This window comes from Copidosoma floridanum, unplaced genomic scaffold (genome assembly GCF_036245765.1).
Source record: "Copidosoma floridanum isolate Cflo_tuat_1 unplaced genomic scaffold, Cflo_Japanese_pri ptg000035l, whole genome shotgun sequence".
Lineage (NCBI taxonomy): Eukaryota > Metazoa > Arthropoda > Insecta > Hymenoptera > Encyrtidae > Copidosoma > Copidosoma floridanum.
In genome coordinates, this window is record NW_028321912.1 from 3108858 (window position 1) to 3180946 (window position 72089).

Genomic DNA, 72089 nt, shown 5'->3' on the forward strand with positions numbered 1-72089 from the left:
AACTATATATCCACGTGTCATAATCCAACATTGTGTCAATTTGCTCAACCAACGTGAACGATACCGCGTAACCCGTGCTTATTTTGGTACACTAAGAGAAAAAAATAACAAAAATTATAAAGAAATTCCAGCAAAAATTACCATTATGTACAGTAAATGCAAGCTAGCAAAAAAGGAAAAAAATTATTATTTTTGTTAGGAAAGATTATTGCTTTAACAGTAAAAATTATAATTTGAATGGTTAGAATTATAGTTAGAACAGTGAAAATTTGCATGCTGGAACAGTTAATTTAAAAGGATCGGTTAATAAATTTTACTTTACAGTACAGCAATTTTTACTTTTCTAACAATAATTTTAACCATTCAAACTACAATTTATACCGTTAAAACAATAATTTTTCCTGTTAAAAATAATAATTTGTTCCTTTTTTGCCAGCTTGAATCCGATTTACTGTACAGAAAGGAAATTTTCGCTGTAATTTCTCTATGATTTTTATTATTATTTTTTTGTCAGTGTACAAATCATAATAGGGAATAATTAATTTAGCATCCGATTCAACCACGGATTAGTAAAAGATAGCTGTCGCATTTCAAGCGTGAGATTACCATCCGGTGATCGGTCAAAGAGAGCCGTGAAAGATGACGGGCTCGGCAACACAAGTAAATCACGTGCATCAGTTTGTCACCGAAATTAATGAACACGACCGTTTTTATTTCCCGCCTCGGCGGAGCAGAAGTGAGAACTATGGAGAGAAAGTGCCACACAAGCGCCTCTTCGACCTTCTCCCCCTCCATTTTTTTTTTTCCATTTCTTCTTTCGACTTTTATATTGTTGGATTTCTTGTTACGCAACGGAACACATTCATTGTTCTCGTTGTACGTGTGCGCATGTACCAGGAGAACTTTCTTCCCGGGACGTTACGTACGGGCAAACAAGTACAGCAGTTGCTCCGCGGTTTCGAGCTTTTTTTTTTTCATTTCGTTTATTTTTCCTCTTCGCTCGAAAGCTGCCTCCGCATCCTTGCCGAAGCAGCGACGCGATTTTATAATTAGTTCGGTTAATTGCGACGACTCGAAATCACGGCCTGGATGATTTGGGTTGTCGAGAGAGGAGTGCATTTAAACCTTGACGCTGTGCTGTATGATTTCGTAACTTTATCGCATGTATGTGTGTATAGGTAACGACAATATTGGCCCCTCGATCTAATAGAATTTCATTGCGACATATACGTGTGTGTGAAGATCATTCGAATTTGTCGAGGGATCGTCAAATGATAAATCAAGGGACGATTCGTCCCCCGAACGGTGTGTCATGTATGTACGCGGATCGGCTGGAATATGCCACGATCGGTGCAGCGATATCATTAGAATTCAATCGGTGGTTGTTCGGTCGGGGATTCAATGGTCGTGCACCGAATCATCGCGTGTATATACACAATCCGGTTACGATCCACCCGCGGGGAGTTCTCTCCCTGATGTGTGCAACTAATGTGAAAGCCGATGCATCGGAGTTACCTTGTGCTTTCGATATTTTATTCATTGCTGCGATATCCGATGCGCAGGTAAAGTGATGGAGTGACACGAAACGCAAATTTTTTTAGGATTTTGTTTAAACTGTTTGATGTACGAGTCACTCAGATTGTTATTGTGGTCGATCCAGTTATTACAGATTTTTTTTTTTTTTAAATATGTATGTGTCGTTGTATAAATAGGATGAGTTAGTACTTTTAAACATAACTTAATTTAAATTCAATGTAATTTCAACAGTTAAATGCAGTACAATTAAAAAGAATTTTAGTCAAAGAATAGTATTTAATGTTTCATGTATGTATAACAAAGTTAGTTTTATTAATATTATTATTGCTGTTTTTATTATTATTTTTATTATTACTATTGTTATTATTATTATTATAAATCTTTTCTTTGATGAGAAACAAGACTTTGAAACTTTTTTGAAATTTTTATAGCTTAGTTAATCACTTAAACTAGGAGTTGTAGCAGTTTTTAAGCCAAATAAGTATAGGTACTTAACGCAAGCAAAAATTATCTTGGCAAATAACTAATGAAAAGTGATAAAAACTGATAATAAGGATTAACGAAGTCCAGATTTTCCAGGAAATTCCTGTAAATTGTCCATAAACATCAGTTATTGTTGTTATTTAACGACGAAATAAAATCACACTTTTCAATTTAATTTTCAAAAAGAAAAAAAAAATTGTAACTCATAAAACTACTATTAGAAATTGTAAATGACTAAATGTAAGAGACATTTTTTGTTTATAGGAATGAATTAATTTTCTTGAATGAGCGTTAAAAGCTAACTCTTAAAAAACTGTGGTAATACCCCTAGCTTCCACTACTGAAAAATTTAATAACTTCCCCTGTGGTAAAGACAGGATCGTGAGACGCTTTCGATGAATTTTGTACTCGTGATGCACTGCTGGGATTAGAAAAGCGATCCCAAGCTATTATACTTTAACCTATCCCGTGTTAACCATCGAATTAAACAACTACATCGAGTACATGTCTATTCGTACACGAGTCTCGGGGGATTCATTAGCGAGCGTTTGGAACCGGTTACCCCACGGGGATTTCTTGTCATTTGTGAGACGTTCATGGGAAGATTTTCAACAACAAAATGGTGTTCTATACGAATGAAAATTACAATTGAATTGACACTGCTAATTGTTGGGTCTAGGTATATATTACATCATCATTTGGAAAAATATGATTAAAAAATTGGTCTAATCTCTCGAGTTCTACCTCTCGAGCTTGTATACAATGGTCGATTCATTCACAGTTTATTATCAGTACATTTACTTTAATTTGATGTTTGAAAAAATGTTTTAACTTTCTTAAAAATATATTCCAATAAATATTAGTCTTTGGTTCAAATGCCATGGGAATGCATTTATACATAATTAACTGTTTTATAACAAAACCTCACTAACGAAATAATTGTACGGCAACAATATATTATATTGTAGTGATTGTTGTACCAAACGCACTCATTAATCATATCAAAAGAGATGGAGAAAATCATGGTAGTCGCATAATACTTTCTACTTTATAAATATAATCATGTAGGGAAATAGTATTAAAATCATAATATCCTTTAAACGGTAAAATAAAAAAATTAAATTAAATTTTCATAGAGCAAATCATTCGTACTAGTATAGAACAGCTTGATGTATATGGTATGTGTCAAAATTCAAATCTCAATTTTCAATTCGCTGGTACTTAACAGATACCCAGTCAACAAGTTTATGAAAAAATTAATCATATTCCTCAGGTGATCTATAGTTTACCAATGATTCTGTAATAATTCAAATAACATTTGTTTTCTTGCAAAAAAATGTTTGTTCCTTGATATCTTGAGAATATGCGTACGCCTGAGCTTGGATGGGTATAAGAGTCGTGTGTATGGATGTTGAACAGTTGAACAAAAAAGTGCTTCCATTTATTTAAATAAGATCGGTTTGAAAAAATTCGTTGTACATTCGGTTCGTAACGAGGTTCGTAATCAAATTCTCTTCAATTTGCCTTTTTTTAGCCAGCGAAAATGGGAGAGTGCATGCTTTTTTCTTACACTATCTGGCTGACGGGTCCCCGTTCCCAACCGTCCTTATACACAGAAAGTATATATATCCCATCGTAACCTGCGATAAAGGACTTCGTTCTAAAAAAAATTCTTTATGTTTATAAAGGTCCAATCACACATTTATAAAAGGCATACAACGAATAATGCCTTGTGATGTAAAGCAAGTCTAAATCACACTCAATCCAAAATAAATAAATATTATAAATTATGAATTTCAGAAAATCATTCGTTCCTTTGTGTTTTCATGGATTATAATTTATTTTCCATCGTTGAACGCAAATTGTTGTTACAGTTGAAAGTAAGTGGGCCATTTTCCGGTGACCACATGGCGACGTTCGACAATACGGTGTTGGAAACCCTGTTAGTCCATAAATCCCTCTCGATCCCCTCTCCTCGACACCTTCCTTCCTCGAACCCTTTTTCTACCTCTTTCTCCCGCCCTCGTCGTTGATACACACTTACACGGAAGCTGTGACCATAAATACGACTAATAACGTTATTTGCTTCGCGGGAGAGAAAGCCGCTGCCGCAAAGATGATGTCGACCTCCCCCTCTTCCTTCAATTTTCTCTCGCTCTCGTATACTTTATTACGTTCATTTTTATACGTAATATATAAAAAAAATACCACGTGGCTGATTGGAGTGCTAACTGGTGACTGGACTTTTTGCGCCTCTTTGAAAATAATCACGTTAGAGTTATAAGTTGTAGGAATCCCATTTTGTGTTCATTTCGAGGTAAGATTGTTGCATATGGTTGGTACGGGGGTGAAAACTATACATCACCATAAAATCGGTTATTAAGTACATCAGCATTCCATTGCAATGACGTGCAAACGTAACAAAAACCAAGGACCAATGAAGGTACCTTGCCCTTTGCAGAGTAGGTGGCGATAAAAACTATATCCTGGCTTGTAAGAGAAAAAAAAAAAAAAAAAAAAAAAACAGGAACCTCTCAGCGGGAGAAAAATTCACGAGAGACTTTCTCGAGGGACACTTGAGACTTTATGACGATTGTTCGCGCCAACTGCGCGCACGTCTGTGTCGCAAGTGGCCCGTTTGCAGGCGAAAGGTCGATTTTTTTTTTTCTCTCACTTTCAGCCTCTGCTGAGAAGTTTTTTAATACATTTGTGGTAACAAGCTTACCGTTCGGTCGTTAAGGCTGAGGGTATAAAAAGTTTTCAGTTGGTTAGAGGAGTGGATACGTCGGAGGATAAGATGCGAAAATATTTATTCGTGCTAGTAGTACCTTGCTTTTTATCTAAAGTAAGTTGGTACTAGTGATTTGTGCAACAGTTTGTACAAGTGCAATACTAAAACGTCTCTGGTCTTGGTTGTGAAACAGCACTTATTTTCAATGAAATGCTGGTATTGAATAGTGCTGCCTATTGTTGTCTTTTTAACTTATGAATGAACGAGTTCAACAAAATCAAGGCAATGCGAGGTTTTAACCAATTTCGAATGTATGTTGAAAAATGTCTAAAATATAAATATTGTCTTTATCTTGATATACATAATCTTGGCTTGTTTTGAATTTTTAAAGGTTTATCCTGATTTGCCTGAACCTATATGTTTTTAATAAAATTCTCGGTGGAGTATTTTTCTTCTAAATTCTTTAAATTAGGAACGACAATAGACATTCTTTGATAAGTTAATATGAGTATTCGTGTCAAATATTAATAAAAAACGTGTATACTGTACATCGATCAAGGTAAATTTTTATGATTTTTTTAGTAATATAAAATTTTGTTTTGATAAGATTAATTTACCAAATAAATATTTTTAAAAATTATTTATTAAATTTCATTTAATTAAATAGCATACATACGTTTTATAATATATACAAATTTTCTTTAATGTTGATATAATTTAAATATTGTATTTACATATTTTTGTATTAATTATTTCTTTATTTTGCTATCCCTGTTTTTATGAAAATTCAATGTTGAATACAATAGCATTCGAATTTTTAATGTTATTATTTTTAAGCACTTGTAATAATAACAGTAAAGTCTGTGCATTAAATTCTAATTTCATCTTATCAAATTTATGATTGAAAAACATTTTTATCTTTATTATAATTCATATTTTATTTTTAAAAAATTCCTTCTACTTTGTACTACATATTCATACCAACAGCTATGAAAAAAAATTTTTTTCCAAAATTTTTTAAAGGCAGCATTATTTGTTACATAGTAAAACTACTTTTTAACCCAATCACAATATTATATGAAACGAAGGACGTCTTTATTTTTACATTATCTAAGAAGACAAATTGTGAATAAAAAAGACCAATCTTTAAACAAGTCAATACTTGTTACATAATAGATATTCTCTCATAATTTTTACATTTAAATAATAAACAAAAAATGTTTGAGGTTCCAAAGATAAATGGTATTTTTTCAACAGTCGTTATTTATTTATTAATGTAATAAACAAAGATTCGAATCTCAGACACGCTACAATCGTTAATTGAAAGATTTAACGGAGATACTATACAATACGCAAAATTTGATTTGTTTATTTATACAAAATTTGTGTATGTAACCTGCGTTTTATATAGTATCGAGACTGAGTAACTACAAAATTTAGGAAAAAAAGTGTTCTTTTGACTGACGTCTCCTTGGATTAAGAATTAAACTAACACATTTTTTAACCAAAATTTGAGTTTACGTTTTATTTTTCTCAACCAACGACGCACTATTAAGACGAAACTTTGTCTGAACCACTTTGATTTTCTCATTTATTATGTATTATTAAAAACAATATCTGTATGATTTCTCCGTAGAAAAATTATTGTTAACAAGACCGATACTATAAAAGCGTCATATTATACTTTAAAAGAAAAAAAATAATAAAAACTACTGTGCTAGAATGGTAATCTGGTGCCATTCCGCCGTCTAGGGACTTTTTACTTTGAACCAACCTATTTTACCATTTATTGGCTGGACAGTGATTTCTATTGTACAAACAGTAAAAATGAATGTTCTTACAAAAAAAATGACTCTTCTAATTATTAAACATTATTGTTCAAATAGTAAAAAATCTCTGAAAGACCGTACGCTACCAGTTTACCATTCCAGCACAGTAATATTTACAATATTTTTCTCTCAGTGTATTATCTGTAGATTATGATTGTTCGTAATTGTATTAGTACTCGTTACCATTTAAATTATACCTGGTGTATACCACAGTCGTTCGAGTGACAAATAGCTTGCAATATACAAATCAATTAGTTCATCAATCGATTCTGCCGTGGATAATTAACACCGCATCAAGACATCTTTCACGACATATCTAGCGCTGTACATCCTTCAACCACAAAACACACGTCGTACACTCTCCTAACGTACAAAGAACTCATTTATCCTCAGTTCTGTAGCCGACGCGTGTGCGCGACTTTATCCCTCCCCCCACGCGTTTATTTACGCTTGTCCGATTGAGGTCCCAATAGCGTCGGTCGTATATATATATACGTGTACGCGAGAATTAATCGCCATTGTAGCAGTAAAATCGCCGATAAGAATCGGCAGGGCGATTAATGCGACGCGCGCCGCGGCAGCCACCTACGCGCGTAATGCCCGATAACGATCGGACATCGCTATAGGGGGGCCTCCCTCTGTTCTTTTGCTCCTCTTGCCTTTTTCTTTTCGCTCCGGGCGATTGTGTCGCACCGTACGCGTGCATAAACTGCGGCCGGATTTTTTTTTAATGGTTTTTGCTTTCGCTTGTTTTTCGTTTTTTTGTTTTTTTTTTTTTTTTCTCAGTTTTTGAAAATGTGGGCGTCTTCGATACTGTTTTCATGAAACTATAGTTGGAATCTATAAGTCAATAGAAGATTATAGTGAAGAATCGGTAAAAATGGGTATGCAAAACCTTTAAGGTTAGGATTTGGTTTTTGAAAATTTATCAATGTATTACAAATAAATTTGTTTGATAATAGTCTTGAAAAGTTGAGAAAAAAAAGATTAGGCGCGGTAAGATGATTTTCTCTTTAATTCAAAATAATTTTCGATTTTTAAGAACACTACGATGAAATGGTAAATAAAAATGTTAAATACAAAAAAATGTGTTTTTTCAAGATTCTTAAGTAATTTTTATTTATTCTATGCTAATTTGTAAAAAACTAAAGGTGAAGATGATGATTCAACAATTGAAACAGCTATTTGAAAATATTTCTTGTAGTTAAAATCGATAGGATAACAATTTCAATATTAAACATATTGGCATGGATCTACACTTTCATAATTATTGTTATAAGCAAAAAAACAATTTTATTTTTCCTAGAACGTTCGTATTGCATATTAGAGTAAAGTGTATAAATGTAATACAGGTACATTTTTTTAGCTTTCAAACGTCAATTTACTGTTACGGGTCGCAAACCAAAGTAAAAAATTTTTTTTTAATAATTTTGGTGATTTGCAAAGTTTACAGGACTTTCATAAGTAAAATACGTACTTGATGAAAAAACAAAATTTTATTTTAACAAAATCCAAAAGTATTTTTATTTATTCGAGTGTGCTCTCAAACTCATTAATCTGCTAATTCAAAACTTAAATAGGTAATCGACTTATCTAAGCGACCGAACGCCAAAACCAATCTCTTATCATTCTTATATATTATGGTTATAAATTGCAAACAATAAATTGCATCCTCTCGATTCTCTTGCACGAGCATAATACAGGCTTTAATATAAAGACATAAAACTTGGCCTGGCTCTCTTTTTCTCACCTCGTTGAATACAGATGATACTTTACTGTGTTCTTCATACATATATGTATCAACTGAAGGCAAAATATTTCAGATACAAAGTTGTCGAATTAATTTTTCTAAGTTTTGTGTGATTATATGGTGATACTGCGAATCAATCAACGTAAATCTATACAAATGGAGATAAGAAATATGTGTGTATGTATCTCCAAAGACTTCAAAGCGTGTCGCTGATCTTGCATCAGTTGGGCGTAGTAAAGGTTAAATAATACTACTTTGGACTAATATAAACAATATCGCAACTTAGCATCATTTTTTTACATAAACATGAATCGATTGTTAGTCACGATATATATTTTATTTTACGCAAAATAAAGTGAAATCAAAAGATGTAAAGTGACACTGTACTTATACTTTGCGTATGTTAGGCATCGCCAAATTCTGAAAATTTTGTATCGATGTGATATTTAAAAAAAATTAATTATACACTAAAAAAAAAAAAAAAACTCTAAAAGTTTAAAGTCTAGAGACCTTTTACTGTTTGTGCAACAATTTTTCCTCATTCGACAGGATGGTATCAACTAGGACGAGCCAAAAGTCCTATACTCTAATCAAGAAAAGTTTGATTCCAGAGTTGCGACAACATTTTCTACACCCCTTAAGTTAGACACAATTTGTTTTTTTGTTTTTTTTGTCTAATGCCTTTATTTGCTCAATCAAGAGTATTCCATTCCGCATCAACAGTATACAGCTGAACGATTGTAAAACCCCTCCCCCCGAACCTCATTACCCACGAGAACCCCCGATTATCCGCGCTGCACGTACAAGAGGGCCCGAAAGCCTGCAGGAGCGAAACGAATAAATAAGTGAAGTATACATACACCCGAATGCGCGTGCGAATCGCGAAAGAGCCGGCGGCCCCTGCAAAAAGGACTAATGAGCCGAGTGTAGCGCTAATGACCGGGTCGCCCCACTTGTACACCGCACGCCCACGTGGCCCAACGACAGATCCAAGTAAGTATATGCAACGTAACGCGACACAATGTGCCATTGTTGTGGCAATGCATGGCTGGTCTATTATACCTAGTTCCACTTCTCCCTGCGCTTCCGGCATTTCGCGAATCAGCTCTGAAGTCTCTCCGTTTGTGGGAAAACGTGTCGGCGCGACTCGGGAATTCCAATGCGATCAGAACGACAATATGTGTATATTTATTTGTTTTTTTTTTTTTTTTTTTTTTTGCTGCGTGTAATTGTAATTTTCCGAACTCCAAAGAAATGAAAATACTGGGATTCCCTTAGTTTCCTCTTCACGCGGGATATCGGCACCTCCCTCCGTTTTCACCGTGTATCAGCTAACGGATTTTTCTACAGGTGGGGGATCCCTTCTTGACGATACGTCGGCATACTTAGCTTGTGGCAGCGTGACGCGGATTATTTGATCTCGATCGCCACTTTCATCCTCGCCTTGTACATATCTTGTATCCCTGATGCATAACATAATGCACGGTTGGGAGCGTGTGGTGATGAGCACGTGTGTGAGCATCGCCCCTTTCTCTTGTATGCATCCCTGGGACGCGTAATCAGCGCGATCGGTCACGCGGGCCGATTTGACACGAACGTGTGTCTTGTGTGTTGTTCATGGATCTGTGAATGTACGTATTTATGTGCGTGTTTTGTGTATGACACGGTTTTTTTTGGTGTGGACTTTTTTTTTTCGTGCGAGGGAACGTGATATTTTTTAATGGGTGTATTCTTTTTTTCATTTATTATTGTTGCGTACTTGAATAACTTGAGTGCATACAGTGATACTTGTAAAAAGTCGAGTTTGTTGCTTGGAAAAAAAAGGAAAACCATTTTACTCGATGGTATTTCATTTTTTTTTTTCATTTAATACAATTATGATTAGAACAAAATGTTATAATATTTTAGTTACAGTTTTTAATGCAATGAAAACTAAAAAAAAAATTAAAAACTTATTGAAAAACAATATTTCGAAAAAATTATTTTGAATCTAAAAAGCAATTTTAGATAGTATTAAAAAAAAAAAAATTTTCTAACTCTTACTGGTCATTATAAGTTTAAATGTATTAAGTTACGTATTGATCAAATTACTGAGTCTAGCAAAAAAATGTTATAAATTTCAACTAAATTTATGTGCGAAAAAATCACCTCATACACAAATACTTATTGACACAATTGATGAAAACCCAGCATGAATAATTGGACTCCTACTTTTGAAACGTATAGTCTTCTATTTTGATACATGTATGGTATTTAAATTTATCTTAAAAAATAGGAGCATTATGCGTTAGAGGTCATGTTTTTTAAATTGCCACTATAATGGCACGTATGTATGTACATTACAAGGTTTTTTTTGATAAAAAAAAAAATGCTAATGTATGCTTTTTGCATCAGTAGAGAAAGATTATTTTTTTCTAAAGATATACCACATAAATTTGATGACCACTATTTACAAGCTTTAATAATTATACCAAAACATATGTGTTTTTATAATAGTACAATACTTTAGTACTACAAATAAAACGGTATCTATAATACCCCCAAACAACAAGATCCACTTATTACGTTGTCCTCGCGACACACGTGCCCCACACATGCATTGTAAGCAAATATTGGCGGTGACCGAAAACTTTCACTCTCAAAACGCCCTGGCACTTGTAAATCCTTCCCGCGTCTCATCGTCACCCACATAAGATTACACGACGAAACAAACCGACCTGATAATCGAACGGCTTTCTCGTCTTGTGTCACAAAATTTTCCACCCGCGTTCGCCTACCCCTCGCTATTCAAACTCGGAGATTGACGGAGATAAGGTAAAATTTTCGCCCCAAGGACAACGGAGGAAGAGCTGAAAAAAAGAAGCCACAATTACACCATATATACTCTGGCGCGCTCTCCTTGTGTTCGCTGTAAAAAACCTCAAATTGCGATGAGTATCGGTATATAGTTTCAGGATGCAGGTCCAACAAGTAGAGGAGCTTGTGATAATGCAGCTATTGTTCGCAACGCTGTATTTGTGGTGAAACGCGCAAGATTCACTTATATCACGTCCCGCCTGTTTGCGGAAGCTGTGGGTGACGCTAATCAATCAATGGGGATTAGAAAGTGCGGAATTGGATGATGTGCCCAAGAATATGTACGCGTGTTTTCGTTGAACCGATTTTTACTCGATCGTCGGGGAGTAACGAGATTATCGAAAGCGCTTGTCAATGCGCCCACTGTTTGTACTCTGATACGCTTACGTTGGATGTTATCGGGTTTTGTATGCGTTCGTTGTTTTTTTTTTAATATCCGTTGTTTCTTCCTGTAAAGTAAGATTTTTTGGTTCGAGGATATGCGGACCGGAGTTTCCTTTCGTCGATGATTCAGCTGATTCGTATACGTATCAAGCCTCAAAGGCATTTATAATAGAGACATTGTTTGCGGACGCGCAACAAAACGTACGCGTTACATATATGTATGTATACTTTGGGTAATTTGTTGATAACATCGTCGTTACTGCCTGGGGAGCTGCTTTTTTTTAATTCAACAACTGAGAGTACACACAAGGCGCGAGGAAAGTTCGTTTCGTAACGCTACCAGAATAATAATAATAATAATAATAATAATAATAATAATAATAATAATAACCTTTTTTGTTTGTATTATTGAGACTGAGTTTTTTTGATAACGAAATTTTTGACTGAGACATAATTTATTCCGTCGAATGTTTGGTAAAGAGGGTCAAATGCTTACACGTGGCATCGATTTTAGGAATATTTCTATCAGTGCGTTTTATAAAATTTTATAAAATTTTTTGAGATGTTTTACATATATGGCCCTGCTTTTTTCTGTTTACGCGATTTACAAAAATTTTAATTATCTTAATGAGATAAATTTAATTTATATAAACTAGAATTGATTTGGAAGTCCAGGTTCTCTGTAAAAATAAATTAAACTAGTTCGAATAAGTTCGAAAACCCATCCCCAATAGGCACGTAGCTTATTAACACTTTTATTGGAAGCTGTGAATTTGAAATGGTAAATTTTTTTTTATTTGTGTACTAATTCACATGTTTATTTAATTAAATCCTCTTTTTGAATTAAATTAATTTTTCGAAATGTCAATCGTACATTTTATTGTATGAGGTTTGATTAAATTAAAGGCATTCAAATATACTTATTGTTGATCATGTACAAATATATCGAGCACAAAGACTTTTTCTTTTGTTTTTACATATTCTTGTAAGTGTTTGCTAATTTATTCTTTGTTGACTAGTTGTGCAAAATATAGGATTTACTATTTTAGCTGATGTTGAAAAATGCATAAGAACCTAATTTTCGTTTAAATTAGCTAAATAAATGAAAAAAAATTTTTTTAAATCTTTGTTGAGTTTCAACCTAATAATATAAATATAGCAAAAATTATTTCTAATAGAATATATTATATTGTGTCATTAAAGTAAAACTTATATATAGACTGTAATAAAAAATTCTGATTTCACAAAAAAATAGTTTTCTGATTATAATACTTAAAATTACGTTAATTCTTACCTACATCAAAATACATTATTTTTTATTTTTTACAAACTTTTTTTTAGGATTTCTCTATTATTTCTCGACTTATAAAAGTTTTTAAATTACTATTTTTTCTAAATTACTGAACGTATTCGTATTTCGAATATAGTCTGACGTGTAATAAATTTCTTTTTTTTTTAATATATAGTTTTTTCGTTAGTATAATATTAAGCAAACGTTTTCAAAAACGCGTACATTAAAAATAACAAACCCAAAATACACGGCACACTATTAATCATTTTACGCGTTCTGCTTAGCAAAGCAAACAATACTTCCACATATATACCATATATATACTTAAACAACCATAAATATACTTAAAGCGTAACGATCTCATACTTGAAGAAAAAATCCAAAAACAAAACCAAACGAATCTAGCATTGTATCGCTTCTAAAAAATAAAAATAAAATAAAAATAAATAAAGAGATAGACAAAAATGTGAGGGGTTAGTAGCTGAAAGATCCACATCAGCACTCTTACGCTCATTTACGTGAATCAATCGTATGCTAGCATCTCTTTAACACACACATATACACACACACACACCGAGATGCATCCCCCTACACGTAATCTATTGGTGTACATTCAGGGCGACCGCATATCTCGATCCTGATTAACCCAAGAGTCCCAGCCTCATTCCCGTCCCTCGGACCCACATGTACCTACACACCCGTGCGAGGAAAGATCACTCGGAAAAAGAGTTGCATTGCATGGAAGGAGGAAGAAAAGACACACGTCGCGTGCGCGTTAACTCGCGCTCGATTAGCATCCGATTAGAGGCAGCGCACACGTGTGTATATGTACGCGATGACTAAAGATAGAGAAAATAAAACAGCACGTGTATATGCAGTGTGTTCGATAGTAGAGACGAGCACGATAGGTACAGGAACGTTTTCTGGCATCGAGAGTGCGTGTGGAGTGCTAAATTTTTTTTTGCAAGTGTACACACACGATCGAACACGAGACGGTTATTTTTTGAATGAAATAAAGAGCGGTGGTCATGATGCGTTGAAATACAAGATAAGAGATATCGAATGGGAACGTAAATAGGGGAGGAGTGCACCGTCGTCGTTGGGTTTGAACTAATTTAGCTGAGCTTTTAGAAGGGCTCATTAGCTCATGGATGGGGTTCCAGGTGTCGCTCATGTGATGATGCGATAGTGGACTTTATACGTGCGATGGGGCGCAGCTTTCTTTCTGTCTGCAGGAGCTTAAGAAACGATTTGTTGCTCTGATTCTCAGGCAAGTGGGACTCTTTTTTTTTTACAGAATGTAAAATGGTTTTTTTTTCTTGTCTGAATCTTTCATCTATAAATTATTTCATCTTTTAATAATACTTGAGAATAGGATATTTATGACTTTTACTTACAAAAAATTTAAAAATCTCTACATGGTTATGTTTAAATAGCACAAGAGTGTTGTATTCTTGTTTTAAACACACAGCAACTCTTTGATGTTTAATAGGCGGCTTGGGCGTTTGGTACCGTACCAAGCGATGGGCATTTTGATGTTCTAATGGATAATGAAAAATATTCTTTGTTCATTGTCAGGATAAAAAAAAAATAAAAAGAATGAGAACTTATCGTTTTATTTATTTGTTCTGTGATTAGTCGAGACCTGTCTTGGGTGCGTGAATTTGAAAATGAGAGTAAATAATTAGTAGTTTAAATTTTCACATTGAGTGAAAATAAAAACTATATATTTCATAGTAGCAAATTATTCAATTGTTCTAATAAAATCGAAAAATTTAATATTTGTTATTAAGTGTGAGAGGGTTGGCACGCGAAGCGTACAGGGGCGGATCCCCTAGTTTTCTTAAAATCGAAGTGTTTGACATATAATTTTCACAGTTCTAAAAGATTAGTTATAAAAAAAGGTACAACTAGAATTTTTATTTACAAAGGTTTGTCATTTACTTTTTGAGTTATAGTTGTTTTAGTAATAAATCCTTTAAGACTGCGTGTTAAATTGGTGAGTTTTCAGTAACGATTTCCTTAAAAAAAAGTGCTTGACCCTAGTGAAAATTTTATAGACTTTTATGATTCTAGTAAAAGTTTCTCAAACCACCTTAATTTGGAATGTTGTATGGGATTTCCAAGAAAACATATTTAGTTTTTTTTTTTTAGTACGTATTCTTAGAACTTTTCTATGATTAGCCAAACTTCTAAGAACATGCAACAAGACTAATTTAGATGCTTAAACTCAGAAATATCCACATAAAAATTATTTGGAGATTTTGCAAGATACTTTATACATACAAATACTGTATAATTGTGTGGGTAAATAAATGTATCTGTAGTATGTTATATTTTACGATTTTTATAGGATTTCTACACACAAAAAATTAATTTGATTAATAGAGGACTTAAATTTGTCTGCTATGATTATTATTTCACATCGGTTGGAAATAGATCTAATTCTTTACGGCGAAATGACGCTAATTCTACGAAGTATTCTCTGAAAATTTTTTGTATGTGAAATTTGGACTAAAAAAGTGTTCAAGTGGATTTTATGGGTTTAAAAAAAACCTTAATGTACCTCTGTTAAAACTTCATGTTGATTATTAGACAAAATATATAGGACCATTGTAGTTGGGTAAGCTTATCCTAGGATAACTTAGCTTTTAAATCATTAGTAATATCCTACATTAGAATTTTTTACTTCGCAAATGTTTATCTTATACCCAACCCCTTATGTACGTGTTGAATTTAAAAGACAAAAATTATCTATCGACTTTAAAAGAATTCTTCTTGTCGGTAATAATCATCAGCTGTGGTTTTTCCCTGTCAGTATCTCATTTTTTTTTTACTTAACGTAACTTGTAGGTGCTTGTTTATTTTGCTGTGTGCCACTTTTCCGGAAAAAAACAGAAGCTACTTCAAGAACTTGATAGATAGCTTGCGCATTTCCATAGTACGAAGATAAAAGACGTTTCCACATAAATATATTTTTCGAATCAGTACAAGATGCAATGGTTGTTTATGTGCTAGTGCACCCCGTCCAGAGATGCACACTCGAACTTAATCGGTCGAGTTATATTTCAAATTCAGTTATCGCGAGATAAATCCTCTTCTGTTTTTGTTTTCGCGCTGCCAGCAACTTCGATACGTACTTGTGCAACACATATACGTGGCACTGAAGAGTGTAAAGCTTACTTTACGCGATTATTCGTTATTGTATCTGAATGTAAAAAAGACATATCAGTATAGCATAATGAAATCGCTAGCAGCATTAAGTTTTTTAGTTTGGTTCACTACGTCAGAAGCATCATACGCTCCCAAAGTTGAGTTTCAGTGGAACTACATTAATTTCACGTGGCCAGATGAAGACACCATTCGTAATCAGTCTTATATAGTGGAAAACAATTCGATCTCCGGAATCAAGGTATGGAAGGATCGCATCTATTTGACGATACCCCGCTGGAAAAAGGGTGTCCCAGCGACATTAGCATCGATTCCGGTGGCTTCGGGACCCTCACCACTTCTCGAGCCTTATCCCGATTGGGAAATGCAAAAGCTGGACGATTGCTTGTCTTTTCAGTTTGTGCTTGGCGTGGAAATCGATCCCATTGGTAGAATGTGGGTCATTGATAACGGGCGCACTGAGTTGCTGGCATCAGAACCAAGAGTCAACTGTCCACCTAGGTTGGTCGTGTTGGATCTGGAAAAGGAGGGGCAAGTTATTTTCAGTTACGTTTTTCCGGAAGAAGTGGCTCATTGTGACTCTGTTCTTTTGAACGATATCGTTTTAGATCATGAGGATAGTGGCATGGCTTACATTACTGATACTGACGACCAGGATCCGGGTATTATTGTGTTCTCTTTGGAAAATATGACATCCTGGAAAGTCAGGGATGAGTCGATGAGGGGAAATGACGAAGCATCGGAATTAGTCGTCAATGGGACAAAATTGGTTGTTAAATCACCAGTGAATGGAATAGCTTTGGATCCAGTGTCTGTGACAGAGAATCGATCGGTCTATTACACGGCGTTGTCATCATATGAAATTTTTACGATTCCTACGTCAGTATTAAAAAATCCAAACCTTACAAATGAATCATACTCTGGTAATTTTTAAAAATTGAATTCAAATATTGGATATGTTAATAGTATTTTTGTACATACATTTTATTCTGTTATTTCATTTCTTGATGTATTAGGCTATGTTCAATCATTGGGGAAAAAAGGATCTCAAAGTGATGGAATAGGAATGTCTGCCGATGGAGTTCTATACTTTGGTCTTTTAGCCAAAGATGCAGTTGGAATGTGGGATACGAAAAAAAAGCCGTTTACCGAAAATCAAAATATTTTAGTTGAGGATCATGAAATAATGCAGTGGCCAAACTCTTTTGCTTTCGACACCAAGGGACGAATTTGGTTTATTATTAATAAAATGCAAAAGTTCAGAACAAATTCAATGGACATGAACATTGTCAATAACAGAATTATAACGGCTAACGTGTCTTCTCATAATTATCAGTACTGGAGAAATGGCAGTTATCCATCAATGCCACTTATAGAGGTTTGAAAAAGTGAAGAAAGACAATTAAATTGAAAGTAAAAAAAGAATTTATCTTAAAATAAATAATAATTTAACATACAATATAGCTTTTATACAAAATGTTAGGTCAGATAAAGTTTAATTACTTTTAATCATTGACTTTAAAGTAAATATATTTGTACATTAAATATTTCCTTAAATAGAACCTTATTATTAGAAACTATCTCGTCATTACTTGTCAGTCAATTTTTTTAAGGCACTTTACATGGAAGCACTAAAAACAAGTTTCGATTTCTTAATACTTATCCATCTTACGTTTTAAATAAGTTTTTGATGAAATTAGTGGGAAGGTTTATTTTTGTTTTCAAAGAAATAGGTTAGAAGCACCACATTTTTGTCACATTATTTGTCATACATCTAAGTGAAAAAAGTACAGTGTTCCATTTTTGTTATGGAGAAGTGACTCAAACCCCTGAAAATGGGCGTTATTTCAATGAAGAAAATATCATTTTGTCATAATATACTATTTCGTGGACTTTTTATTTTCTTCATGCCATGCTAAAGCCACATCGTAAAGATACTCGAGATGTTCCTATATGTGTTTATAAACAAGATTTAAAAGAATGTGTTAGTAAATAATTTTTGGGAACAATAGTTCGAAAGTAAAATCTTACAGGTGTTTTTACATAATCCCTTCGACTCTTTCCAATAGCTCGTACAGCCAGGGGTACGTCACACTCTTTATCAATTTGAATCCGTTTAAGCAAGTAGACCGCGGTTAACCAAAGACCACATGCAGTCATTCCGTCCCTAAAATTATTATTTCATTCAAAGAAGGACATGTTGAATAAAATTTTAAAATTACTGTCTAACAATGGGGTCTCCACATTTACCGGCACACAACCACGATGGGACTCTTATTATTTTTCGGCAGATCCTCTATAACCTTCCAAAGTTTAACCAAGTCCTGTGCTGAAGGAAACGATAAATTTGGCCAGTTTTTGTAACTGATTAATTTGACACTTTGATTTTTTTCTGGCTGCTATTGTCGAATCAAGAAACCACGTAAATATACAATGCATTAGAAATCATTGGTTACCCACCACCAGAAATAATCCATCATATTTTAAATCAACATTTTCCTAATTCAATGAGAAATGATAACCAAATTACAAAGTTTCTAGTTTTTCTTACCTCAGAACTATCAATGATAACGACTTCTTCTTTTAAATAATACTGTAAGTCGATTTTTGAGCCTTCTTGTTCGATGATTTTTATGTACTTGGCATTTCCAAATTCTTTACTTTCTGGCACTAACTCGCAGTAAGTCTAGAAAAGCAAGTGATAAGATAGCCACTGAATTTTAACAAAATACAATTTTTGCACTATTGTTAACTGTACTTACCGAATCTTGCAAATCAGGTAACTGTAAAACTAATACATACTCTACATTTTCTTCTGATAACATCCTCCAGAAATCCGCAGACGTAGAGGGTAACGGAAGTTGTGTGGTGATGTATCGACAATCCTTGAATACTCCTGTTACTGATGAGGCGGCAACATAATCGCTATCCTCATCGGCATTATTTGATCTTTTTAAGTATAACCTATTAATGCTGACTAGAGCACAAATGGTCAACATTTGTAGTTTGAAAATACTTATTCTCAACTGTTTCTACATTTACAATATTAAATACCTGCAGTTTCAGGAAACCTATGTTTTCTTATATTTTTGGTAGACAGTGGTTTCTCCGGTGGTTGTGACGATCCTAAAATTCCATTCCACCAATCAGTGTTTAAGATCCTAAAAATCAAATTGAAGGCATTAGAAATACTTTTACTCATTCCAAATGATTATAAAACAATGAGTAACCTCTCGTAATAAGCTATCGAGTTTTTTCTCGCTTCGGCAATACTCGCTGGTAAGTCATCGTCACAAATCAAACACGTATCTTGTACATTGAAATATTCAACGAGTACTAAATGTATGAGTAAATACTGTTCTGCGTTGTCCACCATATTTAATCTATCGTTCCTGGCAGAAAGGACATTTGCATGAACGTCGATAACCTGTAATGGATCCAATGTTATAATCTTTAATTGTCACCTTAGTTTATTATGTCACTAGATGATTACGTTTTCAGAAAAGGCTCGACAAATGGCCATGTCAAGGACGATGAGGGTTCCGGTTCGTCCAACTCCAGCACTACAGTGAACTACAATTGGTGGAGCTTCCGGTTCTCTAGGGACTGGGGCGTGTCTGTGCAATTCTTTTAAAAACGAGACGATTGAGCGTGAATTCGATGGCACTCCGTGATCCGGCCACGCTGTGTAATGCAAGTGCCGTACCTGTTGAACGAAAGCGATTTTTAATGATTGCCTTTTTTTTTAACTGTCAATACCGATTGCTTGATTACCATTTGAGCTTTTTTGTTTTCGCAGAAAATCTGGAACTTCCTATACGTGTAATCGGAATGTATTTCTTCGCTTATAAATGATACAGATATTTTTCCATACAATACTGTCGTTCCAACCTTTGCAGGCCAATACTGTTCGCATTTTATCTAATTAATAGTGTTTATTAGTATTTTGTGGTAATACAATGTAATTTTACAATATCGGATAATTTTATTTCATCGCATACTTTTTCGTTTTCTATGAGATTGGACATCATGCAGATAATTTCGACTTCTTCCTGAAGAACCATACGCCAAAAGTCGAGGACAGTTCTAGGTTTCGGGCCCTGTGTGGCTATGTAGGCTTTCTCTTTTTCTTCGTAACCCTTTTGCAATTACACAATATTAGCACAATTGACAGTGTATGTATTTAATAATGTATAGAAATAAAGTACCTTTATAAAATTAGCGTTAATGTAATCCGAGTGGGGCTCATTGATTACTTTTTCTAGTACAACTCTAGTTTCATCGTCTGAAATAAAAAAATTATTTCATTACAAGATGAAAGTGTTGAAAATGCACTGGTAATTACATATATATTCTATATTTACATGGGAAAAGATTTGCGTATCTATTTTTTGGTTTGATTTCTGGTTCAGATCCATAAGCACACGGCTTGATTGGCCCTCTTATAAGTGACTAAAAATATAATTACAATAAAAATGATGGTACGGTTTTCAGTTATAAAAATAAGTATTAAACATTCACCATGTATTCCGTTTCCAAAGAACCAGATTTATATGCACTTTCGAAGTACTTTTCAAAATCTTCAACCCTTACGGGCATTGAGTAAGTGCTTTTTTTATCAGGAATTATTAATTTGTTGTTCTGTAGATTTTTTGTTTCTTTAATTCCATTTTCCAGATCATTCGTTTTACCTTTGTTACAGTAATCGTTTGACAAGGGCACATTTTCTGGTAGATCAGATTTTGGCTTATTTCGTCCGATGCGACCTAGAAATCTTACGTAAGGTAAACTATTAGTAGATACGTTAAATATGACTTGGATATTGAAAAAAGGTTGAAGATACCTTTTTAGAATGGCAAAATACAATTTTTAAGACACTTGAATAAGACTCTAAAAGAGTATGAAAAAATTCTTAGGTATCAAACTAGGAGGGACGCACAGACGCATAGCTATATGCTATCGTACGTAACAACCGTTTTTATACAACAATTTAAAAAAATGTTTTTTCAAAATTTTATAATTTAATAATAGTCGAAATGAGTCGATAATTCAGTTATTCACAAATAGATATTAAATAGGTTGTTACAAAATTATTTTATTCGAGTTTACACAATAAAATGTGAAATAAATATCATACCAAATAAAAATCATACAATTTATCCAAAATGAAACAGCTTTAGAAAAAAATTAAGTAATTAAAAAAGATACCAAAAAATTGATTAGGTCCGTCAGTTAGATCATCAAAAGTTATTAAATGCGTATTTTTTCTGTTCTCATCTAAACAAATACAAATGAAGATGGAGTGTGTTAAAGTTTCTCCATATACAAAGAGACATTCCAAGAATTTCCTGTTTTTTATATGCTGTAAGTTTTTTTATCTTTATTCATTTTTTTGGGATATTTTCAAGTTTCTTTTTTTCTAATTTTTTTACTTTCAGTAAGTTTTGTTTCTAAAATTATATCTTTTTAATATTTTTATTCTAAAATTTCAACGTCTTATGCGTAACTTTGCTCCTCTTGGTTTATTTCATTCTTCAGAGTATTAAAAAAAATTTTCAATATATTATTCTACTAAATGTCTTTCAAAAGAATATTCAAACAAATTCTCTACATTCTCAAAAAGTACTTTCAACCTTAAAAAAAAAACTTTTTTCTTTACAAATGATAGAAATTTTATTGAAATGATTATTGTAGACGCAAATAATACAATAAAATGATGAATCAAACTTACTTTTTACGACAGGCTATCAGTAATAGAACGAATATAAAGAGGGTAATCAGGATGAGGGGTACAATCCACATTACACACTTTTTTAAAAAACTATCTACGTAAAGTGGACCAGTTCTAAAGCTTTGTAGAATTTTTTTTTCATCTGAACTATTTTTAGCTGAATTAGAACTACGATTTGTTTTTTTTTTGTTCGAGTCACAAACGTGTATTAAATGTACTTGATAATATTCTTTATCGCACAAGGCATGATTTTTGTAATTTCCTTTGATTTGACCATCACCAATCTCGAAGTCCTTATTCTCATATGAAATTGGCTCCTGAAGACATGGTTATTATTCATTAAAATTTGTATTATTCAAAAACTACAGTAGGAAAATGGTATCTCACAGTCAATACAGCAGCTATCCAAGCATATTTGTAATCGGAATTGCTTTGTTTATCTATATACAAATAAGCTTCTTCATTTTCATGTGAATCTTCGTCGCAATATTTTGGACCTTGCACAATTATAACCATCTTACTATCCTCGACATCGTACATTGTTTCCGGTATTGTTATATATATAAGGTCCTCGTTGATCTTTGCTTTTAAACATTTTGATTGCACATCAACGTAATATCCCAAACTGATATTTTTCTTGGCTTCTTGCCCAAAGTTACCGGTTTCTGTTACAGCTCTGACCGAAACAAGAAACGACGAAGCTGGAAATAGTTGTAGATCCATAGAGTAGATCGAATTATATCCCGATGTTTCTATATTTAGTTCAGTAATTTTGTGTTTCCATGGCTTTAATCTCAAATCGCTACCAATCAGTTGCGTTACAACATCGAATTTCACTATTTTTCCACCCGATATCCATGGATGTGTCCAAGATACACTTGCGGAGAAATGGGGTTCATCAATTATGACAGACAAATTGTTTGGAGGTAATGGCACTGAAAACAATAATCAATGATACTGTATTAAAAATTCAAAAACGACACACATAGATATAAGTACTAAATTCACGTTTGAAGAATCGATGAAACCCTTACCTAATTCAGTTGTTATTAAGGGCACAAATACTGGTTCTGATCCTTCTGTGACATTCGCATTGTGAGCTTTGATCTGAAAATAATCGTGATGTTCAGTATCTATATAGAGAGAATTAAACGCTCCAAAGTTTTTCTCTACTTACCATGATTGTATGATAATCTGCATCTGGCAGATAAATAGTGCTACATAGTGAATTTTGAGAAAAACTCCAAAGGCCACAAAATGCCTCTGGAAGGACAATGGTGTTGTTGTTTGTATCGCAATGATTCGACATTTTGTAGCAATAAGCTATCGAATAGTGGTCTAACGTTCCATGAAGAGGTGGAACGGGAGGATCCCATCTCAAAGTTGTAGTCCTGTTGTAGGGGTCGACTTCGATGACTTCGAAGTTTCGTACTGGTGGTGGAGCTTGTGGAACACAGGAAAATTGATAATTAGAATTTAACGACATTCATATACTTAGTACTCGATGACTTTTGCTTTACCTCGGGCAATCAGTGTGAAATTTAAACTTATGTACGCTGTTTCATTTTCCCGATCTCGAGGAGACCTCAGTACATATAAATAAACTTCGTAGAACTTGTTGCTGTCAAAGATGGATTTTTGAAGTCGAAAATGATGGAGCTTCTCAACGGTGAAATTGCGATTTAAATCTTTGAAGTATAATTTACTGGCTTTAATAGGCCCAGTTATGGTAGAGCAATCAGTTGGGGAGTCCCATTCAAGAAGCTCGGCACGAGATTCATCTTTCGTTACGTAATTGACTCGCAAGTTACTGTACACTTCGGTCGGTATTTCTGTTTAAAAAAATGTAATTTTGAAGCAAACTTTGTACTTCCATGTATTATCTTACTATTTTGTAATGCTATATAATCTTTACCTAGTGCCTTTGTTGAATGATCGAGCATCGCTTTTTCGCCCTGTTGTTTTCCCGTAGAAGCGTAAATGGTGACTCGATATTTTTTGTATGGCCTCAGTCCATGAATCGTGTGACTGAATTCATCAGTGTGAGTATTTGGTATTGTTTGCGTTCGAATAGCTTCGTCAGGAGCTTCGTCATCACTGCAACCATATGACTTTATCGGCTAGAAATTAAACTTGGATAACAATTTATACTTTAATATGTTGTTTTTAAAAAATATTTTGCATGACCAACTTCAATTTCCACCGTGTAGTTAACAATTATGCCGTTGGGTTTCAAGGGAGGCTTCCAACTGACATGAATCTTGTTCTCGGATTCAGATGAAATTTTTAAATCTCTTACACTGGCAGGTGCTGCAAGAAGTCGCATTAAATGTTTGCTTCATAAATCAACAATAGATAGTTTAACATTGCTAGATTCGTACCTCCTTCTGAGGTGCGGATTTGCTTGTTGGCGATCTCTTTGCCTGATGATATGATAATATTGTACGTAGTAAAATATTCCAAATCAGTAAATGCTTTTGGAAAAAAAGTCGAGTCGTTGAATAATACTTTTTTTTCGTCAACGTTGATCAACTGAACGCGATACCATGTGTAAGGGCATGAATCGTTAATGTGGACGTCGACCCGGTTATCAATAGTTATGGTGGTTTTATCGCTGGACACGACAAAATTCAGTGCGATGGATTCTGTTAAAATACGACTGATTGTATGATCATTGGCACATTTTTTTTGTATGTCATTTAACTCGAAGTAACAGACCTATGCAGGATGTTGTAAGATTTGTCCATTCGCCACGCATAGCTTTGTTCTCAACTTGAAAAACACCTCTAACTCGGTAGTGCGTGCCAGGTGTCAGGCGTTCGAAGAATGTATCAATACTGGCAGTGGTTACATTACCCCACGTGGGTTCGCTCGTAAAGGCTGGCTTTGTTGAATTCGCCTAAATTAACCCAAGCGGAAATAATTTTATTCGATAAATTGGTAATGTACTATTCTTAAAAATTAGTAGAAAGCGAAAAAAGTAGTAACAGTTTTTAATGCCTAAATTTGAAACAAGTAATAAGACTTATTATTCACAATTGTCCATCACAAGTTAGTATTAAGACTTTTAAATCCTTGTTATTAGTTATTACTTTTTTTATTCGTGAGATCAAACAGTACAACCACGCCCATAAAGATTTTTATTTTTTCCATGTGATATAAAATATAAAAAAAAACAAAAATTATCTATTGTTAGCAATTACTAATAGCTATTAGCTTTTAATGAGTCTTAAAAGTCAAGTATTAGACAGTGATAATTAACCATAAAGTTTTTAGTTACTACTTTTTTCGATCTTTCTATAACAATATTTATGACAAAAAAAAAAATAATAATAATAACAACTAATAAAAACACTCATTAAACTTTATAATAGTCTCAAATCTGGACTTTATAAAATATTGTTATTAGTTATTATTTTTCTTTCGTTACTAAATTACAAAAAAAATTTCCCGCTTGGGAAGTTAATTAACTAGTGAACAATTAGATCTTGACATTGAAGTCGTTTACTGTTTCACTTACCCAGATTTCGAAGTTAACTTTTATTGGTACCATACCGTACTTCTTTTCGACTTTCAGAAATACTCGGACGCAGGTTGAATTTATTAGTTCGACTTTTGGTGCGGGTGGTAGTCCAACACCTAAAAAACATGTTAAAAACAATTAATCGCTTTGATCACCATAAAATTTCTTTGTCACGTTTCATTCAACGATCATTACCAGTTTTACAATAAGGTGGCAGAAATATCCTGTCGTCAGGGTTTTCGCAACCATCCCTGCATTTTCCTGTGGCGAAACTACAACTGCGGTGGGCGCACTTCCCACATTTTTCGCACTCGAAGCCATAAGTTGAATCTGGACAGCCTGACCAATCAACGATAGGAATATTGTAAATCATCATTTTCACGCGTTTGGAATTTATTTCTGGACAATGTGAGACAACTTACGTTCACATGTAGGCCATTTGAAGCCAGAAGCGCAAGAGCATCCATTTTTGTCGCAATCCAAGAGCTTACTGCAATCTTTGTACTTTGGAAACAATTTGGAACAGCTGACCAAGCACGAGGGACCGATATTGTGTTCTTCGCAGCGCTGTCTTCCTGTGAAAGGTAACTCGTAATTTTACAAACATGGAAATCTTACTTACAAATGAAACTTTGTGGTCTGGCCTGTTGTAGGTGACCATATTCATAAAATAAATAGACAAACCCGTTTTTTGAGTTGTACGTTCAAAATCAGTGGAATCGATGATTGACGAGGTACCATCGATCGAAATTTTCTGACATGTTATACTTGGCCAAAAGTAGTCTGATTCGAAATCCTGATAAGCCTTGATTCTTATAACTTTTACGGCACCTTCAATGTGGTAAATTTTCATTTGAATAGGTATTTACAATCAAAGAAGTATATATTTACCTACCAGCGTTGCAGCGGCGAACGTTTGAAACAGCCCAAAAACGATCTGTACTGTTGCTCGGCGTGGACAAGGTTTTTATCTTCAACTTGATCAGTTGTTGCGAACTTTCTGATAAAGTTTTACTGATTCGAACGTTTTTCCACATTGGCAGGTCATAAGCATTGTTTTGCGTTTTATCGGCCTTAAAAGTTTTTCCAATGTCAATTACTCGGCTACTGTTATTCCGATCGACAATATCAACCGTCAATATGCACGTCTTACATAAACTAATGGACATTTCAATGCAAATGTTCCTATCCGTTGAGCTTGTCGTTATTTCTGGACTCAAGAGTTCTGATGTACTTCGCGTTGTCCGAGAATAACCATCTGATTAGTACATAAATAAACGAATTAGTACGGATTGTCAACATAAATTGTTTAAGTTCGATGTTCGTTTGCAATACTTATGTACTTACACGTGTGAAATTTCATGAGCATCGAATCTGCACCCTTCACAAAAAAGAAGTAAGCATCCTCGCCAGTTGCTAATTTGTGGGAACTAACGAAATCGTTGGTCTGGTTGAATTTCAAGTCATCGAAAACGCTACCGACTGAATCGTATATGGATAAGGACAACTCCGATCCAAAGGTCCATTTAATCACAAATGTGTTCCACTCCGTGGGCGATAAGGATACTGACTAAAATCACCAATCAATGCATCACAAACTAAATGACTAAGTGGAAAAAACGTTCACTTACTCGACCAAAAGACCCAATAGTATTACAGTTGTTATTTCTGCATTTGATGATTCGAGATGGAGTATTTTTCTGACTTTCGAGAATAATACTAACGCAGTAACTATGTACATTGTCTTGGTTGCAGAACCTAAATTCGACTTTAACGTCACCACGAATCGATACAGCTTGACTTCCCTCGATGGGGACGTGAATGACAAACTCGAACCTGTCTGTCATTTTGAATTCCTTCAAATCTGTGAGAAAAATAACAACCGCTGTCATCATTTTGGAGTTTGAATCAAAAGACTCGTATGGGCCGAACTTGCCTTCCAATCGTTTATCGAACAAAGGTGCCATTGGGTTCGTGATGCTCGTCACGTACTTCCAATTTTTGTCCCTTGTCCAGGCAGTTGAGCACTTATGGGTATTGTTCATCCAGCAATCCAGACTGTCATCGGCTGGATACACGAGGCTCTCGTTTCTAAATACTGAAGCCCAAAACAAAGAAACATCAATCTACCATTGGGTGCTATTTTGTAAGTTTTCTTTGAACATTTGAAAGTACGATATTTTTGACAGTGAGTTCATCAGTTAATAAACAAGAGTAATTATGGAGAAACATATACATGTATATTATTTGAGCCACAAATGTGACCATTGGTTCATATACATCACAAGATAATTGAAATAACAAGTCCCAAATCCACCCATAAATATGGAATTGTTTAATCTGTGACTAATCGAGATTCAAAATTGAAGGAACAGTATTAGTTCTTTATGTAATGAAGTTTTAATTATTCTATGTGCACTAGTAATTACAGGAATCACTCTTACAGTTTCACATTCCCAGGAAATCGTGAGGGCCAAAGTATCAAGTTTATCAAGAGAAGTAGAAAGAGAGAGGTTGATATTAATATTGGTACGAATTTATTTAGGTAATATATAGAAGTTATTAAAAATGTCCATAGTGATAATCAATGATGATGTATGAAGAAGATGCAGAGAGAAAGAGAAAACATATTCTGAATTCCAACAGATTTTTTTTTTTTCGTTACGAGAGATGTGTACCAACGCAATAATATGAGCGTCACTTTACCTTCCGGCTTGGAAACTTTGTGAAAATTCTTGAATTCACTCTTTTTCCACTCGAGATTCGTGTTCCAAGTCAGAGCGCCGCTCAGCTCGTCCGTGACGCAGTACATGGTTTTCACCCCCTGTCCCACGCGGTTGTTCGTGCTTATGTCGTTTTCCCTCACTTCCGACGTAGGCCCAGAAATGACAAAAAACTCGCCAGCGACCGAGCACACCGCCAGCCTCACGAGCACCAGCCAGAATACCCAACGCCGTGCCATGGCCTTCATTTCCACGGGATGCTGTCACTGAAACGAAATTCCCATCCTTCAAACCTCCTTCGTCAAGTGGTATGTATATGTTTCGATTACACAGCGCGTGTGTCATTTGTTCGACATTAACATTATAGCATAAGTTTGAAGAATATTATCGAGATGGGCGTTGAATCCGTTCGCACAGTGATTTGAAAAAGGGCGATTGGTGCCAATAATACCCGACGCGCTGATAAAATCGGCAGGGAAATTAAGCTCTCGGTGGACACTGAACTTGGCTGGCTCGCGCATCGCGGTTGGAGAGACTTTCTGCATCGAAGGAAGCCGACTTCCTCCCGCCGGCGCGATAAGCGGTCCTAATCTCTTGAGTGGACTGCCTGTGTGCCCTGAAAAGCGGGTTGCCGATCTCGTTGCGGGCGATGAGCTAGCCGCAGATTTTTTACGCGATCCTGAAATTTTTACCGTTGCAGTTTTTTTTTTCTTCCTTTTATGGTTAATAAAAGTCGTATCGGGGAGCAAATGCTGGAGTCTTCTTGATTTTTTTTTCTTCTCCCCAAATTTTTAAGTGCGATTTATGTTAGTTTCGTGATTTGATGACTACGGGGTTAAAGAGGTCCCGGCAAAAAATAAAAAAATGTTAGGTGACGCTGAAAAGAAAAATTAAGTACATGTGCGTGTGAATTTTTTCAACATGTTTTTCCGGATGTATTTTCAAGAAAATAAATCATTAAATTCCACGATTCAACACAAGTTCTTAGGGGAGTTACTAATAAAATTTTATTACATGTAACTTTTTTGAAGATTTTTTTACTTTGCTTATTCTGTTTTAATAGACAGATTATTTCTGATTGGCTTATTTTTCACTAGGAGAACTGCTTTTAAAAAGTTTTGATTTATTGGAATGGTAATTCGAATGCAACTTAATTACTGATCCCTGCAAGAGCCTATGATAAATTGTGAATTAAATGAGTTTTTTTTTTTTCGAAAATACGTCTGGAAAAAATATTTAAAAAACTCATACTCACGTAAGAGCTCGACGCTGTGGTACTTTGAAAAATCATTTGAGTCTAAGTTTATCCTATTCAATTGAGAATTGAGGCAGAAAAGTTGCAACGCGTTATCGTCAAAACTGCATCTCCGGCTACAACCACTTTGGTACTATTTTACGATCGCGCGTTGCAATTTCTCTGCCTCAACTCTCAATTAATTATGATAAACTTAGACTCAAATAATTTTTCAAAGTACCAACTCTATGCCTCTTCTCATTATTTTGCGTAAAAGTAGCTATAAAATCATTAGTTGATGAAAATGTATACTGAATGCCCTTGTGTTACCTTCAAAATTTTATTGATATTTTGACATATTATTTTTTCGTGATAAGGAGAGAATCTTTTTAAGATTGTTTCGTAAAACCAGAAATTTATTTAAATTCTCAGAAGTCCATTATGTCTGTTTCTATAACAATACTGGACTATAAATGTATTTGAAGTAAAGTTGAAAACTTTTGTACTTACTTCCATTTTTACACACAAGAAAAATATTTTTGATGTAAAAAAAATCGAAGTCGGTTTAAGATGTATTATATCACGCGCGAAGTAGTTTCGAAGCAAATGGTTTTCGACGTTTGTTCTGTGTTTTTACTGTCGATTTTGAGTAGTAGATAATAGTTACGCTGGAAAGTAACCGCTGTCCATTTTTGGTACGTGTATTTTTTTCGGTACGTCTATTTATGAGGACGTGAAAAAAAACAGTATTTTTTTTAGCTTTTGTACAAAAAATTTGCCATTGATAAATTTACAAGAACATTTATTCATCACACTCACATTACCATTTATTTTTATTTGGATTTCTAAGTCAATATAGATACGGTGCAAAAAGTTTTTATTTGACAGTCATTAATTTTTTCAAAAAGTTATCGACAGTAGTTTTAGACGAAAAAAATTCTCATTATACTTAACGTCAAATCTAAAGAAAATTTATTAGGATATTTTTATAATTACTCGTTAAAAACATCTGAACCAATTAAAACTATTTTAAAATCAAAGAAAGCGTTTTTGAAACAATTTATTGGACCTAAAGCCAAATCTTTGTTATAACTCCAAAAAGCATTATAAAAATCTTTGAAAATAAAAAAATAAAAATCAAACTAAAACATAAGTGTGTATCATTAACATCTGTTAAAAAGATCGTGAAATATGAAAAATTACGAAAACATACTCATACAGACATTTTTTCCAAACATAATGTTACATTTTTTTATACTACTCGACAGATCAGGTGCGTTTCGCGTACTTAATAATTTTTTCTAATGATATATACTTAAATAAGTAGTTTTTAAATTTGCAAATAGTATTGACTGTTTGATCATTAAATTTTTTCCACTTTGTAGTACATCCATTTTTGTGTGACTAATAAAATACTGTGTGACATACTTAACTCATACGTTATTACTGTCAGTTATGCTTTACATTTCACTGTTCGTCCAAATCAAGGATAATTGAATGAAATTTCATTTTGTAAAAACAAAGAATGATTGTAGTAATGATTCACAAACCATTTATTTTTTCAACCCAGGATTCCCAGGAATGTCATTTGAATTATAAGAACGTCATCTCAGCTTTATCCAATCACGTACGAATAATTATTCTTTTTAATACGTGACAACGTATTATTTTCAAAAATGTTCAACATATTTCTTTTTCCAGATACAAAGCTTATTAAAACTAACGCGATAAGACCAATTCATAACGAATGCATGTTGAGCAGCGTAAAAAAAAAAAATAATAATAATACCCCCATTTAAACCCACCAGCACGTTCCAGATTCTTCAAGAACGAATTTTGAATAATCGAATACCAATTTGAATCCTAAATACACTCGAGTGGCTTACGAATAAGTACGAGCCGTGATAAGTGAAACCCACTTAAAATGCCTGCAGCAGCCCATCCGCCGTCGTATAGCGGCAATCAAAACAAAGGTCCTGGAACGTAATTTCGTTTTTCCACTAACTTCTTTTTTCTCTCTCTCTCTCTCTCTTTTTCGACTTTGAGTCCTTGGTACTCCATACACTTGTACGAGAGTTTGCTTTTTTTTAATTACTCTTTTCTGATTACCGATTAGAAATCACATGTGTACCTTTATTGGGCAAAATAACCCCCACAAAGCTAAAAAAGTCAAGTATCAGGATAGAGTCATCAAAGAATAAAAGTCTGGTCAATTTACAGCAAGTTTTTCAAGGTAGATTTTAAAATATTTTTGTTTTAATTTTAAATAACAGCACCTGCTAAACGCAGTACTTCTTTTAAATTATCTATCTCTAATTAATAATACAGGGCGCAAAATGTGATTACATCTTCTAATTCCGAAACGATGTTATTGGTTTGTTCAAACCCCCCTTTGGTTGGGTTCAGTTCTGTAATATATATAGATATACTTTTTTCTACAAAACATGAGAGAACCAGGTTCTGCTTGGTTCTGCTATGTATAGGTAGGTTTTTTGGGAAAAAGTATATCTATATATAGTGCAGAATCGGAATCGAACCAAATAGGGGTTTGAACAAACTTTACATTATGCACAAGACACGTTTTGTTGATCCAAACAAATTAATATACTCAGACGTCAATATTACACTTTTGAGGTTAGAAACACCTTTTTTTTTAAAAAAAAAATCCCACCCAGACGCAGTAAATCAGGACTTAATTAATATTAAGAAATAAACTTGGTATTATGGAGCATGACTATTTATTGACTTTTGGTTTACATTAAAATCAATATTTCCCTATTCTGCTGTTAAAAATTCAATTATATAACGGTTATAAAAAAAATTTTTCTTAAAAAGTCATACTCAAACGACGCTGACATTTGAAAGTCTTTAAAAATTTTTTTTGACTATTATATTATTAAATTTTTAAGAACATGACTTTTTTAAAAACTAAGTTAAGTTGTTGCAATATGAAGATGAAATTATTGGCGCCATTGGTGTCCATGTAACGTGTTGTCTTGGCACCTACATGATTTTTAATTCTGAAGAGGCTGTCAGCCGAACAGCGAAATATTGATTTAATGTAAATGAATAGTCATGCTCCACAATACCAAGTTTACTTCTTAATATTAATTATGATGACTGAAGAGCAAGTGAAAGGAGTAAAAAAAAAATCATCGTAATGCGTTGCTTTTGAATTACTATACAAGCTATTGTCTACAAAATAAACAACAGTTTTCTTTCATTGCAACTTCTCTCTGTGTTTTGATTCTCCAAGTAAAAGCACCACTGACCATAAAAAATAGGAAAAAATGACGCATTTTTATCACAAAGATTTATACGCCGCACAAACGGAGGGTCCACCACACCACTCGTTCGGTCTCAGAGCTAGATACGAGGGAGAGAGAGTCTCTAGCGCGCGTTGTTTTATCGGTAACGCCGCGTTTGCGTAAACGAGAGACTCCCGGGCCGTGTCGAACCGGTAAAGCGTTGGCTTCGATACCGGAGACTTACGCGCGCGGCAGTTAAGCGCGGATCCGAACGAATAAATTCAAGAAAAGGGGGAAAAAAAAGAGATCGGCAGGGGTGTCTGGAAACGGAGCGGAAGAGCCGTCGGCGTTTCGCAAGTTCGGATATATATGTGTGTACTTATGGTATATATACGTTTGCGAGTGAGTACTGGCGAAGCGACGTTGATGGACGAGGCGCGAGCGGCTAATCTGGCGCGATGACGATTCATGGGTGCTAGCTCTTTGTTTGCGCAACGCGGGCGTTTATGGATTTTTCTCTCGTTTCTTATTCGTTGTTACGGATGGCGAGGGTGATTTTTTTAATTTTTAAACTTTACGGTCAGAAGGTTTCCAGACTAGACGGGTGCATTTAAAAATATTTTCTTCTTATTTCTTACAGCCAAGTTTAAATTTCGAGTGTATAGTCTTAACAGTGTTGTCTCTGCTTTTTTGTAGAAAAATTGTTTTCATGGACGGAAAAATTGACCACCTGTAGATTACGTGCTCCAAATGTTTGTTCTGAATTTAATCGAAGTGCGTATGTGTATCATATTTCAAAATATCAACAAAAACCGATTGTTGTACGACGTGATTTTTTTTTGTTTTTAAAAGATTCTTATCAGCAACAAAAAAGAAAGTTTATGTTTTACTATCTTGATTTTTTTTCTTGATTTTTTAAAATCCATTTATAATAAAATACACTAAATTTTCCGATTTTTTCCTGCTGTTCTAAGATATTTTTAATGTCAATTTAAAATATCTGAAAAATTATGATGTTTCTTAAGTATAGAGGAACTTATTTGTACGGAAATAAAAGAATTCATGTTTAGATGTTTTTGGATGTTTCTTTGTGTTAAATGTTACGATTCATTGTCCGATACATTATAACTAAGTTATTTCTAGTCTGAAATCATCAAACAAAAAAATTGGGTAGTATTACGATTAGTCCATACGTGTTAACTATGAAACAAAATAGTAAAATTTAGAAATCATAGAACTATTTATTAATACACATCAAATTGACATAGTATTAAAGAAAAAAGATAATTAGTAATTATTACAGTGAGTAAACTTTGTGACGACTAATTTACAGCGGTTTTTTACGCAAAAAGTATATAGGAAAACCATCTAATAAATTACCGATTCATTACTGAGCCAAAAAGTAAAAATTTTTATCAAAAACTAAAACTTAATTAAATGAATACATCTTTGCAAACGTATATATATTTTAGAGATCCCAATTGTACCGTTTTTGTGAAATACTACTTATTGAACAAAAGGTAAATTCTGTGACAACGAAACGCTAAAATAATTTATATTTAACAATTTTTTTGTCCGGCAAATATACGGATACTGTAATCGCTGTTACAAATATGAAATTTAATGTAAAAAAAAAAAATTTTTTGAAAGATGCTTTTTTACATCGAAAATTGAAAGGACTTTATTGGCACTGACGAAATAGGTAGTATTGGTACCTTTGACGCAAAAATCGGATAAAAATTACCAATAACCATCACACAAATACATGAAACTAATAAACTGTACAATTGAAAATAAATACCTTCGATCCGTAAAACCATCCACAGTCAGACCATCATATGTTTGCAACGAATGTCGACCAAAAAAAAAAAAAAAAAACAACTCCTTGGCATTCAGCACAAAAAATGTAATTGTCACTTTTAAAAAAGTTCAACTATCACGTATATAAAGCAAGTAACAAAACGGGTGAGAAGAAAATCACCTTCTCGTGGATAAGCATCGACGGCTCAGGTTCGACTTGATCGTGGCTCTAGACCTCGGCTATTGTCGAGCATCATCATCGATTTTAATTATTATTATTTTTTTTTTTTTTTCATTCAAGAGTCCGCGGCCACGGTAAGGTGTTGTACCACACCCACACACTTTTAATTTTAAATTGTAGCTAATACGGCGCGTGTGATGTATTGGAGCGACATTTTAGTGGGGGGGTCTTATGGTGTTGGTATGGCGCGCACATACCGAATATATACCGATGGCATACGCGGAAGCGGCGTTGTATTGGGTTAGCTATTTTGATCCGTACGCGGTTACACACACACGAGAGCTCAAGTTCACGCTTGTGAAAAAACGCGGCCACGACTGTCGCCGAGTCTCTTGGCCATGCGTGCACGCTCTTTTTGATTTCAAGCTGTCAGCTATTAATAAATAATTGTTTTGGTCTAGCTGCTGGTGATTCGGTTGTACTGTTTTTTTTTCTTTCTTTTTTTTTTCTAATAAACGTTTCGATGCTCGTGCAGTAAGTTTTGTAGAATTTTTTTTATCAAATTGAATGTGTTTGACGTATGGAAAATTCCACACACAAAAATTATAGCTAGGAGTCTCCGGAAGCAAAAAGGAATTTCGTATTATTAACGTTTTTATTATTTATGAATGAAGAGAACACTCCTGCACGTAATCAAATAACGTGTGACATATTTTTGATAACATTTTTCATAGTTTTATGGTTTATTTTGTTTTAATTCAATTTTTTCGATTTGATTGACAATAAAAAAAATTTTTTAGGCTTTTTTATGATAGAATTTTTGTTTCTGAGTTGACACTAAAAAATTGTACGAAAAAATTTCAGGAATCATTTTTTCATTAATTTGACTTCCGTAAAAAATTTTCATGCTACGGAAAATAATAAAAAAATGATTATTTTATTTAAAAATATACCATAGGTAAAAAAACTGTAGGATCCGTTTTTCCCTTCATTTGTTCAATTTTTACGAATTTTATCACACTCGGAAAGGCATGTTTATAACATGTGCCTCAATAAATTTTTTTACGATTTTGAAGGATTCCCAACTAAAAATTTTTGTTGGATTTAAAATAATTACAGAGTTGTTTATATATTGTATCAAAAGTTGTGGTAACATGTGTTAATTAAAAAAATTTATGTACATTAAGTAGCATAATTATAAGTATAAATTAGCTATTTGAATTCCTGTGTAACAAAAAACTGAATATACAATTTAAACCTAGTATGAACAAAGGTATTCATGCAAATATACATTTTAATCAATTTTTTATTTTTGAATTAAATGATAAATATTTATTGGTGCATGACTTTCCGGTCAGTTTTAAACAAAGTCAAAAGTAAAATAAAATGTTTCTAAGGAGAAAGTATCATTTGAAAATAAAGATAATGCAAGATGATGAATTTCCATCCACAAGTTATGCATTTATCTTTATGTTTCAAGATAAGCCATTACCTAAGCCGTAGTACATTGGGTTTTGAATGTAAAATATTGTGACTCAACATACATTGAGATTCTACATTAGTCTGTAAGCGGATAACTTATACACGGTCGTAGAAAAACTACATGAAATTTTAAACTCTCACAAAATTAGCTTGTTTATATAATTTTTCTTACGGAAATTATAAAAATTTAATCACCTATTTGATACCATGTCACACACATGTCGTGCACGTTTGAGCAAATTGTCATCGTTATGGGTTTTCATCGGCCACTTTTAAAGTGTACAAAATTTATAATCTGTGCCTTTAGTACATGTTTATAATCAATTATTCCTGGATTTTTGCATTTTTTTCAAATCTCTTTTAGTGCTTGTTTAATAACCTTGAAAATTTCAAAATTTGTTTAAAATGTTTTGAGAAATAAGTTATCACAATTGCCAATATTCGCAGGAAAATCAATTATGAAATATAGAATCTATAATAAATTTGAAAGGGCTTGGAAATTATCTACATAAATACATTAATACTCCACAAAAAACGCAAAAAGATTTTGCTATAATTTGGTACCTTGAAATATAATATATAAAGTTTTTCAGATTTTAGAAAATTTTTTGTAATTTTTCTTTCATTAACTAAACATTCATAGATAAACAGAGTCTGGCCGAAATTGAATAAAATTAAAATTATTCGGTATCATTTAATATATATAGGTCAAAATATGAGTGCAACGTAACGGAGGATGTCCCCGATTTTTATTCCAATCGTAAATGAAATGCATCAGCGATGGCCGTTGATAACTGGATTGTGCTCTACGCTCTGGAATTCAAACTCTACGGTCAGTGAGAAAGTTCTTGGTTGTATTGTTTAGTGACGACTGAGAATAATATTTGCTGTTTTTTTTTTTCGTGTGGAATCATCAAAATAGTGTGTATATAATGATAATTTTCGTATAATAAATTTTTTTTTTTTTTTTTTTTAATAAAATTTGCAGAAATCCGAAGTTTTGATTCATCTGCTGTTAGGTTTTTTTTTTTTTTTTTTTATCTAAGTATAGTTAACATAAATTATTAGTTGCCTCGTTCATTACTTAATTCAACAGTGATTCTATTTTTGTACTGATAACATGTTTGCATGCATGACACATAATAGTATCCGTCTTAGTATACAGTATTATAAATAATGAAAGCTAATTGGTGGAAAAAATACAATTGTGTGAATTGTAGTATTCATTAAAATTGTAAATTAATCATGAATAAACCTTAAATTTGAAATTAATGGTAAATATTTGTGATAAAAAATTTTAGAATAATGTAAATATTATTGACTTGATAACTTTTAACTTTTAAGAGTTGAACTTACCATTAATTAATTATTAATAATTAAAGTAATTAATAATTAATAGTTAATAATAATTAATAATTGAAGTAATACAACATTAAGCAAATACCTTTTTTTAACATGGACTCCACATTACCACAAAACAAAAATGTTTGCCTTATTATTAAACTATCGGCAAATAAAAAAAATAAAAAACGCTAATACTAAACATCGGCCAGTGTATTGTATACATTTGATTTTTTTTTTTTTTTCAACTAGTTAACTCGAATGATTTGAACAGCCTGCACTCACGCGCTCACTTCATTAGACTGTATGACAACCTCGTGTTTACGATATTGGAGCTGTGTTAGTCACGCAGAAGAAAATGAGTAAGTATAGGGCAACTACTTACACCATTTAGTTATTATAACAGTGATGATAAACATGAGTGAACAAGTCTCTGGAGCTGCAGCAGTAGTTTTCTGTGTTATCGACTGTTTTATTAATGAACATTAAATTATTAGTGCTGTTCTTAAATTTAAATGTACACTTTGGTGAATTATCACATTTTTATGAACCTTTTAATAAAATGAACTTTTTTTTTCATATGTTACCATCCCGTAGGTAAATCAGAATGTAAAATTTACGTAATCGACGTTACATTGATTTTCTCGCACAACTGTAGGTGGTGAATGAAGAAGAAGCATGAGCAAAAAGCAAAATGACCTACGCATGACTGTTAAGAGAATGTGAAAACTGTTATTAATATTATTTGGGAAAAAACATCTCGGAAAAAATTGGAAAACACTTGAGTGTCTAATTAATAGGGGCCTTAGTTCAAGTTTTTTAATTAATAGTTTGAATGTTTGAATTTTTGTTGGGTACATTTATATAAAGAACATTAAAATATTACTTCGTAATTATTATTTTTTGGTCATATCAATGTATCCCATTAAAAATTTTTCACCGAATTCCTGATTATGAAAAATGTATCGTCAACATTAGAAAATATTTCATGTGTGCCAATATTTTAATTTTACATTTAGATTGAATAAGGAACAGTATTCATTCACTGTCATTCCACTGACATTTTTTTTTTAACGAAACTTTTAAGTAGTTGAATACACGTTTGATGTTCTAAAAAAACGTTGTGAACAATAAAAAGTTTGATAACATTGTTTCTTTTACACCAGCGATGAAATTCTATTATTTTTTACATTTAACTATGTGAATTACTAATATTGATTGAAAAACTGAAAAATATGTAATTTAGTGTGAAAAAATTATTTGTGATTTAAAAATTAAAAGATGAATATGGAAAAATTAAAATTTTTTCAGTAAAATAAAAATTCTACCATTCTGATCTATTTTTATTTAAGTAGCTTTATTTCGCTACCCCTCCTAACGGTCCTGTGGCGCAACGGATAACGCGTCTGACTACGGATCAGAAGATTCCAGGTTCGAATCCTGGCAGGATCGATCTTTTTTTTATAATTACGCAATTAGTTGCACATAATGCTTTTTCCTACAAAGTAACTGATATTTGCTTTGTCTTGAATGAATTTAATGAATTTTAAACATTACTTATATATTAAGACTTGTGCTTACTAAGAATCGTATAAATTACAACGTCTACTCCTTTCAGGAGGAAGCACGAGTAAAAGTATAGGTATATTAATAGGTACGTACTCGTCTTGATATTTGTAGAAAGTGTCATACTTATAAAAGTTTTTGACAACTATTATTGTAAGTTAGCATCTACATGTTGAAAAATTATTTTCAGTTTATAAAATGTTAAACTTCATTGATTTGAAAAAAAAGATATTTTAACATAATTTAAAAAGGAAAACAAATGTTTTTCTGTGCAGGGATTTCATAATGTAGACAAAAAGTAGCTACATCTTAATTTTTGCTAGTCCATGTTGTAATATTTACTATCTCAATTATTATTATTATTATTATTATTATTATTATTATTATTATTATTATTATCGTTATTATTGTGATTATTATTACTGTTATTATTAATATTTATAGTTATAAAAAGAATCTACTTTCATATTTGATTATTTAATGTAAGAACAATGTTATTTTAATAAAGAAACTCTGTATGCAAATAACATAGTAGGTATATACCTGTTTACATAATTATGAACATTTAAATCTAATAGATTTATTACTATGATTACTGTTTGAATATTTATGGTTTGATTAATTTCTTTGATGGATAATAATTTTTTTTAACTAAGAAATAAAATACAATGCCACCCCCTTCCCTCTCCTTTTTTCATAATATATACTCTTACTTGAAACAGATCTAGTATACAATTTAGAAAATACACACATTTTTGGCCAAGTAAATACACCCTTGATAAAGTATTTTGCTCTGTCGTTCTTCTCTATTCCGGAGAAAGTAATGTTAGTGTGTGTTCTCTTGTGGTAATTTGCTCGCTCAACTACGTCTCGTCAAGATGGTGTACTAAGATTTTTTGCAATTTACAGTTTTTTTTTTTTTTTTCTTATGCTATGATTAAATAAAAGTTATTGGGCCTGTTTTTGCTTTTGTATTTTTCATGTAAAAAGACTGTGTTCGAATTTAAGACGTTTTATGCTGCAATATTGTATTGTTAACTCTGGCGTTTAAAAAAATTGTTTCCCACTGTTTATTTTTAAAATATTTTCAGCACTCATTTCTAACAGGATTTTTTCCTCGGTCTGTTCTAAAATCACAGACTCAAACAAACAATGATTGTAAAATTATCTAAGAAACAATTCTGCTGTCCAACAGAAAAAAAGGTATAAGTGACATGAATATTGGACCGCGCAAAAACTGTTTTTTATGTAAATGTGACATAATTATTCTATTTTCCACAAAAAAAGAACGATTTGTCGATGGGAACTATGAAAATCTACACTCACCCTTCTAACTTGGCGCAATTTCCTGGTAAAAAAAGGGTAAGTTCAAAAATACAGCTTATTCCATGGGGCTTACCCTTTTTCTACTTTGGAATCCAAGGCGATGCTCATCGACTTTACAACGTAAAAAAAGGGTAAGTGCACTTACGCTATCTACCTGGCGCGATTTTCACGTTTTGTGTCACTTACCTTTTTTTTTGATCGCTGGTGAAAATTATTAGCAATTTTTCCAGTTTTCAATAAATTATTACTATATCACGGCATAAGATATTTAATTTGTAGATGCTTAGACGCAGAATTGTCTGACGAATCGATTGGTATAAATAGCTCATTTTCGGCAAAAAAGTCACTTATACCTTTTTTTTCGTGGGACGGCAGAATCACACCGTTGTATCATTGAATGAAGCTTATAAAATTTTAAACTATACTGACCCAATCAGTTTTTACAATCAGTAATAAATTTAGGGATATTAAAAAATTCTTGCTATCACAAAGCTAAGAATGTAAAAATTGAGGGTTCTTAGAAATTGTGGTTAAGTAAAAATTTTTAATAATCACACACTAGCTACTATTTTTGTTGTTGTTAAAAATTTAAGCTACAGTTGTAATTAAAGAAGATAATTATATCAGATGAATCCTAATAATAGTGTGTGGGTGGATTTAGCCTCTTCTTAAAATACAAGTCATTGAAAAAAATTGCTGAAGCTGCAAACTAAGTAGCAGTAACTTATAAAAAGTGTAAAAAAAAAAAAAATACCAGTTTGTACGTAAACGAAAAATAACACGACATAATCGTCAAAATGTCTCGTTTCCCAAGTATGTCGAGTACCCGAATTGCAGTAAAAAGATCCATAACATTTCGGTCCAGCTGCTGAATATTGATTGAGACGAAAGAGTGGAAGGATCGAAAGCATCGGCTCGTCGTGGAAGAGATCGAAAATGCTTTCTCAGGCTATCACGCTTTCCTGTCTTATCCGAGACAATTTCACGATGCCAACGTGAGAAAAAACGTCCTTTTTTATCAGCGTTGCTTTTTTTTCTGTATTGGCTTTGTCTGTTTAGAAAACGGTTTTCGTGGTAAGGAAAAAAAAGGCGGCAGGAGGGAGGGAGTGAATTGAGGGCTGATAGGCTAAGTGAAATTTATTGTAGCGCGCTCATGAGATCAAGTGCGACTGCGGTGCATAGGTGCTTTTCGCTGTTTCTTTCGTGGCTTTTGGGTCGGCGCGATATACATGCTTAAATTGAGGAATTGAGTTGGAGATTTTTCGTCACCGACAGATAGTTTTCTATCAAAAATAAATACTTTTTCCCTAGAGCGCACGGCACGTGAGTGTAAAAAAAAATCTTGAATTTTCTAATCATTCGATTCGATTAGCACGTGTGGGTGACTGGGTGTTGGATGAAATTTCACGATTTTGCATGATGATGTTTCGTGAAAAAATAATCTAGAGTGGAATTTTTTCGCACGTTTTTCGAGGCAAAATTAATAAAAATGTTTTTAGATGTTTGCCTTTCGGGGCCGTATGGCTTACAAATTAGTTTGGAGTTTTTAAATAATCCGGGATGTGTGATATTTTTATGTAGATTTTAGCTATTCCATTTCATTACTTGATTCACGTATAATATTTATTTACATTTTTGTACCAATTTGAAATGAGAATTTTCAGGTAACGTGAAACTAATTTTTGATTTTGAGTAAATTTTTTGTAGTATTTGAAATATTTAATTTACAGTTCGATATTTTCAATCTTAATCTTAATCATATGTTATTAATTAGTTTTGAGAAAATTATCTAAATCCTCTGTGCTCAATACAAAAAGGTGGCTGAAACAAATTTGACAATTCTTTTGTTTATTCAACAAACGGATGAGTCAGAGCAAAAAGTGAAATTTAAATACTATAGGATTTTATTTAAAAACTATTTTTGTAGCATAATATTATGTCTAAACAGATTTTATATTATTATTTCGTCAGTAAATATGAAATAAAAAAAAATTAAAAAATATTACAAAAAAAATTTTTCAGCCATTTTAGAACGATTTTTGTTATTTCCTATTTTGTACATAAATGACATATAAAAAGTGACATACAATTTACAAATTTTTAACTTTTCGGTCTCAGTCACAGTATTGAATCAAATCACTGCTTTTTACTACTTTTACAGTGTAAATTAATGATTCAGACATTAGTCAAAGGTAAAAAATTTGAGAAAAGACATTAGTTATAAAGCTTTTATAATTTTAATAAAAAAAATAAAAAAGCTAAATTTAAGTTGTCTTTTTTAAACAAATCGTTTCTTTTATATCCAGAAATGTTTTATGCATAGCTCTAAACAACTTAAATTTTGTGCAAAACTAGTTATTAGTTGGCATTTGACACATGAAAAATACATAAGAAATAACTGAAAAAGTTATTTAAAAAATAAGTTTAAAGCCTTTCTCTTTGATAAATACAATACTTATAAACCAAGGGAAAAAAATAATATTACCGTTAAATGATTAATGCATCGTACTTTCTTTTTCTACCGAAATTCAACAAAAATAATTGGACCGAATTATTTTGAAAAAAGTCAACAGCAACATTTTCAAGTTGACAAAATTGTTGTTATAAAGTACTGGTGAAGTATAGTAAGCCACGAATGAAACCAGAATTTAAATGTAAAAGTTTATTTATTTACACTTATAGTTAGAAATATTCAACGCTTGTAAATAATTAAAAAACGATCTTAAGGTTTATCTCCAATAGGCACAAACAATGGACTTCAACTGAAGTATTAAATTCATAACTTTTTAAAAACGCATTTTCAGAACAACTTCAATGAAATTAAAAACATCTAAATATAAACTTTAAATACTTGGATCAAACAAAAATGTAGATCTACTCGAGTAAATAACCGAATTACTGCAGATGCCCCAGTTACTACACTTTTGCATATAAAACACTTACTATAATTATTAAAAAAATGAATGGTATTTCAAACAAATTGCTTAGCTTACTACCGTTAATACTTGACTTGAAAAAATAAATGGTTAAAATTAACCCAGTTTTAGTTAATGTTTAAACGTTCTCATAATAAGCGTATATGTATACAAAAGCATTCTCTTTTTATTGTACTAATAAACGTGTCACAAATACATATTTCATAAAATTAAAAGCTTAAAATTTAGGCTGTGTCAATGTTTTTCATTATAAGCAATACTATGTTTTTGATTCAACCATTTCCATTAAATTTTGTTGTTTTTGTTAATAACAATATGAAAAGCAGTCTTTGGTATGTAACACATTGTTTTCTGTACGACTGCATGAGTGCGGGCACATGGATCGCCAATTTCACCACCATACGCATGCACATCAGTTGACACAGAGTTCGTCTGCTCGCTAACTGCCCTTCCGGAAGAAAGTTTGTTTACAGGTTTACACTGGTGCGTGGTTATACGCTGATTTGTTTGCCTAGTGACTGAAATCGTGGGTTGTTCGTTTAAAATGAAAGAAGCTAAAAGTACCGTTTCCAAGGAAAAAAAGAAAAAAAAGCTCGAAAAGAAGTCACGACTGCAGTATTCGAAGGAGAAGATGGTACTGGCCGTAGAAGAGGTTAAACGAGGCAGTTCCATTATTGCCTCGGCAAGGAAATTCGCAGTGCCTGAATCGACGCTCAGAGCAAAACTACAAAACAAATACAACGACAAAAAGCCTGGGCCATCTTCCTTCTTGTCTCAAGAGCAGGAAAAGGAAATCGTTGATTGGTTGTTTTGCTGCTCCGAAGCTGGTTTTCCAATCACAAAATCTCAGTTGTTGCAAAGTGTGCAGGCATTTTGTGTTAATTTGAAGATCAAGAACCCGTTTACAGACAATAAACCGGGAAGGAGTTGGTATGGATCTTTTGTCAAGCGTCATCCGGAAATATCAGTGAGAATCTTGGAAAACGTCAATTTGAATAAAGCAAAAGTCGCAGAAGATACATTAAAACAGTGGTTCACTAAAACATCTGAATATTTGAGTAGTGAAAATGTATTGGATATTGAACCAAACAGAATATTTACTTCGGATAAAACAGGCAATAAGAAACATTTCTAAGCATGATTTCATTACATTATTCTTTATTTACAAAATTTATTATACTTACAAGTTTATCAATTCCAACAGGAATCTCAATTGTCTTGGCATCTACAAGATCTAAAAACGGAAATAAGAGGGAAGAAAATATTCAAGTTTTGGTGACAGGCAACGCTGCAGGAGATCTTGCGCCCACTTTCATACTCTTTACTGGGAAATCAATACCTAAAAATGCTGCTTTAAATGCTCCACCAGATTTTTCATTTGGATGCAATGAAAGTGGCTGGATGTTAGCCAAAACATTCTACGAGTACATGGTAAACAAGTTTGAACCATGGTTGACTGAAAAAAAAATTGAACGACCAGTTGTATTTTTCATCGATGGTCATTCGTCGTACATCACACTACCATTGAGCAAATTCTGTTCTGAGCACAAAATTGTACTTGTTGCTCTACATCCAAATGCCACGCACTTGCTACAACCTCTTGACGTGTCGTTCTTTAACTCATTGAAAAATCACTGGCAACAAATCCATGGTCAAGTTTGTGAAAACTCTGCATCCAAATGTATGAATTTTTTTTTTTTTTTCTAGCTTTAACTTAAAAATCAACATAAACCTTGCATCTACTTTTATTCTACTAGGTATAAAAAAACATCAATTTGCTCAAATTTTGAAATCGACATTGGGTAAATTAGATGTGAAAAAACTGCTTCAAAGTGGTTTTCAAAAATGTGGCTTATATCCATTAGATGCAGAAGCTCCCGATTACAGTAAATACATTAAAAATTCTAATCAAATATATTACGTGGATTGTACGAGTGCAGAACCTTTATACCCAAGCAATCCTCGAGTTGAAGATGTTGAAGTGATCGAAAAGTATTTAAGTACCGATCAACTACAACGATTCAGAGATAATGAAGATTTCAATTGGATAGGCCCAGCTGAGGATAAAAATCTTTTTACCGTATGGTGCCAAGCAAAACTATCGAGCGGGAATTTGAATGATCCGACAGATTTGAAGGTATGAGTAACAGTGTAGATTCTTTTATATGTGTCGAGACGAATAGAGAAAACATGTATGCATGTGTACTACTTATTAACGTATATTTATCGTAGTTTCATTTTCGAATAATGAATAAAATTAATTACAGGAAAACGAAGGTCCCGAAACTTCTGTCGATCAAGTATTCACTGAATGCGTTTCGAATCATTCAAAAGTATCTCTTATAGCCAATAATGATGTAAATAATATGTTCTGTATTTAATAGATGCTTGTAATTCAAATTTTTGTACAATATTGTGAAAGTAATGAAATAAATTATTTTTTAAAAAAACAAATTTTTTTAATTTACATTACAATAATGTGACCCAAATACACAACACAAATATGGGCACCTTAAATTTTTTTTGAAATAAGTACTTGTATGGATTAACTTTTTATGTTAGCCAATGTACAATTTTGAAGATCCTACAAATTCCATCAGCCTCAGTTTGATTCTTGCTAGTTCTGAATTGTTATACAGTACTACAGTAAATAACACTAATGTACCAGTTGCAGATAAAAATTTAAAGATGTCAATTCAATCAGATAATGCATTAGACATGGAGTATGATGAATAAAATAAGCAAATAACCATCTCAAACAGATACTACACGTAATTCAGTGATAAGTCTTATGGATAATACCAACAGCCAAAATATAAGTAATAAAAGCGATATTTACAAGAATCCACTTATTATTAAGTATAATAATACATTGTAAAGGAATATCTAGTATCAGTAAAGGAAAATTTAACTTGGTCTACTGATAGTAAACTTAATTCTACCAGTAAGATATCCAAACAAAGGTTGAAGCTACCTTTAATCGTATCTGGAGATGAATGGCAAAAGTTACAAGAGACGAAAGAAAATGAAAAACGAATAAAAATTAATAATATTGAAAAAAGAAAAATTATGTATGCAGAAAAAAGTAAAGAAATCTGATGCACTTGAACGCAAACAAAAACATGGACAAGAACCTATAAAGAGAAAAAGAAAAACTTAAAAATCAATCATTAAAAATATAAAACATTTAAAAGAAAAAAGAGGCAGCAGAAATTATTGAGTTAAAAAATATAAAAAAAGCCAACTGAAAAAAAATTTTGCAAATTGAAAAAAGAACATGATTTACTGATTTAAATATTTGTTTCACCATGTTTTAAAAAATAGTTTTGATATTTACTTAATAAAAATTATTACATTTATCGATTTTAACATATTCTTATTTCTGCGTTCGCAGTAAATGGATTGCAGTAACTATTGGTAAGTCGCTCAGTGTTTGGTAACTATTTTTTTTGTGTGTTTTTAAACTAAAACCATTTATTTATCACTCTAAAAAATTTTAATCACATTAACAATAAAGTAATGGTGTCTAGATAAACTGTTGGTACCAGTTTTTTGGTATTTAATAACTTTCTGTGATGTCCAACGTTCATTGGATTTCAGTTCGCAGTAATTGGGTCATTTACCCCTATTTAACAATTCATTTTAAACGATTCGATCAAACATTTCCAGATTTTTGGAGATTTTAAATTTTAATTTCAATCACAATGCGAGTCTTTAGAAGCTACTTTTTTTCGCTTCCTATAAGCTATGTGTCGTAGTTTTTCTGATTGTGCGAAATCCTTTTGCGAATCTTCAGTATCGTCCAAGTTTTTTTGTCGCTGTCTGTATATTTTGTGCCTTTGTTTTTCTGATTCTTTGTAATCACATTGATAATCATCACTGGTATTTTCTGTTTTTTTTCTTTGCCTGTATGCGCAGTGCCGCATTTTTTCCAATTCTTTGAAATCAATTTGAGAGTTTTCACTGGTCCTTTTTTTTCGCTGCCTGTAAGCTTTGTGTCGTAGTTTTTCCGACCGTGCAAAATATTTTTGCGACTCTTCACTGCCGTCCGAACTTTTTTGCCTCTGCCTATACATTTTGTGGCGTTTTTTTTCTTTTTCTTCATAACTCACTCTTAATTCTTCATTTCCGTTTAGAACTTTCCGACGCAGTCTATATTTTTTACCTCGTTCGCTGGATGTTGACGGTGGTTTCCAATATCTGAAAATTAAAAATTAATGGTACGTTTATGCAATGTAAAATCACAATGACATAAAAATATTATCAAAGCCAACAAAATTAAACATATAATAAATTATTTAATACATTAATATTTCTATGCATCGATCTTAATTTTTATTACTTTAGAAATTGAACTTTTAAAAATAAACATTTACTTGAAATCACTACATAAATATGAATAAGTTTACTTATTTACATAAAATTTTTATAATAAAATAAAATGCACACAATACAACTCAACTTTCAGGCTTCTTTTTGTAGCTGATGAGATGACAAGATTTTTTGATCGCATAAAAATCTTTAATTTGTGTTAGAAAGACAAAATTCAAAATTCAATAAAAACCATAAAGATATTATGTAGGGGTAAACAAGGGTATTATTGCGGTTGCTCCAATTATTGCGGCACTCTCGAATAATGCGTATATTTTAATTGAACTGATGAATTATGGATAGTAAATACTTGAAATTATTAAATCAAGTTATAGAGTACCTAATTCATTGAACTTCAGTTAAAAAATAGCCTTAAAAACTTTACATTTGTATAACAAAAAATCACGTCTGCAATAACTGGTGCACGCACATAACCTCTTTCATTATGATGGTATTATTGTGGATACCCGGTTGATTTAGCATTGAAATTGACCACAATAATACATACAGGCATTTAATAAAAAAAAAAAAAAAAAATCACAACGATTTAACGCACTTAATTTCTTAGACAATCGTTTAAAGCTAACCACTAAAAAAAAACCGCAATAATACCCCCGTTTTCCCCTATGGACAAAGAGAGCCGTGATCTTTTGCGGTCACGTATAAAGTGACGGGCGGTTAGTGCCATACACAGGATAGAGTACCATGAAGGTCTTTTAAATAAACGCTATTGGACAGATACATTTGAAGTTTCAAAACTCACAAAGGGAATTTAAATTTTTCATGGAACGAATGCAGAGCTCTTAAAAGTGGCTCCATAGGGTAAACGGGGGTATTATCGCGGTTTCTCCAATTATTGCGGCTCTCTCGAATAATGCATGTATTTTAATTGAACTGATGAGTTATGGATAGTAAATACTTGAAATCATTAAATCAAGTTATAGAGTACCTCATTCATTAAATTTCAGTTCCCAAATAGTATTAAAAACTTGACATTGGTACAACAAAAATCGCGTCCGCAATAAATGGTGCACACATAACCTCTTTCATTATGATGGTATTATTGTGGATACCCGGTTGATTTAGCATTGAGATTGACCACAATAATACATACAGGCATTTAATAAAAAAATAAAAAAAAATCACAACGATTTAACACACTTAACTTCTTAGACAATCGTTTAAAGCTAACAACTAAAAAAACCGCGATAATACCCCCGTTTACCCTACCTCCGCGAAATTCAAAAATGTACTTTAAACCCTTAAGAGCTGTACATCATAGGGTTCGATGCTCATTGTATGCACTCGCGGTACCTCTGTGGGATTTTTCCCTACACGTTCCATTATTACTGAGATAGCTCATGGCTCTTCAGTGTTATCGTGCCGTCGCAGTCAGTAATAAAAAAACCGTACCTAAAATTAAATTCTCAAAAACAAGTATGAAATGTGGCCTAACGGAGTCCAATTAGGTACCAAAAAACCAAATAAACAACAAGAAAAGACTTTAATCCTATCATCCCAGAATCTTTAACCCCATTATCCCATAAATCCAGAAGTATTTGACCCCATAAGTTGATAACCACGGAGAGTTTTTTATCTTATAACATAGGGAACAGTTTATAAACTCCGTGGTTACTGGGTTATGGGGTTAACGGCTCTGGGATTTTAGGGTTATGGGGTTAAAGGACTTTGGATAGCGTACATTTTTTTATTTCCCGAGTGCCAGAAGGAGACCAGACAAGCAATTCAATTCATGTTTTTCTTCATTACAAAAAAATACATACCTAAATGGCATTCTTTTACTTTTGATTTTGTCATTTATTCACGAAGTTGTAGCCGATTTTGTGACGATTCTCGTAAGACTATACGTGTGTAAGTGGCAAGTTTTTAGTAGCGGTAGGTATTCTTGTAAATAAAGAGGTAAACAGTAGTATTTTTTAAATGCAAATAAATGTCGTGGCATACTTTTTTATAGAATATTTGACTTTCAGAGATTCTTATCGTTTCAATATTTCAATCAAAAGGCATTGTACGTTCTAATGTTAGTACTTCAAGTGAAAAAATATATATACATATTACTTACTCTTGAGAAGGATAAACATTTGTTGATTCTGAAATCGGCTCAGCAAATATTTTCATTTCTAGGGGTTCATCCTTAACGTCTCCATAATCTGAATGCATTATCGTGAATGCAGTGGACTTTTATGTCAACGCGTGAGATAATATCGGTGTAGGGGCAGAACTAACAAAAACACGTAACTTCACAGAAAAATTAAAGTTCAATGACGGCAGCCACGTGCTTCATGTTTTGACGTTCACTGAAACACAATCACGACAAAATCAAAACAACTAGGTACGTATACGTTTGCCATCACACGTTATTTCTGTGCTCTGATTAGTAAGTAATACTAACTAAGCCTTACAAAGTGCTGATTCGCACATAACGATTTATTCAAAGAAACGACAGTAACAAGAAAAAAACGGCTCATATAGAGCTTTGAATGCTATAGTAGATATACAGTACACCGTTTACTATTTTGTGTAAAACGTGATGTGACCAATAATTGAGCAAATTGAGAGGCAGTGTGCACATGGTCGAGCGCAGGACTCGGGGAGGTATTAGCGCTTGCAGCGCCAATTGCGGAGAAGGTGAGAAGCATTGAGGAAGAGAGAGCAACACAGAGCACAAGAGAGAAAACGTCTATAAGTAGCATCTTTCATCAACTCAATCTTTGTTCAGTTTTTATTTTTTATTTTTTTTATTACTAAGGGGCTTCGCCTCCTATGCGCTCTGAGCGCCAACCCCATCTTTTAACTATACATATTTTCTAACGATTATTTAATCAAAATTCAATGATTAAATTTCTGTTTATTAATCTGATTAATCGGATATTTTCAATTTTTATTTAACATGCAAAGTACTATTTTGTTTTTCTTTTCGAAATCAAACTTTTGAATTTACCCGCTCAAAATCAGCCTTAGCCAATCACGATACGTATTAAAATGCTTCAGTAACGTGACATTCTTCTTTTACATAGCGTTTTCGAGCGATTGCTCCGGAGCAGTCCGAGAGTACTTACTAAACTGTAAGAAAGGACTAACTGAAATTCAAAGGGCAGTTTTAACCAGCATGGAACGTTAAAGTTAATTAAATTTATAATTATTCCATGATAATTTTAAAAATATAATTTTACAAAAATGATAACTTTTTAGCAATTTTTTGTTTTTGAACATTTAGTCATTGCTTAAAATCATTCTTTCACGTTCTGGACAAAAGTTTTTTAAACGATCTCTATAAATTAACAAATGTCTGTGTAGATGCAAAATACTTTTTAGATGCTTCATATTCCGTTAATTTTTCTATTAAACGTTACTTTTAACGATGTCTTGTTCCAAAACTTTTTGTTTTTTTTTTAAATAAAATTAATATCGAGACCAAAAAAAATAGAAAAAAAAAAAAGCTGTTAAAATTAAATATCTTATAACGAAATTAACTTTTTTTCAGATTGATATCAAATTAATTTATAGGCATTACATTATTTAAAGATATAGAGCCATTTGGTATGCTAACTTGTAAATGTATTAAACGTACTTCTATTGGCATAGTTTTAGTTAAATACAATTCTCAAACTGATCTATGATGGTACGTTTAAAGAACCTAGACAGTAGCATTGTTGCCTTTCTTAATAAGAACATTTTTTGCATATAAGTATTTTTGTGTTGAAGTATGCCTTTGAGTAAAAAAATTATTTTTAACAGCTAAAAAAAACGAAAAATTTGATCTCTGATATATATAAATATCTACCCTTACACACATGTATAGCAAATTTTCTATAGCTTCATGATTTTAATCGTTTCCTCTGCACACAAATAGGTAATTACACACTAGCCATATACTACCGAATTCCAAACATAAATGGAAATGCCACAAATCAAAAGATAACGAGCAGTCAATCGTCATACAAACGCGAGTAAACACCAAATCGAGCAAAACTGGGACTGCTCCCCAACTTTCTCGACGAGATATGTACTTATCCTCCTTGGCGGTCTTGCGATTCATCTTCTCGAATTGCGATCATTTATATTTCTTTCTCTTTTTCGATCACGCGCGTTTTTCTCACTAACCTGCGTTGTTACCGATTGACCCCCTCTCAGCAATACATTTTCGATAAACGATTCCCTCAAACCATATACCTCCCGATCGCAAGCTCACCTTATACCCGTGCATTATTTTGCGAGGGGTGTGGGGACACCAAGTCGAGCTCAACCAGAATTTCAAGAGAAAATCCCTTCCCAAGCGTTCAACTTTGCACTACGAACAATTACAATCTGTAATTCAATACCACACGAGAGCGCGCGTGTATAACTGTTAACGCGTATAAGTATACTCGAGCTGCTTTTTTCCTTAAGGGTATACGAGGTGTCCACGTACACGCATCCAAGAGTCATTAAATGTATGTATCACCCGATCCATCGCGTCTTATTTTTGCACTTGAGCGACGAAAAAAAAAAAAAAAAAAAAAAAAAAAAAAAAAAAAAAAAGACTAAGTATACGCGCTAAAAGCGGCTACTACTTATGCTTACGTGTTCGATCTCGCGCGCCCTCGAAACGATTACAGCACGCGATGCTCGACGCAAACTTCTCTCTGCAGTGTTGAAATTTTTTTTTTTTTTTCATCCAAGAGGCGCGTGTCCGGAAAAGATGGAATAATTTTGGTGGTCAGCCCGGCGAGGAGTTAAACGGTTCGGTGCGGGGATGTGCCTTTATTTTTTCGTTTCGTTTCGGTGATTGCGGCTCGCGTATATATATACCTTTGGTGCGGAATGAGTGTCGGTGGCTTACTTTCGTTATTGGGTTATAGACTCGATTATAGCGCTGGTGTGTGCGGAAAGTATACCTAACGAGGGAATGTTCAGTTCATGAAGTCACTTGCCATCGACTGAAATCGTTTGCGAATAAATTTGGATTTAGATTTCAATCGGAGTGCTTGAAGAGATATGAAATTATGAAATCGTTCTATACCATGGCTAAATAATGTTTTGGATTTATTAACAACAAGTGACAGGTAATTTTGTTTTTAATTATGCTGTAACATAGACGGAGCGAGATTAGCAATCTAAAATCCACTAAATATCAACTACAAAGTATTGAAAGAAATGGCACTGTATGCAACAAATGGCTTTTTTTCCAGTACAAACTTACGGTAAAACTCACGTGGACTTAAAATTATAATTTTTTTTTTTCAAATCTCAGCCACGAAAGCTCAAACCAAGCGAAGCCTAATGTACATCTAATTATCGACGACCAACCGAAGAGATAACGATAGAAACGATGTGGGAGGAGGGGGGGGAGAGAAAAACAGAGGCTTCGTCAACGCATAGCCAAGGCGTTGTTATATTCAAAAATATCAGTGAACGAATACCTTCTCGGTGGCTCGATTATAGTAATGCAGTTCCGCCGGTCTCCGGAGTTAAGCATCATTTGCTGCGGTTAGTACTTGGATGGGTGACCGTTCGATACTCTTCGTTTCGCCCGTGATGTGTTCATTTCGAGGACCGGTTAACTGTATCTCTGTCGTCTTGACCAGCTTGAAGGTGCAGGAGTTAGTCGTCCTTGTGTCTATCCGTAGACACCTGGACCTAACTCCTGCCGACTTTTGTTTTTTTTTTCTTTATTTTTACTTTAAGAGAATGTTTATCAATTTCCTTGGCATTAAATTCTTTTTTCACGCATGTTAAGCGAATTTTTAAGCATACAAATTAACTTTTGACAGTTAGGTACGTAGGTATTTATTAAATGCGTATGGCTCAACTGAAGAACACCACAGGTGATACATTAGCGGTGGTTAATGAAAATATGGTATATAAACTTTTTTTTCATTAAGGAAATATGGCCCTAATTTATTTGGTGCAGATAAATTTTTTGAAAAAACTTTTCTCCAGTTGGGGGAAAACGCACCTTGACAAATGCTTTTTTAACTTTGGCACGTTAGGTGTATCATATGCGAAATATTTTATAGATTTATCTCTTGCGAGTTTTTGCATTTTTGAAGAATTTTCTAACGTAACATAATTTTAAAACATATATTAATGTATTTTGGTAGTACGTCATGATTGGAGTTTCCCTCAAAATCCCACACAAAGAGTTGTTACATCGAATAGTAACAATTAATTTTATTTTTCTTGATACATCGTCAGCCTCAAGAAGTTGTCGGATAACAATTTAAAATTGGTCAAGTTTTCTCTCGTATTTTTTTTGCAACGTACAGTTTGTATGACACTCGTTGTTCTATATTGTCATGCACTCATACATAAAGAAGTTACTTACCAATAATGATTTAGACAAGTACTGCATAAGAACCATACATTTAATACACTAAAAGAATTACCTTACTTTTTTAGGCACGACTGATTCACAGAAGTGCCCTGTAATTTTGCCAGAGTAAAAAATGTAACCGCCACTTATAAAGACATGTAAATCCGTGTAAATCAACTATCTCAAATTCTCATACCACAACCCGACAGTTTTTAATCCAAAAAAAATTTCGTCAAAGGGAAAAATGTTACCAGCCCCAGGATAGCACAATTTTGATTAATTAAAGTTAGTTTTTTTCAGAACCATCTTCATGTTTAAAAAACTTTAAATACATTAAAAAAAATTAATTGCATCATTTTTTTGCTATATCTTTTAGTAATTGTGTGTGTACTGTATAGTAAAAAAAAATGCAAGTCTCATCAAAGTATAACTTTTTTATATCATTCACTTTTATTCAAATTACAATCCTGATGTATAAGTGAAGGCAATGAATATTTGAAAATACTTGGAAAATTGGTTTCTGGCGAGTATAGTATAAAGTTGACATAATTACATAAAGTTGTGAATACTATATTTGTAGATCTAAAAAAAAAAAACTTTCGATATTTTTATATATTTTTTAAAAACTTTTTGATGCTCTGAAAAATGAAGGAAATACTACAACAGGTCAAAAAATCAGTTGTTTTGGCCACACCTTATGTTTTAGATTTATGTATGGCCGCGAAAAATTGTAGATCTTGTTGTGTTACGTTTCGCAGAATACATATTTGAATCTAAAATGTGATTGTTGTGGTCTGGATATTGATAATTCATACAAATAGCCAAAACTGGAGTAATAGTGCTCATATTAATTAATCCAAAAAATTTGTTTAAACTTCTTTGAATATAGTTGTACTTTTCGCTCAGATAAGAAATTATAAGAATAAATGGGCAACTACGCACAATTTTGTTTTAAAAAATTATGTATTTATTGAAAAAAGTTAACTATAATTTTCACGTACGACCAATGTACAGGAGTGCCTGACAATTTGGTCAGAGAAAAAAAGTAATTATATTTAAATTATTGGTTTTTAGTAAAAAAACAAACTTTAAATTTTGTATAATATCTAGTACAAGGGTGTTCTGAGTTGGTCACAGTGTGGAAGTATTTATGTATGTTATCAAGTTTTTCGACTAACTCAAGTAATTATGATTCAAATGGACTGAAATTTTGTTAAGTAAGTTTTTCTCTAACTCGCCCCCTTAACGGTTCAATCGGCAAAAATCGTTTAAATGTCACCAAAAAAAAATCTGTATGCACATATAATATCGTCAGTGGTATATTTAAAAAATCGTCCAAGATAAATAGTGAATAAATTACTTACAACAGCAATGGTGACCGTGGCTTCATACCATTGGCTCACAGTTGGAAATAAGTATAAGAGAAATCAGTTCTCCAGAAGTGCTAGCCAAAGTGAGTAATTCTGGGTCTTCAACTCATGAGCATGTGTTACCAAAGCCTACGAGCTACAAGAACCGCAGCCTACACGGATAAACATTTGTTGAAATTTTTGAATTTACTTGAATAGTTTTATCAACTTTTTAAGAACACATTTTTCAAAATATAAAATTATCCTTCATGAAAAAAAAAATCCATGAGCTTTTGTCGAAGCCTCCTTTTCAAATATTCTGATTTACGTGGTGCAAGTATAGGGAGAAATTTTTAAAAATTCAGCACTAAGTTTGAATGAAATATCATTCGAAAAACAAGAAGCCAACAAATAATTCAAAACCTCCAACCAACAAAACGTAACGTCGTGATGGATTCGAGAAAATTCCATCGACGCAATACCGAAAGAGCCACCCGAATGTCGATCGAGGAACGGAGATCGGCGAATTTCTAATTAAAATTAGACAGCGTAAGCATATACACGAAAAGAGGAAAGATAATACACGGCGAAGAAGCGTTTCGCAATCCCAATCTAATTTCGTTGATTCGACGGGTACAACGTACACACACGCACTCTGTTTGCAGAAGGTATTCGGTTACCGAACTTACATCGATCGCACACATAACTAATGTGTAATTGGTGATTGCTCGCGCGTGCAACGAGATGAAGACGTATACATGACCCATAGGCTATAGCTGCAATCGCGCCTGCGTTACACAATATATACATAAATACATTTTTATTTTCGCTTCGTCTGGTAATACCGATTAACGATTCGGTAACGATTTACGTGCACCCGTGGGCTGTCGACGCTCGCGTGGCTAATTGAAAATGTTTTGCTTTTTACTCTTCGAGCGAAGTCGGGAGGATTTTTCCGCAACCTTTACGAGAAATCCATACGTCGCAGTGTAGTCGCATTGAAAAATCGGAAAGTGTACAGACGTAAGCGTATCTTGGCGAGTCCCCACAGCCACGGGGCTATGGGACGAGAGTCTTTATTCCTCGGTTGATGCCCGGGGCTCTTCCCTTCTGTTTCTTTTGTCAAAGTAGCCGCGATTATTCATCCGTGGACGCGCGATTGTGAGCCTGTACGTGGAATCGACTCTCGTTTTCCCTCTTTTATCCCGAGTGTACGACACCCGGAAACGCTCGGTTAGCTGTCTCTTTTTTTTTTTTTTTTTTTTTTTTTTTTTGATGTGCGGGAAGTGTGTGGCTTAGTGGGAATCTAAACGCGTCGAGGAAGTGGGGGTTTGGTGCTTGAAATGTGGATACAATCATTTAGTTGTGTGGTGGTGGGAAATTTTTTTGATTTTGTTTCATACACATCACATTTGTACCCTATATCCTCGTAGTAAAATGACCTTTTAACAAAAATAAAAGTTCAGGTAAGTTTGGCAACTGGTTCAGGTAATTAGCAACTGGCAATTATTATATCTATACGTGTCGCATGTACATCGGTACAATTTTAGCATGTAAATCGCGAAAAAAGGGTGTCACCTCCACTGAAACCCGTGTTCATCATTTTTTCCTCATAATAAATGTCATTGCGTGTAAAGTAGCCAAATTAGCCATATCTCGAGGGTTTGCCTCAAAATACTGTTTTATTTAAAAATTGAGAGACGATAAATTAATTGCAGAAGATCATGCAATTAATTTGCCCATCAATTTTATGGTTTTCATGTCTGATAATTACAAATTCGATATTTGTTTTTCATGATTTTATTGAATTTTTTAACACACAATTTTAAAATGCTGTCAGAGTGTAGAACGTATCAATTATTAAACGCAAATAAAATATATCAAGAAATTGTTAGTGTATAATGTCGATAAAACCCATTTAATTTTTCACAAGTACACGTTTCTTGACTAATATTTGTATGCACTACTGATCATCGAATACGCTTATATTTTAACTTTGATGATACTCAAGTTTAAGTTAAAAACTGTAGTTAACGTTGAGTTTTTAAACAAAGAAGAGGATTCTTTCTCTTTGTTATTGCATTGTGATGAAAAGAATACAAGTTTATTTTAAGGTTCAAAAAAGTTATTTCGATGTCTTCGGTATATTTTACATGACTAATATTTCTTTTGTCCTGTAACATCCAACTTGCCTTTCTAATATTAATCAAGGCACACAGCTACATTTTACCATTTCTTTAAACCATTTTTAAAACTTTTTTATTTCAAATATGAATTTTAACTCTCGTTCGTTTCTATATTAAAGTGTATATGATAAATAAAAATCAATTTAATCTATTACTAAGGATATTAATTGTACACTGGAGAAAAAAATAGTAAAAATTATAGTGAAATTCCAGCAAAAATTACCATTATGTACCGTAAATGGAAGCCGGCAAAAAAAAAAAAATTCTTATTTTTGATAGGAAAGATTATTGTTTTAACAGTAAAAATTATAGTTTAAATAGTAAAAATTATGGTTAGAACAGTAAAAATTACAATGCTGGAACAGTAAACCTTAAAAGGATCGGTTAATAAGTTTTCCAACCATAATTTTTACTTTTCGAACCATAATTTTAACTACTAAAAAAATAATTTTTACTGTTAAAAATAACAATCTTTTCTTTTTTTGACAACTTGCATCCAATTTATGGTGCAAAATGGTAACTTATGCTGTAATTTCTCTATAATTTTATTCCTGCGGGAGGCCGTGCATTTAGTTACCCTAATGTGCTTTGCGAGTGTAAAAACAGTAACAACTCAACATCACCACCGACCTCGATTGTCCATCAAGCCCTAAACCCACATTCCCCCGCAAGTGAATACTACATCCAGCCTTTCAACCCAACAAAAAAAAAAAAAAAAAAAAAACTGCAGAACCCAATACCGCATCGTCTTCCTCGAGGTGTACACGTGAAAACGTTCCTATGCGCATGCATATAAACAACAGCAACAACTTCGTTGTACTCATAGATGCAGAAATGATTAGATTCGCGCGCGAGTGAGGCAAATAAATATTTGTTTGCCGACACGCTGTGAATTTATGTAATGGAGCTGCGCGACGTGCACCTTCTTCTCCTCGTATTTCTCGATGTACATCGGCTTTTTACCTATTCAGCCCTTGCTCGGGCTCAGTTTTGGCGATGCCTTGACGTCTCTGTATCCATCCATATTGTTACCCCAGAGATCTGATTTTTCATACTTCCCTGTTTTGTTTCTCATTTTTGATAATTGGAGAAAAACTGGGGGGGGGGTTCACTAACGAATGGTTGGAAACGATTAGTTGTTATCTTCACCGAATGAATCACATCATTTTCAAATATTTGAAATATGCTGACAAATACTGGACCCAACGTTATAACTCATAATTCGAGTTCTCATTAGATAAAGAATGCACACTAAAATTAGGCAAAGTTTCTAATTGATAGATAAAACAAAAAACAAAAAAAAAAAAAAAAACAAACATTAGTTTTTACAACATTACGCAAGTAACTTCGTAGCACGTCTATTTTTATCTTACTAAGAAGATACTGTGTACCGTTTAGTATCTGTACATTATTGCGTTACTAACGTCGTTAACGTTTCACGTTTTGGATGACTGTACTACCAAGGAAAGTTCACGGTAATTGTTATGGTAATATTTTGTAAAAACTAAGAATTCTTACAGCAATGACACACAAATCGTTTATTTCCACAACCTGCGAAAGACATTTTAATCAATTATACAAAAAATAAAAGGCTTCATTCGTAATATATAAACAATCTCACTAGAAGCGCTATGTCCTTTTCAACACTATTAAAATTTTTTAGTTAGTAATACACAGACAAAAAGGTGACGTGAATTGGTGACGGCAAAGTTATGATTGAGAAGCCACTATAATGTTTACCATGTAGCTTCATGGTAATTTTTTTGTAGCTGAAAAATTCATCTCAGTTAGATGTACTCTATACCGTGAAGCTGCAGTAATTTTTTTCCTGATTGTGGAAAACATGACGTCAAAAATCGATAATGAGAGGTATTAATTAATTTTATAAAATTATTTATAACTTTATGGTTGACTCAGAATACTTAACCATTTTTTTTTAAACGTAAGAAAATTTTCTTACAAAACTTCCCCAAATGATTTCATGCAATGCATGAGAGATGTATTTTAAAAAGGAACATAATATCATTTGACAATGTAAACCCTATTTTTCGATCTCCATAGAGAGATTTTCTGTATCTTTGTCTCTTTTTTACACTTATACCAATATCAACATTTAGTAATATTCGATTCTCGGTCTCTAATTTAAATTTCGATCAATGAAAAATGTAACTGATAAGATCTACAATACTATACTCAAAAAAGAGAATAATTTTAATTGTAAACCGTATAAAATCAGTGTCCGTCTACTGCACTTTATTTTATTGGTTGTATATACATTTGATCTTTAATTTTCAAAAATGCCTTATTTTAATAACAAGTTTTTCTTAAAATGAAGACTTTATAATTGAAAATTAAAACTGTATACTAAATTCGAGTACCAAATTAATTGGAATCATACAATCAAAACGAAACAAAGTAAATAAAAAGTTCGGAATATCACAACATTGGTTACGAAAGTAGTGTCACTCCTTTCAACTAATCAACAGTTTCTTGCCAATGAAAATTTAATCTATTGAAAATCAAACAAAGTTTTGAAAGTCATTAAGCTAATTACTTCTCGTCAATAAATGCTTACGTATGAGGGCTCGAATGGATTTTTAATGAAATCACCGCCATTTCCATGATTGTTTCGCTTCGCGAAAGTACTTGCCAAGCGATTTCTTTGACTTTTTTTTTTTTCTTCTTTATTATGCTGTTGCACCAGAGAATCAAAGTGGAGGGACTTGAGAGGAGGGATTTCGGCGAGCATATTATAATGAGCAGAGGCCTTGGCGCTGGTAACACGCCGTTGTTGGGAATTTACGCATAATGAGTGCACACGCGTTGGCATGTTCTTCAAGTACACGATGGAAAGTGTCAGCTTCTCTCGCGTTTTACGATTATTGGCTCGACAAGGGGAGGGAAAAACTATGTCAACGTGCAGTGCTGAGAAAAAGTGTTGATACTCAAGCCATATAAATAATTATGTCGGTCACATGGTATTTTACAACTGTTTATGCTGTATTTATTGCAATGTAAATTTTGGACAGATAAATTTTTTACAATAAAAAATTTTACATCGTAACGATATAAGTAATACAACTGTTAACGTTATGATTGTCGTTAAAAAAATATGTGTACATGTTTTTGCATTTCTATTTAACTTTACGTACATATATTTATTATTATTTGAGGTTTTTCTTTAAGCAGACACCAGACCAATAAAAGCATAAACCTTCTAGTTGTTAATAAATTGTTACCGATATGAAATATCCTTGCAGAATTTTTCTATAGAAAAAAAAAAATTTTTTTATCGGTCCTCTTCACTGTTATACACAGCAAAACTCCGAATTCACAATTCGCTTTGAATACCACCATTAATGGTCCAGAAAGGCAGCGTGTACTTAATGAGCGCAGCAGAAACCCCGTGAGCGGTTGATTATTGTGCATGTTCGGGGTTTGTGTTTTTCGGCCGATGACAAGCTCCATGTCGGCAATAAGTCCCGAGATAATTGCCCTCTGCCTCTTCTTCTTCTTCTTGTTCCCCGGCTACCGGTTTCTCGCGCGTACATAAAGTATCTTCCGGTAGCTGGTGTTTGGCATGCAGGCTGTATACACACCTGCAATAAATAGTGGTAATGTATTCGATAAGGTAGCTCACTTTTTTTTAATTTTTATTTTTTATTTTTCATCGAGTGACATGTTAATTGATTATTTTTAACGCTTAGATGAGATATCCAGGGGGATGGGATTTATTTTTTTCTCTTCGGTTTTTTCGTCATTTTTATTAAAATAATTAATTCACGCGTATGATTATGTGAGAGCATCTAAACGTTCGACAGCCACATAAAAACATTTAATAATTTTTATCAGCAATAAAAACTGTCTACTTCTTTGGAAACAGTATGGAATAAATTATTCGTTAAAAAGAATTAATGCTTGAAATCAATTTTGCAATTAAAGTAATATAGATTTTAAATTTTATTCGCATAACGTAACAGTTTATGATAAAATTATAATACGTTTAAAAATGGTAATTTTTCACGCGAACAAATGTGGGTATATATAATTGTTTCCGAAGTAATAACACACGCGAAGTGTAATATGAGACGCTAATGGAGCACATGCGAAAAGTCTGCAGGTGAGCCGAGTTTAATTACAAAAAGTACTTGGGAACGTTTCGTACGATGTACGGAATACCGTTTCCGCAATTGCGGCGTCCTTTGCCAGATAATGAATAAATTCACACCGGGTTTCGTTCTCAAAGTTCATACCAATTTAAGTCCCTTTTTTTCACGTTTCTACAGTATATTAGAATTTTTTCTTTTTTTTTTTTGGTAATTTTATTTAATTTATACTGCAATTACATCCCACTTAACCAGTACAAACATGGTAGTTGCATTGTACAGTATATAGTTGAAACTTTTTTAAAAATAGAAAAATTAACGATGACAGCATTGTCAGATAACTGATAAGCTGCTCAATCAATGAAGACAATTGAGTGATAACAGAGTCATCTGACCTTGCGTGTGAAAATTTATCACTCAAACGTTACAACGAAGAATAAAATGCCTTATTTTTCGACATCGTTTCATCAGTTTGTAGTGATCAAAGAATTTTTTGTTTTTTTTGTTTTACCGAGTAAAGTACAGCTTGTTGAGTCTATCAAGCGGCGTGGCAGCGCCACGTTGTCAAATAGGAAAACTGTGACGGCGTGCATCCACGATACTCTTACAATGTGAATGACAACTTGATGTTAATTATATAAATTAGTTTAAACTTATACTTCCACATGCATAAAAGCTCAATCCGAAAAGATAGCGTTTTTGTGGCGTGTCAGCACTTTGCACAAAAATAAAAAAAGAAACGAAATTAACTTTAGATAATTCATTTCCACAAGATGTAAGAAAAACAGAGTTATTGGCCCTTTCTCTATTTGGTAATTATGCAGAAGTGGTGCTCCACCAAAATTTTTTTTTTATGGTAAAAAATGGTAAAAAATGGTAAAAAACGTCTTCCCCCACCTTACGATTATTAGATATAATCATAGAAAATGACTCGAAACCATAAAAAAATTTTAAGACCCAAATTGGGGTGGAGCACCACTTCTGCACATTTACCCTCTATTTCCTTACAAATCCCTGTAACATCAAGCATGAGAGGTATTACTATTCCTATAGTTGCTAGCAATCGACTATTTGAGTCATTCATTTCACACAGTAAAAAAGTTCAATATCTACCATACCTGCGGCTATTAACCATTCATGGCACGTATAATAAATCGTTTTACGAATGTTCACGAGTCTTTGTATCCGAAACTCCACAAAAATCTCCATTTTGCCAAAATCGTACCTTTTTTAAAGGTTTTTTTGGGGGGCATCTATAGAAATACTCTCTGGTGTAAAATTAAAAATTTAGAAAAGATTAAAGCTGACATTAACAATTCAAGGCCATTTTTAATTAATTTACTTTCAAAACAATTCCATGAAATGTAAAATAACCCCTTTTGCAATTTTGTGTTTCAATTCTGTATGAAAAAGTATGTTGTATATTTTCCTGAAACCAACTATTAATGAAACTTTTTTTTTTTTCATTAAAAAAATTAGTTCAGCTGACTAGAAAAATGACGTGTTGGTGTAGAAATGTATGTTTTGGTCATTGGATCGTTGTTTCATTTCTATGAATAACATTAGTAAAACCTAGCTTGTGCAATTAAATTTAAAAAACTTTGTTTAACATACCCATACGCACATATTGATGGAAACATAAATATATATCCTTTCACGCCTCTACACACACTTGTCCCCCAATATCGATGCAACAAAGTAAAAAAAAATTTCATTTCACCAACCGCATGAATCCCAAGTGAGCATGTATCGATTGCAATTAAACTCCGCGCATAATCGATATTACCAACCCATCATTGCGAGCCTCGATTATGCCTTCGCCGAACGCGCGATTACAATCGTCCAGAGTCACTTCGACGAATAGAAAGGGAAGAGCGTCGAAATCAAATTAACCAAACGTCGCGCGCGATAGATCCCCGCATCGGCACACTCGTCGACGCAATTTTTCCGGGCGCGCGTCTACGCCCCCCTTTGCTTGCGCATTGTGTGGCCGCGTGTGCTCATCTCGCTCTGGAGAAAAAAAAAGGAATCGTAAAGAGAAGAAGAAAAAAATTAAAAAGCCACTAGTGAAAGTGATATTATGCCCAAGAGGACGCGTCCGCAAATGCATTTCACTGGCAAAGTCGTATTGTCGCTTTCCGTCCCAACACGTAACGACGTTTGCCATGATTTACGATGGCACCTATATATAGGCGCATGACTTTCCTCCGCTGTCGCGGTATAGAGGCTTAAATTTGGATGTCTCCTGATGCTTCGTGGCGATTTCTGCGTCCAAATGTGTTTTCGTGAGTATTTTTTTGAACAAGTACATAAAAAATGCTCATTACTGCGCGGAACCATCGGTGGGACTAATATTTGCGAGACGAACAATGTACGTTATTTATCTATTATTCTCCTATCTTGCAATATCGATTGTCACATGACTGAAGCCTTTTTATTGGTTCTTAGACGAGACTCACGAAGAGTTAGGTGAATTTAAAAATGAGTTTTAAAAGCTAATATTTGAAATTATTAAAATTTTGTAATGCAAGGTAACAAAATGATTGATATTTTTGGATTTAAGTAGATCAAATGGTTCATTGGAAAAAAATTACTTTAAATATTAATTTTGTTAAATCGAAGTAATAACTGAAATATAAAAAATTAGTCTGCGTTGTTACAATTATCTGGAGTTGGATACTTTTTGATTTGTTTGTACTCTTAAATTCAATTGTCATTTTAAGAGTTAGTATATCACTTTACAAGCTAAGTACTTGAAGTATTAGCATTGGGATCTAAAATTAAAAAACTTTTGATGCAGTTATTAGTTTAAAAAAAGGATTCGAATAATAGATGGTAAGGAAATTAATTTTTATTACTTTTGATTTGATAGAAAATGCAGGAAAGTTGTTTTGTTCGGTTATATATTAAAATTGAATAAAGAAATAGAAAAATACGTGGAAATCTAAATCAAATCAAGTAACAAAATGATTAAAGCGCGTCTTACGTAACTGTAGTGTCCAAAAAATTTCCAACTCAAATACTTGAAATCTCGCGATTGTTTTTTAGTAAGCCATGACATTACAAACATAATTCGACTGTTGATTTTTTTGCTTATCTCACTCTAAAAAAATTGTCGTCATCAAAAATCCAGAGACAAAAATGTCTGAAAAAATAAAATAAAGCAAATAAACGTCACTTTCGGTAATGCAAATCTTAACACTTTAATTTGTAAAATGCAAACAAACAGAGCTTCTCGAACTATGTTTATTTATTTTTCATTGGTCTGATGATTAAACTTCATTCAAACTGACTAAATTTTATAACCTTTTTCTTTTTCTTATCAAATAGAGTAAAAAACAACATTGGAGCTGAACGTCAAGAGTTTAACCTCACTTACCATAAATTTATGTCCAAAATGGCCAAAATCCTCGCAAATGGTACTTTATTACTCGCAAATCTGATTTACTGGCCCATTCACCCGTACCGTTTCGCTTCAAACAATCGTACATCGCACGACGCAGGTTCTTCGAAACAATGCCAGCACGGCCGAAGCGTGCAAATCTTGGAAAATCGTAGAAAGTCCATCGGAAATCGTTATGCAATGCCACCGATTTTTTCCATAAGCTTAGCAAACTAGATAAAACGGAATACTGCCACAACAAAAGCAGCATCTTTTGGACTTTCTACAATGTTTATCCGAGAAGTAATGATTTAATTAAGAAATTTTAAGGGTAAAATTAACGAAAATGTGGAAAAAAAAATCCATACTTATATATTTTTAAGAGGTTTCGTGGAAATTGGGGATCAAATAGTCGAGATATTAATCAAACAAAACTTTAGATCAACTTTTTGATATTTTAGAATCAAATTCTTATTACATAAAAGACGATGGGTTTTGGTAAAATTGAAGCAAACAATTTTCAGAAGATTAAATTTCATATTTCATTTTACAATTAAAAACTTGATTCAATACCGTATGATTTTAAGAATTTTATTCGCCATTTCTTAGTTTACAAAAATAAAACTTTGCTTCCTTCTTGTAAAAAATTAAAATGATTTAAGGTTTAAAGTTTTCTTTAATTTAATGTATAATTAATATTTTGCTTGTCTATATTGTTATAACTGTTACTCAAATAACTAAATCAAAGTTTAGTAAAAAAAAGCACAAAATGGGAAATAGGATTATCTCGTCGATGAATTCGAGAAACAATATCAAAATACAGTATACAAGGATTTATCGATTCTTGCTTCTCAATTCAACGTGTTGTTTTGATCGTCTGGGACATGAAATAACAAAGTTTTTTTGTAAAAATACTCTTGTGTATCTGTTCATTCATTAAAAAAAAAAAAAAAAAAAAAAAAAAAATAAGCAAACCAATGTAGTTTTAATGTACTTAATACCAAGTCAGTCGTCGAACGCAAGATGAGGAGAAAAAAAACATCTTCCTCGCCATTAACCCGGGAAAATTCCAAATATATAAGTATGAGCTATTCCATCTTTGATGTCACAAAGATTGTCAAAATGCATCGATTAACATTTTTCTTCGTATCACTGCCTCTTCTGATCAGTAATGGTGAATTATCATTTGCTCACGAAATCGTAACAGCTATATAATTTTTATTTTTTTTATTTTTTTTTATGTCGATAACAGCATGCAAGTAGTACTCTAGGAGAGATAATCGATTGTTTTTCTATTTTCAGCCTCTTGCTTGAAGACCGAGAACATAATTGGCGGCAAGCCAGCCTCCGCAAACCAGTTTCCGTACCAAGTATCCTTGCGAAGGGGTAACTCCAGTTTCTGCGGCGGTTCCTTGATCTCCCCCGACGTTGTGCTCACTGCAGCTCACTGTTTCCGCCGCAACTCCACCCTACCCGTCACCGTCCTCGCCGGAATCGTCGATTTGAACACCGGCAAAGGCGAGAGTAACACCGTCTCCTACGTCCACATACACCCTGGGTTTAAGAAACAGCCTAATTCTTTGTACATCAACGACATTGCTGTACTTAAGGTAACAATGCTCAAATTTGTACTAGCTGTTCGCTCCGTGCACAACCGGCAAAACTTCGACACCCAAACCTACGTCGACTAATACACGTATTTTAAATGCGAGTTGGGTGTTGAAGTTCCAATTTTTGCCGTTTGTGCCCAGAGCGAATGAGGTCCCTACGGTCCGCAAACTCAGCAATAGATGGCGCACTGTGGCTAAGAGAAAAATGGCGTCACATTGACACAAATGTAGTATCCGTGATCTCCTGACGTCAGCGTGACGAAAATATTGTCACAATAGTACGTCCACATTACCTTATATTGTCGTCACTTATAGTAACAGTATGTCAGTGACGCCATTTTTCTCTTAGCTACAGTGCGCCATCTATGCTGAATTTGCTGATCGTAGGGACCTCGTACACAGAAAAAAATTTGGTACTTAAACAGCCTAGGTGATTGGACTGTTTGAGTTCAACCACATCTTTGAAGTATAACAGTGCGCATACAGTGCAATCTTCTGCCTGTATAAAGTCGAGCTCAGGACTGTTATACCTCAAAGATGTGGTTGAACTCAAACAGTCCAATCACCTAGGCTGTTTAAGTACCAAATTTTTTTCTGTGTACTAATACTGTCTTCACGGCATTTTGTCAATATTTTTTGTTGCAGCTGTCGAGAAAGTTCAATGTCCAAAATAACCCAAAGGTCAGTACGATAGATTTGCCCGTAAATAATGACAAAACTTACGCTGGGGAGACGGCGCTTATTTCCGGTTACGGGTGGAATAAAATTTGGCCGAGGGTCAACAAAACGGGCAGCAAGAAGTGGGACGGGAGATCGGAAAAGCTGCTAAAGTACGCGCTCGTGGAGGTTCTCGAAAATCATCAGTGCAAACATAAATTCCCATCGTACTTGTGTGGTCGCGTGATTCCACAGTCCCCGGAGGACAAGAATTTGGGGGTTTGCTTTGTGAGTTAACTCAACAGGTTTTTTTAATGGGTGGTTGCTTGGGTGGGGTAACACGATCTTGTGTGTTTCAGGGAGACAGTGGAGGTCCTCTTGCACACAATAACACGCTTATCGGAGTGGTCAGTCAGGGTCCAATGTCCTGCAACGACTGGAAACGTCCAACCATGTACACCAGGGTTTCACTGTTTTTGGAGTTCATTGCAGGTGCCATGAAAACTCGAGCCAACGATTGACACTATATTATGCTCTCTCCGCTGCAAAGCGTTTGTTGACTAATACTTGTAGTCTGATGTCCAAACATCTAATTATGATTACGGCAATTTTGACGTACTCAATGGCATGCAAGTCAATTTTACTCTGTCAAGACAAAATTAGCAGATGTATAGGTATAAATATCCGATGCTAACTGACTGAAAAATTTACGTTCACCAAGACACCAAGTTTTACTGTTCTTCTTTGTTGCAAATAATGATAATAAACTCATTGGGCATACATTTATATTAAATATATAGAAATTTAAAATACATGCTTACAATATACCTAAAAACGTATGTATGTTTCATTCATACGGTTTATACGACGCAACTCAGACCATTACCTATTTATTTTATTGTTTTATCCATTACAATGTTTACTTTGTTATCATAGGTACTCGATGCTCATGCATAAAAGCGAAACGCATTATAGACGCCACATAATACATTCATTCGCGTGCTTGTATAATATGTTCGTGCTAATGTACAGCTCTTTCTCTCTCCCGCTTGCCTTTTCCCTCTCTCTTTCTGTCCACTGATGTATACACGTAAAGTATATACCCACAAACGGTGGAAATCGTGGTGTAAACGATCTTATGCGCTTTTCATTTGACGTCGTTTTTTGCAAACAGGCGCAAGACCCTTCATCGAGTATTTCATCATTGAACTAAAAAACTTGATGTTGTAATCAATTTTTTTTTTTCAGAGTCATTTGGTAATTTATATCATTCAGCTGCTAGCCTGGAAGCCAGGGTAAGTACTTTTCGTAGCCGATCTCGGTCAATGGCTGCATCAAAGTTTTATTTACGTATGTTTGTGCACTAAATCCAAATATAAAAAGATGCTTGGCCATAAAGTTGGCCGATCAATTGTTGTAAGCGAATAAAATTTCTTATTTATTTTTCCAGCAAGATGAAGATTGGGTGTAAAGGAAGGTTAGTATTGGGCGCCCACAGTCACCCAATTTCAGTTCCCGAACGAATCTGCACATTTCTTCATCCAACAAGGCTTAAAATTTTAGTAAAATGTAGTAAGTACTATAATAATGTGAATTGAGAAGATCATAATTTTAATGGGACATTTTTCTAGCGACCTTTCAGTTTCGGGCCTATTGCTGTGCTTCTGCGGTAAACCTGTATTGGAGGCCGTACATGTAATTTCTTTCAATTTATAATGATAAAGATCCAACTGATCATGAGTTTCTCATTCAACATCATTATAATACGAAAATTTTAAGCTTCAATGGATTCAGAAATGTTCAGTAATGCCTATGCAATGCATGCACAAATTTCGTAAAAAAAACCCCTATTTTTCGAAGTATTGTCAGTTTTTTCACTAAAAAAACTATAAGTTTAACGAAAGAACGACAAAAATACTTTTCCTTTTAAAATTAGCCAAAGAACCTAAGAAAAATTTGTTCATGTCTTAAAAATAAGCGAAAAAATTTTATTTGTTTTAAAAACATGTTTATTACAATTGATCGGGCAACTTTACAGTCAAGGGGCTGTCCATTAATTACGTAAACACCTTGGGGGAAAGGGAGTATGTTATTTGTTTACTATTGATTACATGAGGGTGAAGAGGAATATTTAAATATTACGTAAATCAGTTTAACATCTAATATGAAAAGTTTTATCGTTCCCTCCTCTCATACTTTCTCATAATAACTGTAGTTTACGTTGGGGCGAGGAGGGGTCAAAAAGAAGGAAAAATGTGTTTACATAATTAATGGACAGCCTGCACTGAATCACATTTGAAATTCAGATTCAGCGTACGAAAATATGTAAGAAAAGTTTTGATGAATTTTTCCAATTTTTTCTATTTACTCCGTCGTTCAAGTTGATTCTTGTTTTTTTTTTTTTTTTTTTTTTTTTTTTTTTAGACATTTAATTCCTTATTTAAATCGATTCGAACAACTCATACTATGGTTTCTCCACATCGAATAGTATGTAGTGAACATAGATGACGCATTTAGAAACATACAGCTTCTTAGCTCAAAATAAATCCTTAGAAAACAATGATAGAGAGTGAAAAACAATGAAAATTTTTCAATTTTTTGTGGGTTAAAATTTGTAATTATTCGAATCCATGGAATGGACTTCACCCATCCATGCAATTAATCATCCAATATTTGTTTATCAATACGAGCTCAAGTTTTCCAGATACCTTTGGCAAACACGACTTTTGAACCTACATCAATTGTTTATTTATTTTACGTATCAACTGATAGGATTATAAGTACATGGGTTATCACCAGTGAAATTGTTCTTTCGTTGTAAATTTTGATTTTTCCAAAAGATTTTCATCGGTAATTCATTTTCTACGACTAGACAGATAGAATTAGCCAAAAAATCTTGAAAAGTACAGAAAATTCCTATTGTACGGGAAAAAATTTTTTTATATAGATTGAAGTGACAGGAATTAATAGCAATAAAATTTATAAGTGAATATTGGGCGCTAAGGTACCGAAAAAAATGGTAAAAACCAGTTTTTCGCTTCTAGAATAAAAACTAAATCTTGGACAAAAAAAATCAAATATAACAAATGTGCGCAATAAAAAAACAAAGAGAATGAGCTCCGTTTGAGCAAAATCGGTCCAGTGGATCGCTCGCAAATCGCAAAAAAACACGTTTTTTTTGCAAATATTGAAAATTCAATAACTGGCCTTCTGGTAGTGATGGAGAGCTAAAATTTGAATATGATGTCAGTTTTATAGTCCTCTAACTACAGTTAAATTTTCAGATGAAAATATTGCAAACTTTTCACAAACCGTCGGCTTTTGCAAAAGATGATCTTTTTTTAAATCGACTGGGAGGGTATTAAAATTTTCGAAAAACGTTATAATTTAGGTTTCTATGCATTAAGGAGGAGTTGAACTACAAATTTACAAATTTACAGATCGTTTGATGAAGAATAAAGTTGTTTAAATAATGTATAAAGTTCAGGTACTTTTTGCGCGCGCGAGTGGAGAGGGCAGCGGCTGTAGCCCAGTCAACCAAGCTCTGAAATCGAAAATTTTTTGGAAAAATTATATTTGATGTCATACTAGATGTTTTTGAGGTCGCTGATTACGGGAAAAATAGTGAAAAAATTGGAAATCGTACTTTTCATTTTCAAAACGGTATTTAAAAATGTTTTTCAGCTCGTATCTCGCAAATGGTAAACTATACGGAAAAAAAAATTAAAACCTTGTGGGACGAAGCATCTACCGATTTCATATGTTGATTGTCTGTAGACAGTGAATCTTAAGATATGACCCAAGAAGGAATATTCAATAAATGTCTCTGGAACAAAATGGCTTTCTTCTACCCCCAAAGTAGGCTCGATCGAGTCTAAAACCCCAACAAACGAAACGGTAGCTTCATGCATAGGAAAAAGGAGGGGAAAAAAAAAACAGTAGTAAAAGGCAAAACAATATACTCACGCGCGGCCTTTGACACAATGGAGATCACAATCGCTCCATCCTCCAACGTCCAATGACTTACGGGCTCTGCTGATATATTTGTTCGTACATCTATAAATGCACACATGCATGCACACATATTTATGAAAACTCGAGATCTCGGGCGCTTGCACTGTCCCTGCATCACAGGAGGAAAGAACAATAGGTAGATCAGCCAGTCTTTGCATTGTTTATGACTCCAACTACAGATCCGCGCCTGCGGGGTTTGCGTATATACATTATATACATATACAGCGTGAATCTACGGTTATGGACCGCTGCTAAAGGGTGAATTTTTCTGCCTAATATTTTCGGTATTTTATGTTTATCGATACGTTTTTTTCTCGTTCAAAGCTCGTGTCACAACTCAAGCGTAACGATGCTGATGCTTAGTTGATTCAATATTGCCGGTCGTGCACAGTAAAAATTCGTAATTTAAAACCAGCGTTGGAAAAAATCTGTCATTTAACATTGGCTAGTGTAACTATTGCAAAATTACAAAAAAATTTTAGTGCGTATAGGCACGAGATTATACACACCAGAAATGTTCAGCAGACAATCATCACATGCAAGACAGGATTGAGTTAATTTGGTCCAGTTAAGAGGATAGGTTTGAAAATATTAATAATATAGAAAAAAAAACATCGTAAAAAAAGTAAAAAAAAAAAAAAAAAAAAAAACCACGAATAAGATCCCATTAATGATTTCACGTGGAGAGATTGCGAAAAAGTCCGAGTATAGCCCTCTAATGCTCGCATCCCCCCGAGATAATCTTCATCTGGAATCTCATACGTAGTATATCCTCTCTCTGCTCTGTAATCTCGTACTACCAAAATGACGCGCGGTTACATTCAATTGCCTCATCGTTCCGAAACCCCTTGTACCTATGCGGACACGTGCACAGGTCAAAAAGGGGGAGGGAGTGCACTCTCCTCGCAATTTGAACCGTATTTACACCCAAGCCGTTATAATTGAGCCGGGCTTGCCTCGACCCCCCTTACAAATG

General features: G+C 33.4%; 5 protein-coding genes and 1 non-coding gene across 6 annotated transcripts; 4 read left to right on the top strand and 2 right to left on the bottom strand.

Annotated features, from left to right (window-relative positions):
* The first annotated feature begins 16037 nt into the window (after positions 1-16037).
* LOC106641448 (dopaminechrome tautomerase-like) lies at positions 16038-17584 on the top strand. The gene is made up of 2 exons (XM_014355872.2): positions 16038-16954; positions 17048-17584. Exons 1-2 carry the CDS (start codon positions 16102-16104, stop codon positions 17413-17415), a joined length of 1221 nt encoding a protein of 406 aa, XP_014211358.2. The 5' UTR covers positions 16038-16101; the 3' UTR covers positions 17416-17584.
* A 34-nt stretch (positions 17585-17618) lies between these two features.
* On the bottom strand, positions 17619-37527 carry LOC106641425 (receptor-type tyrosine-protein phosphatase delta). The gene is made up of 32 exons (XM_089597647.1): positions 37398-37527; positions 27992-28274; positions 27222-27383; positions 26917-27149; positions 26633-26855; positions 26181-26543; positions 25970-26116; positions 25708-25860; positions 25481-25624; positions 25283-25401; positions 24481-24661; positions 24144-24407; positions 23954-24072; positions 23678-23882; positions 23283-23594; positions 22940-23205; positions 22797-22869; positions 22150-22697; positions 21763-22079; positions 20553-20805; positions 20396-20483; positions 20240-20316; positions 20033-20170; positions 19806-19952; positions 19525-19737; positions 19262-19458; positions 19086-19192; positions 18794-19008; positions 18583-18717; positions 18282-18430; positions 18063-18198; positions 17619-17980 (listed from the first exon to the last, which is right to left on the bottom strand). Exons 2-32 carry the CDS (start codon positions 28254-28256, stop codon positions 17912-17914), a joined length of 6018 nt encoding a protein of 2005 aa, XP_089453773.1. The 5' UTR covers positions 28257-28274; positions 37398-37527; the 3' UTR covers positions 17619-17911.
* Positions 37528-38673: 1146 nt separating this feature from the next.
* On the top strand, positions 38674-38746 carry TRNAR-ACG (transfer RNA arginine (anticodon ACG)). Its single transcript has one exon. It is a non-coding gene; the product is annotated as a tRNA-Arg (tRNA).
* Positions 38747-43579: 4833 nt separating this feature from the next.
* LOC106641424 (uncharacterized) lies at positions 43580-45535 on the top strand. The gene is made up of 4 exons (XM_089597683.1): positions 43580-44237; positions 44327-44803; positions 44880-45259; positions 45390-45535. Exons 1-4 carry the CDS (start codon positions 43667-43669, stop codon positions 45501-45503), a joined length of 1542 nt encoding a protein of 513 aa, XP_089453809.1. The 5' UTR covers positions 43580-43666; the 3' UTR covers positions 45504-45535.
* Positions 45536-46611: 1076 nt separating this feature from the next.
* LOC149373207 (uncharacterized) lies at positions 46612-49978 on the bottom strand. Its single transcript, XM_089597701.1, has 2 exons — positions 49577-49978; positions 46612-47322 (listed from the first exon to the last, which is right to left on the bottom strand). Exons 1-2 carry the CDS (start codon positions 49672-49674, stop codon positions 46818-46820), a joined length of 603 nt encoding a protein of 200 aa, XP_089453827.1. The 5' UTR covers positions 49675-49978; the 3' UTR covers positions 46612-46817.
* Positions 49979-64847: 14869 nt separating this feature from the next.
* Positions 64848-67620, top strand: LOC106641423 (trypsin). Its single transcript, XM_014355844.2, has 4 exons — positions 64848-64869; positions 66135-66442; positions 67088-67387; positions 67459-67620. The coding sequence occupies exons 1-4, from the start codon at positions 64848-64850 to the stop codon at positions 67618-67620; spliced, it is 792 nt and encodes a 263-aa protein (XP_014211330.2).
* Positions 67621-72089: the final 4469 nt, after the last annotated feature.

Coding starts and splice junctions, on each gene's coding strand:
- LOC106641448 (XM_014355872.2), top strand. CDS start 16,102: ATGAAATCGCTAGCAGCATTAAGTTTTTTAGTTTGGTTCACTACGTCA. Junction 16,955..17,047: donor TACAAATGAATCATACTCTG/GTAATTTTTAAA, acceptor TTGATGTATTAG/GCTATGTTCAATCATTGGGG.
- LOC106641425 (XM_089597647.1), bottom strand. CDS start 28,256: ATGAAGGCCATGGCACGGCGTTGGGTATTCTGGCTGGTGCTCGTGAGG. Junction 23,595..23,677: donor TCATTCAACAAAGGCACTAG/GTAAAGATTATA, acceptor TTTTTTAAACAG/AAATACCGACCGAAGTGTAC. Junction 18,431..18,582: donor TTATCATTGATAGTTCTGAG/GTAAGAAAAACT, acceptor ATTCGACAATAG/CAGCCAGAAAAAAATCAAAG.
- LOC106641424 (XM_089597683.1), top strand. CDS start 43,667: ATGAAAGAAGCTAAAAGTACCGTTTCCAAGGAAAAAAAGAAAAAAAAG. Junction 44,238..44,326: donor ATTTACTTCGGATAAAACAG/GCAATAAGAAAC, acceptor CAATTCCAACAG/GAATCTCAATTGTCTTGGCA. Junction 44,804..44,879: donor TGAAAACTCTGCATCCAAAT/GTATGAATTTTT, acceptor TTATTCTACTAG/GTATAAAAAAACATCAATTT.
- LOC149373207 (XM_089597701.1), bottom strand. CDS start 49,674: ATGCATTCAGATTATGGAGACGTTAAGGATGAACCCCTAGAAATGAAA. Junction 47,323..49,576: donor AATGTTTATCCTTCTCAAGA/GTAAGTAATATG, acceptor TTTAATTTTCAG/ATATTGGAAACCACCGTCAA.
- LOC106641423 (XM_014355844.2), top strand. CDS start 64,848: ATGGCCAAAATCCTCGCAAATG. Junction 66,443..67,087: donor ACGACATTGCTGTACTTAAG/GTAACAATGCTC, acceptor TTTTTGTTGCAG/CTGTCGAGAAAGTTCAATGT. Junction 67,388..67,458: donor AGAATTTGGGGGTTTGCTTT/GTGAGTTAACTC, acceptor TGTGTGTTTCAG/GGAGACAGTGGAGGTCCTCT.